Below are 72,089 nucleotides of genomic sequence, written 5' to 3' on the forward strand. Positions count from 1 at the left end.
TAGAATAAGCTCAGAATAAACTCACCTAGATCACATTTGATAAAATGGTTATATATCAAATGTAAGGATCCTTTGGGAACTTTTAACATATTGAAAATATATATTTCTTGCAACTTCAAATAACTTTTGGAAATATATTGACTTTATATGTAAATATAACAAAGAATGAAATTTTCTTTTCCTGATATATTTTTAAAGGTAAAAAAAAATCTCTTTTCTTTCTGTTGCTAATTATTTCACCTAAAGTTAAAAACATGGACTATATTAATGTTTTTTTACAAAATCTAAGTTGAATGTTTTCAAATTTATCAAGGAATAAAAATCAAAGGGAAAACAAATAATATTCAGGTTAATGAATATGCTCTGTTGAGTTGGTAATGTCATTTCACAAATTCTCTCTTTCCATTCCTTTTGGCACCACATATTCCAAACCTTAATCTCCTTATATTTAAATGAAATCATATTCTATTTCAATACTTATAATTTGTTCAACAAATTTTTATTTATCTATACATTTATATCCATTCTCTGAAAGACATTAGATTCTTAGGTATTAGTGATAAGTCTAAAACCCTTTGTTCCCCTCAAGGTCCTGCCATTCTTTGAAAGCCACAGACATTTAAGAAAACAACAAAATCAATCATAGATACACACACTGCTGAATAGTTATGTGTGGTAAATATGGTAATGCTTTGAATTAAAAAATGAGATCTATGAGATCTATGGGGTGGGGTTCAAGTAAAATTTTTGAGCTGAAGCTTGAAGGACACGTAGCTCTGAGCCAAGCAGAGTGAGAGGACACTGTGAGGGGTGAGTCTGCAGGGAGTGGAAATGAGACTAGCAGTCTAAGCAAAAGGGAGAAAGTAGGGCATGGTCCTGAGGCAGGACTAAGTTTGCATTTTCAAAGACTTGAAAAGGATCCAGTTTCATTTTCAGAAGGACAATGGCATGAGACAAAGGTGGAAAGGGAGAAAGAGGCTCAAGGCCCACAGGACATGTTAACAAGTATGGATGTCATACTTTCAAATTATAACTGAGGATTTTAAACAGAAAAAGTCAACGTAACTTACCTCTTACAAACATCACTCTGGGTGATGTAAAGAATGGTAGGGATGGGGTAAAATGTGGACTTATACAGATAAATTAGGTTACTTTAGTAGTCCAATAAAAAGATAACGATGGTTTTGACTAGAGTGGTGGAATCTAAGATAAAGAAAATGGGATCTCTGAAGAGTCTTCCTGCCTGAAATCTCTTGTCCTTTCTATGCATGGGAATATTACAAAAAAATTATCTTCCTAAAACAAAGATTTGGTTCAAATATGCCAGCTTCCAGAAAACTGTGATCACTCTCTATTGCATAATCATCCAAAGTATTTGAAATAGTATTCAAACCCATATACAATAAATTTCTAACCATTCTTTTCCAGCCAGATTACTCAGAAAATACTTTAAGTACAGGCTCATGGATCTACTCTCTGTTTATTTTGCATACGTACCATACGTTGTCTCCATATGGATGCTCTTTGATTTGCATAAAATTCCCCACTGGAGCCTACATCTTTCTTAAAAACCATGTAATGGTAGCATGACCACACATCCTTATTTTTCCCTGACAGTTTCTGTTTATTGAAATGTCAAAGCACAACTAGTAAAAGTACCTCTTTTCCCCAAAAGTATCTTAGTTTACAAAATAAATTATATGGCTATCTTATTTGATGAACATTTATTATTTTTTCCAACCCAACAATTCTTGCCTCTTCTTTTGATAAAAGCTCTGTGACTTTCTTTTGAGGAACAACTTCCCTAAAAATATAATTCCCAGCCCATATAGTTGGAGTGGGAATGCCTCCAGCTTCTAGCTCCAGGGACTTGAATATGTGACCAGGGCCTTGTCAATCAGAAGTCTATTCACCTCACTACAGTGTTTTGTAAAAGGAGTGCACGTAAGCCAAATCAATGACAATCAAAGCCAGGGTCTTTGTCAGTATTACCAGGATGATTAAGTTGCCAAACTATAAAACTATTGATCCAATATGATATTTCAGGGGCACCTGGGTGGCTCAGTTGGTTAAGCGTCTGACTTCATCTCAGGTCATGACCTCATGGTTCCTGACTTCGAGCTCCACATCAGGCTCTATGCTGACAGCTCAGAGCCTGGAACCTGCTTCGAATTCTGTGTCTGCCTCTCTCCCTGCCCCTCCTCAGCTTGCATTCTGTCTCTGTCTCTTTCTCTCAAAAAATAATGATTATATTTTAAAAAAATAATAATATGATATTTCCCAAGGGCTGTCTTGACCCAGTTTTGTAAACATGGCCAAAAACTCTCAGTTCCCTTTGGCAGAGTTGGCAAAGTCTTCACCCAACTACCTCTCCTATAGGACCTAATACTCCTGAGTTATAATGCATACAAACCCAATTTCCAGAAGCCTCCAGATACCTAAAACCCAGGTATGGTTGCTTCTTCCTTGGGCTGCCATAATTATCCAAAATAGTCTCCCAGAAGCCCACAAAATCTAGCTAACCCTACCTCACCTGCTATCCATGAGCTGCTTCCTACACTCCCAGTTTGCTTCTATCCCGTCACGAGTTTTGGTTCATCTATCCCAGTTTCATATACTGAGTGTTACTGTGTTGTTTTCTACCATCCCCAAAACCTATAATCATACCTGATACCATGATATTATGGAACCATCTGCCATGCTTAACCCCCTCGAATTTCCAGATATGAATCAATAAAATGAAATTTTTGCCTAATCCCATTTATGTTGTAGGTTTATCTCCCACAACCATGATCATCTGAACAGTATATTCATTCTTTTCCCTGTATTTATATGAAGAATTTCTTAAAGATCCCAGAGCAAAGTGACATGATATATATCCCCAAGGCTTGTATTCATGAAAGGCTCCATGGTAAAACCAGAGTTTTCATAGCTTTCCTTGAAGATAAATACCATATGTTTACAATAGAAAACTTTCTTATAAGAGTGGATGTAGTATGTAATGTAGAGTTCATAATTATGTAGTAATCTGTGCTTGGACAGTACTTGATGGCCAGACAATCTAGTATTATCAAGAAGAAGATTAAATCAGGAACCTAAAGATTTTGTTTCTACTATTGTCTCTTTCTCTTTACAAACTGAGTAGTTCATTTATAATCCCATTGACTGCCAGTTTCCTCTTATGAAAAGGGAGAGGTTCGACCTAGAGAGTACCTTTATATTTCTTCCAGCTCTAATATTCTAATATTGTTTAATTCAATCCAGTGTACAATTTCAAAGCAAATATTGCCCTTCACCATCTGATTGTTTGTCAGTATCCTGTAATGAAGGCAAAGCCCAGGAGATATTTCATTTGTCAATACTCTATAAAAATAGCTTCAAAGGCTATTATTTTTGTATGAGTTGTCATTTGTAAAAGTTCCATCCATAAAAGTTTAAATCACCTGGCTCAATGAGAACAATCCAGATAAGAAGAATCTGGTTATTTACTCACAGCGGAATGACCTAGAAATATTCAATAGGTAAAATTTATACTGGTCACTGGCACACAAAATAGCCATAGGAATTATTTCTAGGTTCCTGGAATCCTAAAGACTGCTTGAGGCAAAATAAAGGAAGACAGTATATAAACTTAAAAGGATATCCTGAAGCTTTAAAAAAGTTTCAAAAGTGCATCACCAGCACTTTGTTTTAGATGAAATTTTTAGGCTTTGCAATCTTTTAAATGTCACTTTGACCTAGAAAAGCTGGTGTCTTGGTTCATGACCCAACTGCTAAGGTCACTGTTGTATTATTACTGAGCAAACTCTGTCCTCTCTAGACCACATGTGTTTCCTTTTTCTCCTGTGGAGTTTCTCAATATAAAAGTAACAATTTTGAAGACTTCGACAAAAGAAGATGCACAGGTTCCCAGTCCATTTTTTGCAATTCCAAAATCGATCTTTTCTAAACCTCTGAAAGGTAAAATATCCTTGTAAGGTGGATAGCAATATTCATTGGATGGTAAAACTGGTCTTAAATTAATGAGAGGTGTTTTTAGTCTGTGCTATCCAAATTGTCATGTGTATTTACAAGTTTTGCTGCCAAACCGGAAATGCTGGTTGACACAGGAGGTATTGTCTAAATACACATGAAATTGTACCACAGTGTCTTTTAAAGGCTAAAATAGGGATCAGCAAACTATAGACCGGTACCCTATTGGGTCCCCTGTTTCTGTAAATAAAGTTTCCCTGGAACCCAACATGCCTGCTATTTATGTACTATGTATGGCTATTTTTGTGCTAAAAAGCCAGAGTCGAATACTTACACCAGATGAGACCACATGACCTCAAAACTGAAAATATTTATTATCTGGTCCTTTAGAGATATAGTTTATGGAAGTTCTTTTGCTCTTCCCTACTTTAGTATATTCTACACTCTAAAATACATTTGGCTGTAAAGATATCAGTTAAAGGACTGTTGAACTGTATTTATTTAACCCTATGTATACACTCAGCAAAAATAGCTTGTGTTTAGCAGAAAAAAATGGGTCCTGTATTTGTAAGTAGCTTCATCCAGTGAGTGTCCTGCCTTAAACTGACCTCTTTAAGGGGTACCTGGGTGGCTTAGTCAATTAATCCTACAACTTTGGCTTTGGCTTATAGTTTGGGAGTTCGAGCCCCAGGTCAGGTTCTCTGCTGTCAGTGAGGAGCCTGCTTTGGAGCCTCAGTCTCCCTTTCTTTCAACCCCTCCCCTGCTCATACTCATTCCCTCTAACATAAATAAACTTTAAAAAAATTTTAAAAAATGACCTCTCTGTACCATGTTGACCTGCATCTAACCCCAGAAGACAGGTAAGAGATGAATTCTGAAACAACTTCTGTGGCTGTGAGATCATACCCCATATTAATTATTCTTAACCCAGACAGCACAAAACAGTCTCCTACTATGGTTCAGAATAATTACATTTTTAGAAATGGAAAAATGTCACTAAATCTACCCCTTGGCTATGAAACCATTCATCAGTCTAGGAATTGGATAAGATTGCCAGTAAATCAGGAATTATTAGAAAAGTCAAGTTTTGGCTACACCTCAAGCAGCTGGGATATTCATTAGGGGGGCAGTTGTCATGTGCAACTGTGGTATTCCAGCAAACATGGGAGGCGATGGGATTTATCAAAAGAGAGGAATCCTTTTTCTTTTAAAGAAGAGGTTTCCAACTTCTTTCTTTCCACTGGGAACTAGGGACAGGAGCTTAAATAAAAAGGCAGGATGGATGTACATGCATAGCTCTGCAACAAGCCTTTGAAAGAGGCTCATACAAGATTCTAGTTGGTACTTCCCAACCATACTTACAAACTTCAGAGAATGCTTAAGATGACACAATACATTACATTGAAGGACAAGAGGAAACATGGGAAGTTATTCTTGTCCAACTATCAATCTGATGCTCTTTAATAACAGATATATCTAGGTGACACCAGTTGGGGTGATAAGAGAATTGTTCATTAATACATACCCTTTATAGAAATGCTCAGGTCAACTACAAATTATACCTGTTTCTTTCCTCTTTTGTACTATCTGAAATGATGTTCTCAGTTTGATAGAAAAAAAATATGTAACTACTGCTACTACTAAATGGCTTGGTAATTGCTCTAAATACAGGGTAATAGAATGGCCCATGCAGGAATATTACTTAAAATATTGGCAACTTCTCCCTCTAATTGTGTCTTACTTATGTTGCTTTAGGAGGAAAGGAAACCATTGTTGAAAGTGCATTAGTCCTAATGGGTTTTATTCTTCCTCTACTTACAACAACATTGCTTTGACATTAAAGAATTTCATAGCAGAGATCAAGATCCATTTTCAGATTGCATGTTCATCATCAGAACAAATGTGCTTAGCACTAATTGCTTTTTTGTTTTTAATTGACCAGTTAATTAACTGCATCAGATAAATTAAAAATCCCAAATCCATTTTCTTCAGGTAGCTCCACTGTTATATTTTAGTGTGATAAAATACTGTGGCTGGACAGAAGAAAAGATGCTTCACAATTTTTACAAAAGATTTCCAACCTCAGCATTCATGGAGTTATTTACTATCAAACTAAATCAATAATAAATTAAAAAATGAAATATTTATGATCTGAAAAAATCTGGCTTTGTCTAGGAAACTCCAACTGCCATTAAGTCAGGCAAAGTAGCAAGATAAATTGTACCATCACATTCTTTGTTTTCAGAATATAATGCTATCACTTATGATAATTGTTATGCCAACTCTCAAAATAGGCAGTCATAATAGATGATAGATTAGTAGAAAGATATAACACAGCGTGTTTAATGCAATCATAGAAGAAGTATTACTTCTTTTCTTAGAGGAGGCATGATTACATGTTAAGTTGTTAACAGCATGAAATAAATGCAAATATGTTTGTTATGAAAATAGTCAGAATAATTTCTGCATGGTTTTTTTTTTCCCCTGAGAGCAACCAAGCTGTAGATCTCCATCTTCAACACATTCTATCCCATATGACTCTGTCTGAGGTAGTGGAGTGTTGCTGAAAGACATCAGTGTGGGTGAAACTGGGTGGCAGTCTGTTGAGTATCCAGCTCTTGATTTCAGCTGTCATGATCTCAAGGTTCATGGGATCAAGCCCCACATGCCATCATGCTGTGCTGACGGCATGGAGCACATTTGGGATTATCTCCCCACTCACTCTCGCAAAATAAATAAATAAACATTAAAAAAAAGAAAAGAAAGAAATTGGTGTGGAGAAACCGATTTTCCAACTGCTAAAAAATCATACATTCAGTAGACTGCAGAATTTCAATCAAATATATAAATAATACTGTCCTTTGCTTTCATAGGGGAGGACACTGAGGCCTAGAACATGTAAATGTTTATCCCAGTTCAGTTTATAATCCCAGAGTAGATCTGGGATTTGTGGGAAGAAGCCTGACAGAGCGTTCACCTTACTATTTGTCCCTCTTGATCTGTGACATGGGACTTGTCCCCCTGCCCCAATATATCGTCACCTTCTCTGAGCCCATGTTCCCAAATATAAAATGCAGGTAGTTATACTTCACAGGAATGTTCTCGGTATTTACATAAGAGAATGCAGAATGGGTGATACTCATTTAGGGGATTTGCAATGTCTACTCTCCACTCCTGAAAGGGTGATAAGAAATATTTGTTCAGCTACATGTAAGTTTATTAGACTTACTGCAGAAAAGAAGAATATACCTTGACATAGTCTTAGCACTACCTCAGAAAGGGAAGTTACAGATGATATATATACGATTTTACGGCCTGAGCTGAGTGATTTTAAGATTGTTCTTGCAAGACGAGAACCTGAGTAGGACTGGGCACAGTTTATGGAATAATCGCTTTAGATTGATGGGCACCGTGAGGTGAGACTCGATGTGGGTCTTGAGATGTAAGTTTTATTCTGAGGAAGCAAATATTTCCTGAAGCAAATAAGTAAATGATTTTTTGCTTTCAGTATCATTTAACACAGGAAGAGGGATATGGCAGTTTTAGTTCCCAGTATAATAGAACAGATGGACTGCTAACCAACCGCGAAAACAGAAGTCGGGGAAACTTTTCCTTAAAGGATCAGATAGTAAATACTTTGAGTCTTGCAGATCATTTGGCCTTTGTCACCACTACTTAAACTGGACTGCTGTGGCATAAAAGCAGCCATAGACAAGACAGTAACAAATGAAGTGTCTGTGTTATAATAAAACTTTATTTACCAGAAAACAATCAAGAATAGGGTTTAGTTCAAGGCTGCAGTTTACCAATCCCTGGCTAAATAATGACCTGGAGAGTAGCTGACAGGGATAGTGAGCATATCAGATAACAAATTTCAGAAATATCTGGATTACAAAGAATGAAGTATATGCATTTACTCCATTACTTTTAATCCAAATATATTTGAACTTAGCTACTGTATTATGATATATGTTATATGTAAAATATATGCTAAATAGCAATGAGCAGATTATTTTTCTTTTCACGTTTTTTTCTCTCATATATTATAAATTAGCTCCCCCCCAAAAAAAGCCTCACAAACAAGAATACTTATAGCAAAATCCTATTGAAACAAATATGTGTGTGAAGTATTTTTGTTTTGTTTTGTTTTGTTCTGGAGGAAGTATGAATAGACTTATCTGAGGAGAAGTATTATAGCAGCGGAGAGAGAGAAAAAAACATTTTATTTCTTTCTGTGTTAAAGAAAAAGTAGTTAGAATATTAGAATTTTTAAAAAAATATTTCTGCTTTCCTACATTTTCAAATTATTAAAGAAAAACAACCAAACAAAAAAACACAGATCAGTAGAGGCCAAAACATCACCTAAATCTAGTAAATCGTATTTAATAAAAATATATATTAAGTCTTATACTCAGGTTTAAAAATTGATCTACTTATTTAGAACTGGAACGCGATGTAGAAAGTGGCTTTATATCAATCCATGGTTAAAAAAGAACACAATACACACGCATGGGGTGATTCTATGCCAACATTCAAGATCTGTCTTTTTTTACATAGTGGCCAAAAATCAGATACAACCAAGATTGCATTAATAAAAGCATAGTGGTCAAAACAAGGGAGGTGTTATTTCTGTCTTAACCTGTACTTACATAATCACATAGGGGGATTGTATTTTCTTCTAAACATCATGGTTTAAGAGGAATTTTGACAAATTGAAACTCCCTCCTGGGGAGCAGGGTGAGGATAAGTGCCTGGGAGCTTATGAGGGTCAGTAGAAAGAAATGAGTGTGTTTAGCCTGGAGAAGAGATGATTTCGCAGGCAGAGAAGAGCCATCTTCAAATATTTGAAGGGCTGTCTTGTGGAAGAAGGATTAGACTTATTATTTGTGTCTCAGGAGAGCAGAACTGTGACCAAAGGGTAGACATTCCAGGGCAGCAAATTTCAGCTTAATATCAGCCCAGAGCATTTTAACAAGTAGAATTGTTTAGCCAGTGGTTAAGTATACTGGCTTTGAAACCTAGACAGGCTGGGTTTCTATATCACAACCTACAGATGCATAATAGCTTTGTGACTTTAGAGGAAGTAAACTGGCCTCTATGAGCCTGAGTTTTTTGATAATTACAATGGAAAGAGTAGTATCTACTGCTTGGTGTTTATGTTAGTATTCCATGAAATTGTTCCTACACAGAGTAAAGTGAAATGGTTTCTCCTTGAAAATACTAAGTTCTTTGTTATTAGGAGTATATAAGAGTAGCCAGATGATACCTTTCCTTGGTAGTATAGAAGGCACTTCTGCATCATCGAGAAGGTTACACTAGATGGCCTCTTAAGCCCTTCTACACATACAGAGTTTTTTTTTTTTTTTTTTAGTTCTATATAAAAGCAGGAAGCCAGGAATCCCCTGGACTGGGAGGCATTAAGCAGTGGTCCAAAAGCAGGATTTTCATAGCAGAGTGTTTAAACATTGAGGAACCCATATAAAAATGAACATTTGGGCTTCTCTTTAACTCTTTTTTAAAAAATGGTTTCATTTATTTTTGAGAGAGAGTCAGAGAGAGAGAGAGAGAGACGGAGAGAGGGAGCATGAGTGGGGGAGGGTCAGAGAGAAATGGAGAAACAGAATCTGAAGCAGGCTCCAGGCTCTCAGCTGTCAGCACACAGCCTGATAATCCAGGACCTGAACTCACAAATTGCAAGATCATGACCTGAGCTGAAGTCGGATGCTCAGCTGACTGAGCCACTCAGGCGCCACCCAGGTGACTCTTTAAATATCTAAAGATTTTACATCACTGGGTCCACATTTCCACACAATAACAACACAACAAAAAAGCATTAACAACAACGACCAGTCTCAGTAGTGCTTGGCCCTTTTCTACTGTTTGCCTTAGTCTGGGGGACCTCAATGTCTAACACCCCACCCATCTCACCCTTTCATACCACCTGCTTGGTCTCTGCCATGTCTGCCCTATACCAGCTGCACAAGATACTTGGAAGCAGAGTGCATTTGAGATTGTATGACAGCACATAAAATAGAAGGAGGAGAAGAAAGAATGAGATACCAGGGGGCTGGCTGGAATGGAAGATCACAAGAAGAACAGTAATATGACTTTATTGAACACTGACCTGGTACCAGGCTCTAGACCAAGGACTGTACATGCACCATCTCATCTAATTTTCATGGTATCCCATGAGGTGTGTATAATGACTGCTCTCATTGCACAGATAAGGGGACAAAGCTGGGAGGGGTAAGGGATTGAACAAAGCATGCTCAGTGGCAGAAAAGTTCCTCATCTGACCAGTATCTGTTCGAATCCTAAGCCTGTGCTTTCTACCACAATGGTCAATTTTATAGACTTTGCAATTTCGCCCTAAACTGGCTCTGGGAGATTCAGTTCAAATTTCTTAGCTTTAAAAAAAGAAAGACCTTTCCATACTAAAGTTGCAAATGGATGATTCCTCCTCCACTGTGAATAATCTGACCTGTTACAAAGCTATACGGCGCTAGGCAAGTGTTCCCACTATGTGCTTTTTGGGCTTAAAAAAAGGTAGCATGCAATCAAATTCTATTCTAAACACTAGGTTAAATGAGGTAAACAAATTTCTTTCCTGCAGGATTTTCCAAGGTCTCTGCTTGGAGGTATAACATAACATACTTGAAGAGAAAGGTACAGAAGTTATTGTTTCTCAGACTTCTATGATCATGGGATTCTGCATTCTGCCGTGCTTTTCTTAGGGTGAATGCCCCATAAGAAACACTTCGGGAAAACCTGATCCAGGCAAAAGAGCCCATGACCAGAAATTCAAAGGCCTCTGAGTCCCACTCCTGCCAACGGCTGGTGATATAATCTGAATAAGTCTTGCAACCTCTATCTTAGGTTGCACACGGTAAATATTGGGACAGTAATTATCTGTCCTACTGGGTGCTCCTAATTTTTGTAGGGATCAATCAAATAAAGGATTTGAAAGAAATCTCTAAGTTGAAGAAAGCCCAAGAATACATAAGAGATCAAATTATTAAAGTGTCTCTCTCCTGTGTAACTGATCAGGAAAACTGGCTGAATTCTAATCCCTTTCATGCTGATCAGTGATTTACTGACCACACTTAATGGTATATCTTCCTTTTTTAATGCCTAGATGTGTGAATTTTGTGATCTACCTGGAAAAGAATTATTAAAAGAAAATCTATATATTCATATCATCACGAATACATTAAAACTATGCAGTTGTAAGCCCTCTGCTGAGAAAGAACACACTTTCTTCCAAGGCTATCCATTAAGGGAGAAAGGGTGAAAAAATAGTGAACACTCACAGCAGGATCTACACGGATTCCATTCTGTTCCTTTTGGCTAAGGTTCATGGTCCCCGGCCCCTGGACAATTGGACCTTTTGCCTTCTCTTCCATCAACCTGTCCCCTGATATGTGCTCCCATTGGCAGTCCTGACCTCACGGAAATAGGAGTCGCCTCAGGAGGAAAATGCAGTTGCCTGTCAACACTGTTGCTACAAAAGTCTGGGAAATTCCTCCGCTACTGAGTGACTAGAATTTTGAAAATAATAAAAACAAAAGGGAGAGAAGGAAACAATAATGATTCATTTGGGAACAGGGAATGCCATTACACCTCAGTGTCTTAAGTATCCCATTCCTTGGCTTTCTGGAGTTACAGAAATGCTGATCAGGCTTTCTTGTTGAAGGTGTGTTATTCCTGTTAAATACACAGGCCGTAAGAGGAGAGTCTGTGGCAGGAGGCATGGGGGGCCGACTTCATTCCCAGCCCTAGGCACATTCTATTGCCTTCGGTGGTAGCCCTTGAAGGCAAAATAAATGTATCTGTGGACCTGATGAGACACTATCTTAGGGGCAGGGTGGTAAGATATTATCACAGATTTCCCCCACTTCACATCTGCTTCTTGCCGTCTTACTAACAGGACTTAACTGCCTTCTAATACTTAAAAAAAATTATGTTTGTTTATTTTTGAGAGGGAGAGACCAAGTGCAAGCAGGGGAGGGACAGAGAGAGAAGGAGGCACAGAATCCAAAGCAGTTTCCAGGCTCTGAGCTGTCAGCATGTAGCCGGACATGGGGCTCAAACTCATGAACTGTAAGATCATAATCTGAGCGAAAGTTGGATGCTTAACTGACTGAGCCACCCAGGCACCTCCCTTCTAATATTTAAAACTCATGTTTATATAAAGTTTACCCACGTTTGTTAATTGGTTTATAGTGTGAAATGCACCTTCTCAAAATGTCTCCCTTTGATTTCTTAAGGTATCAGGAAAAAGAACATGAGGCTCAAAGAGATTAACTAACTTTCCTGGAACCACACAGGATGGAGTATGTGAAAATCATACTCAGAAGAAAGGAGAAGCGCCTTCTGCAGAACTTTCCCACGGGTAGGCTGGCCTAGCAAAAATAAAGGACCAGGAATCCAAAGGGCTCAAAGAGAGTCCACCACTTCCTGTAATTAGTGACAGAATTTTGGGTCCCAGAATTCTAGATTGAGATGGGAGAGCAGGCAATTCAACAGAAAAGTAGGAGGGAAACTTCCAAATAATGTAACACTACTTCAGGTGTGACATCAAAAGTACATAGATAATATCTGCCTGAGCTGGAGCTTGTACGCAGATATTTTTTTTTAATGTTTACTATTTTGAGAGAGAGGGAGTGAGGGAGCAGAGGAGAGGTGCGAAGTGAGGAGAGATAGAATCCCAAGCAGGCTCAGTGCAGAGCCTGAAGTGGAGCTCGATCTCACAGACTGTGAGATTATGACCTGAGCCAAAATCAAGAGTCAGAGGCTTAACCAGTTGAATCACCCAGGTGCCCTGTATCCAGATCTTTTGATTTCAAGACAAGGGCCCTTTTCATATTATATACAGGAAGCACAGGGTGGTTGTCAGCTATCTTGATATATGTGCTTGGAATTAGTCTGAAAAGAATACAAATTGGCTTCTAGCATAGGAGGCAGGTTGAATGTAAAGGGAGTTTGGGGAAAAGGTCTAAGGAAGGAGGGGCTGGAGGAGATCAAGGTCAGAGTGTTGCTCTCCGAGATGGCATTGGTTCTGTCAAAAAATCCATGTCTCAAGGAAAATGAGAAGAAAAATAGTCATTGACTCAGTGGCTCTGTGGACTCTGCAAGAGAAAACGGTAGTAGCTAAGAGTTCATTCTTCGTAACCAAGCTGTTCACTCCAGTCCAGCCTCTGTCTCTCACAAGGAGAGGACTTCATACAGGTTATTTAACTCTTTTGTGCCTTAGTTTCCTCATCAGTAAAGTGAGGATAATAATAATTGCTTTCTTCCACGTTTAAGGTGAGAATATGTTAATTGATAAAAACTGTTTAGAACACTACTTGATATGAAGTCAGGACCCAATAAATAATAGCTGCTATTATTATTGTTATTATTATTATCACTATTAAGTACAAAAACAAAAAACATACAAAGTTAAAAGATCAGATCATTTTCTGTTTTTAAAAAAATATTTTAAAATTTATTTCTAGGAGAGAGAGAGAGAGAGACAGCATGAGCAGGGGAGGGTCAGAGAGAGAGGGAGTCACAGACTGAAACTGGCTCCAGGCTCTGAGCTGGCAGTCAGCACAGAGCCCGACGCGGGCTCGAACCCACGAACCGCGAGATCATGACCTAAGCAAAAGTCGGATGCTTAACCGACTAAGCCACCCAGGCGCCGCAAAAGATCAGATCATTTTCAAGGATGCTTCTGCCTTTGATTATGTTGGCCCATCTTCCCAGAATTCTCTAATTTTATCATTCTGCCAAGATTCAGTGATGTTTATTCCATGAAGATTTGTATTACACCTTCATTAAGAAATGCTTTTGCTTTCCTTTCAACTTCTAATGGATTTATCTTTAATGAAGGAACGGATGAAATATTTAAGGTATGGCTGCTTTTCCATCATCTATTTTTCAGGGGTGTGTGTGTGTGTGTGTGTGTGTGTGTGTGTGTGTGGTTGTACACAGGAAAAGTTAAGTTACAATAATTCACTGAATGGGTGGTTTGTTGGCACTTTCGGGTGACTTAAATGTATTTCAGGGTGTTAAGGGAAAAGCCTTCCAGAAGCAATAATTTTGAGAGTTACTGTTCTCTTTGTTATCTTGATGGAATTTAGTACAATCTCCTTGAAGGGTGATGCACTAGAACTTTTAAATAAAGGGGATGAAGAGAAGTAAGTAGGCTTAACCTGCACTCCCTGCCTTCCAGAGACTGAACAGTGGAGAATGACAAGTTAAGGGAGGGAAGAACTCTTTTTACACTACAGTGACTCCGGACAAGGTTGATATCATCTATGTACCTGTGTATGTCTGGTGTGGCATCAATGGGACAAATCACTCTTTATGTCTCCAGAAGAGGTGCCTAACTTCTAGAAAAAAAGGCATCAACTTCAGATTTTGCATCTGAATCTCCAGTGGCCTAAACCTGCCTTTCCAGATATGAAATGGTACCCAGGCACAAGACATTTTTGGCCTACTGGTTGCTCACAAATTTTAAAAGAATATGAGTTTGAAAATGTATTGATCATGATGCAAGACGTTATTCAGAGGTTTTAGCTTAAAAGAAATACAAGCATGGCTGCATATTTCACAAGTTTCAGGCCCAATCTGATTGTCAATTCCCAGAATACACTAGTTTTTCAGTAGATGTACACATACAAACTAAATGCATACAGAAAAGCACATACATCTTTTCTTTCCAAATCGCCTTCCTTCTTTCTACCTGACATAAACTCCCTGATGTCTTGGCCAGAGTAGTACTTTTGGCACAATATTGTTCCTGATTTCTCTATTTCCTCTTGGGGACCTGCCTTTCAAACATCTAATGTGAATATTCTCATGAATGCCAATGATATACAGCTACATTTTTCCTTTAAACTTTTCATCCCCCAGGCACTCCAAGTACTCTGTGACTACTTCCAAGATATCCATAAGTAGAAGAATAGCAATTACTTGTAATAGAGGGTAGAAAAGGCAAGGGCATTTTTATTGGTTCTGGGAAGATTTAACTACATTGATACAGCATTTACTGAAAATCCCTGTCACCCCCAGAGAATGATGAATGGCCACCTCCGTCTCAGCTGGGCCCCGGGAGATTCCTGGGTGCAAAGTGCCCTGAGGTCTTCCTTGCCATGCAGAGAGGTTTGTCTCCATTCATTCTCACATGTTACCTTCACTTGAGTTTAGTGAGCAGTGAACACCTTATTCACTCCCAATTCAAATCAAAATAAAGGTTTAATTTGCTTCCCTGTCTTCTGGGGCTAATTTTCCTTCAATGAACACTCATACAGCCATTAACTCAAGGAGAACCACCCCCCGTCCCTAAGCAGCCTTTGATTAGACTCTGAAGGACTAAGTGTTCATGTGGAAGTTGCACAGCTCCGCCAGAATTAACAAGAACCTCCTTGTGTGTATGTACTTCATATCCCAGGGCAGAACAGGCTCTGAGACGTGGCCAGCAGGTTTTATGTGACCAGTGGTCCATAGCTCACATTCCACCTACTTCTGAGCTCAAGTGCTGCATTTCTAGGATACATATCCTAGTTCCCCACCTCCCCAGCAGGCCTACCATTAGCAGGCAGAATGCCAAGACATCAACTCCTGTTAAGTGTCAGTAACTTTTATCACGTAAGAGATACCAGAGCAGGCTTTGGCAGAACTTGGTTTTATGGAACATCTCCCCGGTCTGCTTCTTATGTTAATGAGTCAATTTCCCAGATGAGAAAAACAAACAAAAAAACAAAACAAAGCAAAACAAGTAACGAGTTCTCAGTTCTTCTGCTGTTCTTTATATTGTATGACTTCAACTTTATTATTGATATGCGAAGAAGCTCCAGAGACCAATCAAAATAAAAAGTTCCACTTTAACAAAGAAAGGACATATTCTCTCCAAATCTTAACTGAATTCCACTTGTCACAGTTATAAACCAACTTAGTGTAAGATGATGAGTTGTATGTTGGCACAGAGGCAGAGGCTTACCTGTATATGTGTGTATCTTTTCATGCAGGTGGATTCATTTCTCTATCAGACATGATTTTCTTGTTTTGAGTTCTCCCCAAAGTAGACTGTGAGTTAAGGACTTGAATTCAAGAAGTTGAGTTGGGAGGTGGGTGGGAGATTCATTCAGCAAGTGGACAGTATCTGCTATAATTATTAAACCTCTGCCCTCTATTAGACATAGGGTTAGACATTAACCTTAGAATATAGTCTGTGCCTTTTATTAAGACTGGACTTCAATAAGGATTTTTACTACTAAAATACTAAGATTATTGCTATTAATCAATCTTCTTTTGCAACTGGCTTTTTCATTAAGTTAAGAGAAGATAGAGAAGATAGGACTTTTAAAAGAGAAATTACACTAAAAATTAAGATTTGGCCTTTCAAACCAATTTTCAAACTCTACATTAATAAAACATATCCATGTCTGCCTAGACATATATATATACAAAAAGATTTATTATTTAATAAGGATAATGATGAAAAGCTAGAAACGAAGACAAGTTATTTTATACAAATAAACATTGCCTAATATAAAGAGTTTTCAAAAGCATGACCTGGGACTTGAAATCAATAACTATTGATAAATACACAGAAATTCATAACTAAAACCAATTCATGTATACTTAACATTCAAGCTACAGTACATGTGCCTCTAACAGTTCTCACGTAGAAAGTGTTGCATGTACCAACACTGATTCTACAGACTTGTTGGAGTTAAGAAAAACATATTTGTATAGCATTTTGAATATTAGAGTGCATTTCACATTTATATGTTTACTTAAACTTCACAAATACATGTGAGAAAAGTATTATTTATATTTTAGAAAAAAAAAGAGATGAGAGTGAAAAATCAGGTGACTTGCTTTAGGTCACAAAACTAGGGAAAATTGAAGCCAAAAATCAGCCCAAATCTTTTAACTTGTGCCTACATGCACAAAGACAGTGCATCCTTAGACACTATTTCACTAGGAACTTGGGTCAGACCAAGAGGACCAAATTTCTTGAGTTGCCTGTGAATGGCGGGTTTCCTGGGATGCAGTATTTTGAGTTCGATAATCCGGACCATACCAGGCAAACAGGAAAATTGAGCTTTTTAAGTGGCACTTAAAATATGCAAATAATTTTAAAGCACGTGCTGAAGTCTTTGACACTCATACTGCTCAGTATATGTTCTTCAGTGTCTCAGTTCTATAACAACACACTGCTGATCCTTTAAGATTGATAATATTTTATAACTCTCTTTTTTAAATGAATCCATTTCCCCTAAATGATTCCCAAGAATGGCATTAGCTATATTAGTATTCTAATATCCTTCCTAGAATATATTTTACTCATCTTTCACTTATGTCTATTTACATAAATACGAAAAGAAAACCACACAAATAAAAGAAGGCATATAGCTAGTTGTTCCAATATTGAAGTGAAGATGAGATGAGATAAGAAATGAAAAAAAAAACAAAAACCCTACATATCCAAGATAGCTTTCTAGAATGTAATAGCACACAGGAAGCTTGAATTATCAGAAGTCCAATATCTTTCAATTTATAATTTGAATATATTTGGGTTGCTAAAGGGACAATCAGAAGTTCTAAAGATATTATTTGATCAAAAAAATTCAGAAACAACTCAATATTGTTGTGTAATAGTGTGTTTATCTATAAGAGGTTGTTAATATTCAAAAGGAAAAAAATAGGTCAGTAGTTAGTGACTTTGTCTCTTCCAAATCAGCATAGCTAAATTCCTTAACTTCTAAACTCAGTGATTCCACCCTTAAGGCTTCTACAGGACAATCACTTATCTATATACCTAAGTTTTGCTATAGGTACTTCTCTAATTTTCTGTGTGTCTTTGAGAACACTTCACTTGTTTGGATGTCAGTTCGTTACCTGATAAATTGTGGAGCAGGGAGGTAACTGAGCTAGACTGAATTAGAGAAGTTGATCTGATGACAAGGATCATGATAGTAGGTCCTAGATTAATGGGGGATCACAAGGTGAGTGGGCCCACTCAGTCTCTTAGCCACACGTCCTCCTGTCTACCTCCAGGTATCATCATGTGGCATGAATGTAACAAAGTAAACATTATGTAACACAATGTCAAAAATACATATTTATGGTATATAAGTAACAAACTGTGGTTTGAAAAAATACTCTGATGTGAGATAAAGAGAGATAGCAATTTCAAAATGATGAGGTAATTGACTCAGACGGGACTGTATCTCTATAATTCAACCAATAATAAATTAGTAAACTATTTCAAGGTAAAATCTAACAATAGCTAAAGGAAAGGCAATTACATAAATCTGGGGGGCACATACTTAATTTAGACTATGTCTTGTAGACAGTGATTCCCTGCTATAAAACTTTTGAACCTCTAGGCCCTGCAGTGGGTACTCACCCAATTAAGAAAAAATATCCTTTGCTACCACTCTCAATTTTTTTCTTAAACAATGATACACACACACACACACACACACACACACACACTCACATAGAACTGAATGGCTATATCAAATACTGAAGTTTCATATACTGAAAATATCAGTTCAACAATTGTTTTAGCTTAAAAGAAGGCCTTAAAAATTTCTGGGAAAACAAAAAGGTCTTCTCTATATATGTTAGGTTATCTTACCCAGTGGGCAGGAATTCAATAAAAAAAAATGCATTTAGTGCTGAGAATACTTTATGTCAAAGTAACAGATTAAGAAATAAAAAAATGACATTGGATTGTTTTTGTATACATGACATGAAACTAATTTATTGACTTCATAAATTTCCTCTGTTTGTGTCAGCTAAATCTAATAATTGGCTCTAGTTGAATCTTATGATTTAAAAGAATAAAGCATGACCAGAGAGGTCTATATGCTTACATATATTTCTGACAGTAAATATCAATACAGATACATTTGACTTAAAACATTTAGAACTCAAAGAATTTCTGTAACTGAAAATGGATTTGGCTTATGATACACTAAGTATCAATCTTATGGAATTTTCCTCTTTGTATCCATTAAACAATATTATTACCGGTATATAAAAAGAAACAGCTCTATAAAGTTCCAATTAATTAATAATTTATTATAATTGACAAACAAATTGTGTTTCTGTGTTTCTAGAGTTATTATTAAACGGTGCTAGTATATGTATTTTTTTTAAAGTTTATTTATTTATTTTGAGAGAGAGTGTGAGCAGGGGAGGGGCAGAGAAAGGGAGGGAGAGGATCCCAAGTAGTCTCCCCACCATCAGTGCAGAACCCAGTGTGGGGCTCAAACTCATGAACCATGAGATCATGACCTGAGCCAAAGCCAAGAGTAGGACGCTTAAGTGACTGAGCCACCCAGGCATCCCTAGGGTATGTATTTTAGGCAACCACATTTCCATATCTCTTAGTAGAGGACAACAGGTATTTTAAACTTTTCTATTATATGTGCAAATAAATGAATACTTTTACAAAAGTACATATAAAGTATATACAGAACATATAAAACACGTGAAATGTACATACTCATATAATTCATATAGCATATATATCATATTATTATAATAGTTATGCATTGATTATATATTATATATTTCTATATTAGATATGGTCTATATGATTATAAGTATGTATAGATATCTATATCTGTATCTATATATCTATATCTATAAATATATATGTATATGTGTGTGTGTGTATATATATATATATATATAAATAATTTACAATGGTTAAGCCACCAGTGATGTGTTCATGACCTATCAGATTATTAGGAGATAAGCAGATTTAGGATCAATGAGAAAAGTACTTACTCCAAATGGCTTTCCTTCTATCCTTCTTTGGTCATGTGGGAAGTTCCTAGTTGGTATTAGGAGAAGGAGGCATGTGGAAGATATACAAGAAGAACCACTAAATGTAAAGGTTATGCAATCTTTATGAAAGATTTTTTTCATTTTTTCTGGCTTTACCCAGGACATTGCTTTCAGTTCCTAAAATGTGATATCTACAACCAAAAAAACTAATTTAACAAATATTGATTGATGACATACTAAGTGCTCTTCATGACAGTGATAAAAAAAAAAATTGAATAAGGTAAAGTTGGCCCTTGCCCTCTTAGAGCTTTTAGTCTAAAGATAGTGTTACCAGAGACAAAAAGAAAATAGAATCACAATAAATAAAGATTACATTAAGTATTAAGAAGGAAGTAAATGGAGGATGTCTGGGTGTCTCAGTTGGTTAAGCATGTGACACTTGAGTTCAGTTCTGATCATGATTTCACAGTTCATAAGACTGATCCCCACATTCAGGCTCTGCACCGACAGCACAGAGCCCTCTTGGGATTCACTCTCTCCTTCTCTTTCTGCCCCTCCCCTGTTTGTCCTCTCTCTCTCTCTTTCTCAAAATAAATAAATAAACATTAAAAAAGGAAGTAAGTGGAATAATAAGACAGTTACCTGTGGTATAATGAGATGAGGAGTCATTGCTCTCTTTTAAATAAGTTGATTAGGGAAGATCAAATCTCTGAAAATCCTTCCAGCTAAATATACTTTTGCTTTACTATATGCTAAGACAAATGTGAGGAATGAGCCTGAAGACCAGATTTACCATAACCAGAATTATGAGGATTATTTTATAAGCATCTATACTCAGTGTATACTCATATACATGTATACACATTTTTATATATCAAGTACTGATTAACTTTCTCTTCAGTTCTTTACATTGCAGATGAGGAAATGGAGGCTCAGAATGTCTGCAAGCAAAGTAAGTTAATAAAATCCAAACCTTCTCCAAATAGTTTTCAATTTAAATATTTGGACAAATGTACGGGAAGACAAAAATACTCTGAAGAATATAATATGCATTTAGAAGATTGTTAGAACTTGGCAAACTCCTACAATTCTAGAGTTTCTGGTAGCTAATGGCAAAAAGGAAAATTAGAGTTTTGAAAAATGTTAAGAAACATAAAAGCAAACTAGCCGAAAACTACAATCCCCAAAAGGTAGAACACATCTAACACACCATAATAACATGGTATTGGCTTATGCCTTAAATCTTTTCTCCTAAGATGATACTATCTCACCGTATTGGGGCTGGTCAAGTAACCATTCAGATATCTTTTCAGCACTTGATTAGATTAAGTGAAAAAGTAGCCTTTGATTTACAGAAATTCACATCACATTCAACTCCTACTTGAAACACTTCTGGTCCTTACAGCAACACTGCAACTTGAAGCATCTTACTGACACTATGACTTATTTTTTAATATTTGTAAAGGGCAGTAAGTGAGAATGAGTTCTTATATCATTTTACAAGCTGGATGGCTGGTTAGCAGTCATTTTTATTCTGACCTGGCTTGAACTTGCACAATGCTCATATTGCCCCTGGCATTTGACTGTGTGCAGATTACATTTTGTTTCTCTCTCCAGAAATTCGACACTGCCTGGGAAATCTGAAACTCCTAGAAAGCCATACTCCAAGCCTATTGATTTAAGAGGCTGACATGAGCTACTTTCTTTTGTCCCAAATTCCACTTTCAAACCTTGCTTGTACAAATGATAATTTATTCAAGAGCCAGTTTTAAAAATTAGTCCTCTAAAACTCTGGGTCTATGTCTCAATCTTTGAATAGACACTGGATCAACTATTTGATAACTTAAAAAAAATCAGATACATTAATAACTAATTATGGGTGACGTAGAGTAGCAAAAATTTAGATAACTAAAATTAAAATATTTTAATTGGTTATTTATGTTTCACAGACATATCTGAGGTGTTACACACTTAAAACACTAATATATTTAATTTCCATCTTTCCTGAATGTTACAGATAAAAGAAAATGAATTTGGGCTCATTCATTTATTCTTTTTTTAATTTTTTTTTTTTTTGAGAGAGGCACAAGTGAGTGTAGGACAGTGGGAGAGAGAGGGAGGAAGGGAGAGAGAGAGGAAGAGGGAGAGAGAAGCAGAGCTCACCCAAAGTGGGTCTCGTGTTCACCCAAAGCAGGGCTCATGCTCACCTGAAGCTCTCCAGATGTAGGACTTGAACACATGAAATGAGAGATCATGACCTAAGCTGAAGTTAGATGTTTACCTGACTGAGCCACCCAGGAGCCCTCATTCATTTATTTTTGTATAACACACATACAAACAAACAAACAAATAAAAAACAAAAACAAAAAGTACAGCCAACAGGATTGGATACAATTCTCTAAAAGTTTAAAGAACTTAACATGTCATTTTAAAAACCTCTGACAAATGCAGTGACATGAGCAGTGCTGACATAAAATGCCGTGAAGGTACCTTTCTTTGTCTAAGGGGAATGAGGAAACCATCCTGGAGGAAGTAACTGAAAGGTGAAGAATGAATATAAGTGAAACCTAGTGACGGTGTTGGGGAGTGACAGGGTGAATATTGTTCTGATCAGATGGAAATATATGTGTTGAAGATAAAAGTAAAAGATAACTTGGCTGATAGAAAAAACTAAGTGAGGTTCACTATGGCTAGAGCATGAAAGAAGAGGGTGGGAGGAGGGTGAAGTGTTTTGAGGTAGATAAAGAGACAAAGATCAGGTAACAAGCTAGAAAGAGAATGGTCGTCCCTATTGGAGGAGTATTAGCAGGATTAGCACAATTAAGTTTCTCAAGCTGAACAATCATGATGACTTGTTATGGCTAATGCAGAGTTGAGTGGAGGAAAAAGAGCTGCCCTGCCCATTTTAGACTGTTTAGTAATACCCTGGCCTCTACACACCAGATGTCAGTAGCACATTCCTGTAGTTATGATAATCAGTATCTTGACATGGCCAAATGTTTATCTAAGAGACAAAATCACCACTGGTCCAACAGCACATTAAAAGGATTATACAACGTGATCAACTGAGATTTATCTCAGGAATGCAAGGATGGGTCAACATAAGAAGATCAATCAGTGAAATATACCACATTCAGAGAATTAAAGAGAATAAAAAACATGATTATTTTAATTGGTGCATAAAAAAGGATTGACAAGGGGTGCCTGGGTGGCTCAGTCAGTTCAGGTGATGATCCCACGGTTCCTGCCTGGGTTCAAGCCCCATGTCTGGCTCTGCACTAATAGTGCAGAGTCTGCTTGGGATTCATTCTTATTCTCTCTCTCTCTCTCTCTCCCACCCCCAATATAAATACATAATTTTCTTTAAAAAAAGGATTTGACAAAATCTAACACCCATTCATGATAAAAAAAAAACTTTCAGAAAACTAAGAATAGTTCTTTTGAACTTTCTCAAGATGATAAAAAAATTTAAGAAAAACCTACAGCTAATATTTTACTTAATAGTAAAAGTCTGAAAATGTTCCAACAGGATCAGAAATAAGACATGCATGCCTTCCTTCACAATTGCTATTCAATATTGTACTGGAAGGTTCTTTAGTTAAGAAAACAAAAGATAATTTGCCTCTCCATATAAATCTTAGAATCAGTTTGTCAATATCAATAAAATAAGTTGCTGGGGGAAAAAAAGAAAGAAAACAAAAGATACAAATCAAGGAGAAAAATAAAAATATCCCTTTTGCAGATGGCATGATCTTATATTAAGAAATAAAACAGATGAACATAGGGGAAAAGGAGTAAATGAGAGAGGGAGGCAAACCATAAGAGACTCTTAACTATAAGAACAAAATGAGGGTTGTTGGAGGTCAGGTAAGCAGGGGATGGGCTAAATGGGTGATGGGCATTAAGGAAGGCACCTGGGATGAGCACTGGGTACTATATGTAAGTGATGAATCATTCAATTTTCCTCCTGGAACTAATATTACCCTATGTTTTAACTAAATGAATTTAAATAGAAACGTGAAACAATAAATATTTTAAAAGTCAAACAAAGAAAATCCCAAAGAATATTTAAACAATCTAATAAATGAATTCAGCAAAGTTTCAGGGTACAAGAACAACACATAAAAGTAAGTAGTGTCCTATGCACCAGCAATCTAAAAAGCAAATTAAGAAAACTATTCCATTTATAATAGAATTCAAAGGGGGCGCCTGGGTGGCTTAGTCGGTTAAGCGTCCGACTTTCGCTTAGGTCATGATCTCGCGGTTCGTGGGTTCGAGCCCCGCGTCGGGCTCTGTGCTGACTGCCAGCTCAGAGCCTGGAGCCTGTTTCAGTCTGTGACTCCCTCTCTCTCTGACCCTCCCCTGCTCACGCTGTCTCTCTCCCTCTCCTAGAAATAAATAAAAATATTAAAAAAAAACAATAGAATTCAAAGAATAAAATACCTATGGATAAATGTAATGAAAGAGGCACAAGACTTGTACACTGAGAACTATGAAAAATTGCTAAAATAAATTAAAGAAAACCTAAATAAAAAAATTCCCATTTTCATGGATGGGAAAACTTAGTATTGTTAATTTTTCAATATCAACTACCTAATGTGACCTACAGATTCAAAGCAATACTTATCAATACTTATCATCTAATGATGTTTTTTGCAGCAGTGGGAATTTTTATATTTTGCTGATAGAAGTGTAATATGGCCCAACTACTTTGGAAAATGTTTCTTAAGTTAAGAATGCACATATTCCTTCAATTACAGTCTTTATTAATCAAAGGCAAATGAAAATATGTATCTACCCATATAATTGCTCAAAAATGTTAATAGCAACTTTATTCATAATAGCTTTAGACTGGAAGCAACTTAGATGTTTATCAGTAGGTGAAAGGATAAACAAATAATGGTATATTCATATAATGGTATACTACTGTGCAATAAAAAGGAATAAAGATAGTAATATATGTAATTACATAAGTGAATCTCAAAAATATTATGCTAAGCTTTTCCACACTACCCAGAAGGGGATTCATATGGTGTTGCTCTGAGTTTCTATTGTAATTTAAAGGGATACTTTCACAGTGTCTGAGACCTTGACGTCCTGAAAGTGAAGGAGGAGGATGTCTTCAAATTCCTTGCAGCAGGAATCCACGTAGGTGGCACCAAACTTGACTTCCAAATGGAATAGTACATCTACAAGAGGAAATGTGATGGCATCTACATCATAAATCTCAAGCAGAAGCTTCTGCAGCTCAGGCCACTGTTGCCATTGAAAACCTGGCTGATGTCAGTGTCATATTATCCAGGCATAGTGGCCAGCTAGCTGTGCTGAAGTGAGCTGTTGCTACTGGAGCCACATTATAGCTGGCTGCTTCACTCCTGGAGGCTTCACCAACCAGATCCGGGTGGTCTTCTGGTGGTTACTGAATCCAGGGCTGACCATCTGCCTCTCTTATGCTATTCTACCTACCATTTCTCAGTGTAACACAGATATTCCTCTGTTCTGTGTGGACATTGCCATCCCTTTCAACAACAAGGGAACTCACTCGGTGGGTCTGATGTGGCAGTTGCTGGCCCATGAGGTCCTGCACATGTGTAGCACCATTTCCTGTGAACAACCCTGGGAGGTCCTGCCTGATCTCAACTTCTACAGAGATCCAGAAGAAATGGAATAGGAAAAGCAGGCTGCTGCTGAGAAGGTTGTGACCAACAAGGGATTTCAGGGTGAAGGGACTACTCCAGTTCCCAAGTTCACTGCTACTCAACCTGAAGTCCTGGACTGGTCTGAAGGCATGCATATGCCTTTTGTGCCTACTCAGCAGTTCCACACTGAAGACTGGAGCTTAGCCTGCCACTGAAGACTGGTCTGCGCCCACTGCTCAGGCCACTGAATGGGCAGGAACCACCACTGAGCCACCTTGAACTGCTTTTCCACAAAGAGCAAAGGCAAACCAAATGGAAATAAATAGTTCCTAAAAGTTGAAAAATATATTATGCTGAGCTAAATGTCATCCATAAAAGAATACCATACTATATGATTCCATTTAAACAAAGCTCTAAATCAGAAAACAAAACAAAACTAAACTAAACTAATCTATAGTGATCAGTTTTGGGTGGTTTTGGGTAGGAGATGTGGTAGAATTGATTCTGAAGAAAAAAATCAAGAAAGAACGTTGGTCCGTGATAGAAATAATTTATGTCCGGATGGAGATGGGGAGTTACGTGGGCACATATACATTTTTCAAACTCAAGTTTAAAATGTGTATATCTATTGTATCTGAATTATATCTCAATAATGTTGACTAAAAACATACTCTGGAGAGAAGATGGAGTGAAGTGAATGTACAAATGAAGAAAAGGTAAGAAGATAAAGAGAAAAACATGCTTATCTAATACTTGGCTTTTGTGTTCTTATGTACCTTTGCAGTTCTCTTTTAGGCTTGTTGTTAGCTCCGCCTCCCCCTTTTTTTTTTGCTATTAGCAAAATACATATTCCATTCTACTTACACTGTCTCTCAAAGTTCCTCAGAACCTGGTAAGCCATTTTTAAGCACTTTTAAGAAATAATATAAATATCTAGTACATGTAATTGTGATCATGGAATTTTTAAGGTGAAAGTGCTCTAAGAGTTGAACTGCACCAAGTACACATTCTCCTTGGATTTTGCAATTTCTTATCTCTCTTACACACACACACACACACACACACCTCTAATATAAATCTGTCTCTTTCTCAATGTGTCTAGACATTAATGTTCAAAGGGCTAATTTCAGACCATCAACAGATAAATAAAATGATAGTCATGTTATGATCTATATCTACACACTTAGAAGGAACGGAAATCATCACCTTACTAACCGTTTAGCTTAAAAATGTGTATTACAATGATTTGGAAGAGGGAATCTGAAAGAGCCTATGACATGCCCTCTAACAGCTCCCTCATTCACTTCTGCCACACTGACTTCTTTTCAAAATCATTTCCTAAGTGGGTGGAAAGATTTGAAATGGATCAGTGAATTTCACTCCTTATGTATGATCCTATAAAACACTAGCCACTCACCATTCTCACCTCATAAATTTATGGATCAGAGATTACATTTGTAAATAAAAAGAAAACAGGGAAAGAGAAATGACATTTTCTACAGAGGGATTGGAAAGCAGCCATCTTATTAACACGAAGGTCGTCGGTCTGGCAGAAAACGTTAATAACACAAATGCTAAACGTAACTCTCAGATGTCTCTTGGAGTTGCCAAAATCATTTCCATTAAATTATGAATTAGAGAGAACTGACTGTATGAAAGACAAAGTGACCAGTACTTGAATTGAAAACAACCTGAATTGGATTGGTTTGGGAGATAAATATTCATCCTTTCAGCAATTATGCTAGCTATATTGACCACCTGTCCACCAACAATAACCTCAAGAAGAAAAAGAATAATAAATGAGAAAGAGTTGGAAAAATTAATGACAAGAAGTCATTTATCTAGAACTTATTTTTTGCATTTATGAAAGCAAGACATTAAGGTCCCTGGTCTCTTGGTTTTGGTCTTGATTGACCCTGGACACCCAATTTTTGACCAAATCTGATTTTTCTTCACTGAAATCTCTGTCAAATAAATACTTAAATATCTCAAGAATATCCTGCTCAGTACATTCCTTAAGATGTTTACTTATTTTTAGGAGGGAATTTTATTTCAAATGAAACTACATTTTCTCCATTCCTCTTCTTCTTGTTTATAGACATGACTATTCCATTAATCATACAAGTCAAGTACTTAGGAGTAATTCAAAGCCCAAACTTTCCCTCTCACCCCCACAAATACGGTTAGCTATTAAGTCTTCTAGATTTACTTCTATTCTGCCAAAGTCTTATTTTTACCCTTAGAATAATGTCTAAGTTGATAACTGAGGTGGAAAAGACTTCCCTCACATTTTGGAATTTAACAATAAATATAATAATAATGGATTAACAATTAATATTTAGCAAACACTACTATGTGTCTAGAGCAGTGTCAATAATTAGCTGTGCTGTGTATTGATTACACAACTTAATCCTTCTGAAAACATGGGATATACATTTGTTTATATTGGCTTTTCTCAACCACGGACCCGGAGACACGGACTTGTTTATTTGGGAAGTGATTATAGGAAGCACAGGAGAGACTATGAGAAATTCAAGACAGAGACTAAAGAAAACCCAGTAACATATCACATTGTTTCTCTGCAGACCCTCTGAGGGACCATATAGCGTGAACTTCAGAATTGTTCCATGAAGGGATAGAAAAAGTGGCATATTACTGACCTATTCCTTTACTTCATCTGAGAATATTAAATCCCTGACACTTCCTATTTGCCTTTCTTGTTAATGAGCAACTCCTGGAGGATCTCAGACAAAGAAGCAGAGAGCAACACAGGAGCTTGAAGAGGGAAAGCTTTGCTTTCTCCAGTGGCATCTGTGGGAGAGCTTAGACACATACTGATAGGATGTGGATTAGTCTCCTACAGTACTAATTAATGTCCCAAATTTTCTAGTGTGGAAATTGATACAGAAAGTTAGGTTAACTAACTTGACCAAGAACACATGGGAAGTTGTGTAGCCATAGTACAACAGGAAGTAGAGTCCAGAGCCTAAAACCTTAACTATTAGGCCATATTGCACCTCTGCCTCTTAACTGTCAGCCATATTGCAATTCCATGGATGGGACTTGCTAATTCTGCTCTTTGCCTTTACTCTTCCTTATCTCTCTGGAAACTATGTTCTTCTGTCCTTGTTAAACTTGTAAACACCAAATAGTATTCCAAATCTCTGTCAGAAATTCTTTCTATTTTTAAAATTTATATCTTTATCTAAGTAACATACACATATATTAGAAGCCAAAAGTAGTAGAAGTCTGAGAAGAATAACAGCAATAAGGAACTTAGATCTCCCTAGACTATACAAATACCTACTTTCAGTCTTCCAACTCTTTCCATTGTATTTGCCTATCTTTAAATAATTTGCAAGTTATAACAACAACTTGATTCAAAAGACAGCATCCTCCCCTGGCCTACAGTTATGACAGGTGACAATATGACTCTCTTACATCCCTATTGCCCTCCCCCCCCCCACAGGTCCCCAAGCATAATCCTATCTCAGTTTTTCTTTAAATCCATACATACTCAGTGTTCAAGTAGTTATGGCTAGCCAAACACTGTCTACTGCAGATCCAAATAATACAATCACATTTTCTTTGATGGTTTTAACAATTTTTCTTTTTTCTTAAAGAGCTAATAATTTCTCCACAGCTTTATTTCCTCTAATGTTTTTGCATGCATGAATGAATCTTCCTCACTTTTCAAGAGGCTGTAAAACCTTTTGCTACAAATGTCATCCTGGTGCATCCTGTCAAATAATCAGTCCACTCCGTTCATTTTCCTAGAGCTATTCTTTTGAAGTCCTTCATACATTGCTCCAAGATGCATTTGTTTTTCTCTAGGCTTGTGGAAGTGCTTTTATTCAAGGGCTTCCCTTCGTCTCTCTCCTTATTGGTTTTCCTGTTTCTTATACTCCATGACTTGGACCTTCTTTGTTTATTCTCTAGTATTTGGAGCATTTTGTTCAAGGTCTGATTACAGGAAGTAAATTTCAAATAATTTCAGAGTATGGAAAAGTGTTCATTTTACCTTCTTATTTGCTTAGGATATTCTTTCTATGCCTACTATGCCAAGAATTGGGTCTGAATTCATTGTGTTGGACAAGGGAATCCTTGGAATCCTAAGACTTTTACATTTTACAATTGGTTCTTTTTGTCATAGTATTTTTTTAATTCTTTACCCCTCTATTTTTTTCTTTTATCTTTTCTATGTTTTAGAAATTCCCTAGGATGTTGACCTTCATTCATTAGTTCTTTAACTTTCTTATTTATTGCCACTCTTACCAACTGATTTTTATTTCTAATTTCTTTTCTGGATAATTCCCTCAACTATAATCTTACAACTCTATGCTGAAGGTAGTTTTGTGTTGTTGTCATTTTTATTATTTTGACTTTAGCTATCCTAATTTAAACTTCTAAAAATTATTTCTGATTCTTCTTTGTGTCCTTTTATTTGTTTTAACTTCCTTTTCTTGGGTGAAAAAGCTTTTATCATCTTTATTTTATTTAAATTTTTTAAAAAATATTTATTTATTACTGAGAGAGAGAGAGAAAGAGAGTGACAGAGCATGATTAGAGGAGAAGCAGCGAGAGAGACACACACAGAATTTGAAGCAGGCTCCAGGCTCTGAGCTGTCAGCACAGAGCCTGATGTGGGGGTCAACCCATGAACCATGAGACCATGATCTGAGCTGAACTAGGACAGTTAACCATGTGAGCCAATCCAGCGCCTTCGTTTTATCACTTTTATTAAGAAATTAGAGATATTCTTGATGTTTTCTTATTTTTTCTTCATAATGCCATTTTAATATTTATTATTTAGTCGTAGGCCTTACCTTCTTATACTGAGAGGGCTTCCTCAAATGGCTAGTAATCCTAGCTTCATATAACTGTATTTATGGATGTGGTTTACTCGCTTGTGGTCTTAATTCTTAGGTTATCAAGTTTATCCATTCCTTATTAAAAAATTCCTAAACATTAGTATTTCTGAGTCTATAATTAGAGTCTTTCAATTTCCCTGCAGAAGGATCAACTAAGTGCTCAGTTTTCTCTCTGAAATCTCATGCTATTTCACTTTCTGTCATAAGACTGGAAGTTTACAACCCCTCTAGCTCTATTCCTCTGAAAAGATTCCTCCATTTTCCCATGGGCTGTGTGTGTGTGTGTGTGTGTGTGAGAGAGAGAGAGAGAGAGAGACAGAGACAGAGACAATGTGACAGAGACAGATACAGAAACAGAGAGAGACAGACAGGCAGACAGATAGATACTGCACTGATGGGAGAAGGTGGAAACCTGAGAGGCCAGATGAAAGACTTTCAAATAAGCCTTCTATTTTCAGTCTCCACATCCCTGCTACTACCAACTTTCATGCTACAAGGTGGCTTCCGTTCCTAATTCTTTTTGGAAAATCTACAAGATCATTCACTCATCTTTTGCAGCTTTCTTTCTGTCAAAGGACTTCACTGTGACATTTTTCCTCTCCATATTTCCTTTCACTATGCATCCTTCTGCTTTGTGTTCCTATAGTTTTGAGTTACACTGGTTTCTGTTTCATTAACAATGGAATTTTTGTTTCTGACACTGTTTTCCTAGTTTTTGTGAGACTTTCTAGGAAGCACAGAGGGTGAGAAATCTTTTTCCCAAACACCTTGAGGCTAAAAAACACTTGCGAAGTCTTCTCTTCTGGCCATCAATAGCAATTATCCTTTACCTCTTCTGAGCTAACATTTTACTATGTCTACATTTATGTTCTTTTATTGATTAGATTTTTCATGATTTTTTACAGAACCCTGTATTTCTGTTGACATATGAGACAGGAAGTTGTCTTTTCTTAAACTTATAACCACATAATTTCACACAGGACCTAGTACATAGAAGGTGCTTAATAACCATTGGCCAAATTAAATTAATAATGGAGAAAGTAAGAAGATGTCATTACTTCTTTTCATCTCCCCCTTCCTGCAACACACAGAAACTCAGCTTTCAATATCCCCAAGGCTTGATTCATTGGGTGAATAAAGCAACAACTAATAACAAACTGCATTCAAGTTATGTGATGGCTAGATAGAAAAGAGGCTCACACTGAATACAAATACAGAGCTCTTCAATTAATGCTATCACTCATCCTGCCATTGCGATCATTCCTCTCCTCTCTTGCAGTTTACTTATACCCTCCTGTCCTGCCAGAGTCTGTGACTAGAATGGTGAAAATGCCTATGCCCACACATAACTGAAGAGTCTATTCTTTAGTACAGGGATCACACAACACCACGTTCTTGAACTCTTCCCGAGTTTTCCAGCTGGAAATCATCTCATTCTCTGTTGAATTCTGTAATACTTCTGCTATCATAGTGGCTGGCTGTGAGCATTCAAATATCAACTGAATGGGCAAATAAATGGATGGTGACTCTACACAGGAGAAGCTTGTTCGAGCTGTGTGCCTGTACACCCAGAGATATCTTAGAAAGATAACTTTCCTAGCCCAGTTGCAGAGGTGGGGGCTTTTGACTAGTGTATTTTAGTGACTTGATATTATTAGGTGTAATTATTCATGAATTGCTGTGTGCAACCTGAGACAACAGTCAACTTAATAGACCTCTCTAGCTAACACTAGAGCACTATCTAGTATTAACCAGCTGACAAAGAAGAGTTATCACTGCATTCTGACCACTGGAGCCAAAGCTCTAGGACAATTAGGGCAACACAGATTCAGTTGTCTCATCGTGCCAGAGTTAGTGAATTTGTTCACTGAATTTGAATACTGCATCCTGCAAATATTTTTAATTATCTCTTAATTTAATCCCTTAAGATTTTTTAATGTTATTATCTTTCTTCAGAAATCAAGCCCTTTTCCTAGAATTTACAATGAAGCTGTACACATATTGAGCAATCTATTTTATTGCATTAATTACTCCCAGGCTCACATTTTTCATATGATAATTTGTTATTTACTTATCTTCTCAACCAATAATTAGACCATAAACTGAATAAGTCATGATTCTGGAAAAATATACATATGCCTCTCATTTGTTCAGCAGGAGGGTACAAAAATTTGGGATTTTTTTCCCCATTAAGATGAAGCTAATTTGAATAATATCAATATTTGTGAATGTATTTGGCTACTAGTTAATCCGAGATAATTAGGCCCTCTATTTATTATTATAAATATCCCTTGCCTCTTTAGAAGTTAAAAGCAATATATTACTTCCACCCCTATGCTTCCCTTCTAATCTCATCTCCTATCATTCACCTGAACTCAGTTTTCTTGTCAGGAACCCCAAGAGATATCAGAGCCTGAGAAAAGGTGCTCTGACTTTCATCTTCACAACCCAGTACCAAAAGCACTGCCTGAGAACTAATAAGTATTTGATAAGTGATACTGTAATTACTGAAAGCTCCATTATTACTGTACTGATTATTTTATAAATGCTATACATTTTGACCTCTGTCATTCATTTATCTCTCCTTATGGTTGCTTTTCTAGCCAGTGAAATTTCCTGCAGGTTTTCCCAATGCTGTGGCCATCCTAAACCTGCATGTGACCTGCCTGGGAGGACCTGGTCCTCTTGACACTTAACACCACACTCTTCTAGGAACCTTTGTGTCTGTTTTCCCTATTTTGCTGTGAGCTCTTTGAGAAAGGTATTTCTAAGTACCTGAGGAATTATAGGTGTTTTCAGGTTTGATTGAACGGATCCCTAAATTTTGAGTAGTGTTCCCTGAGGCACTGAACAATGCAGTGTAGAAGTTCTACCACTTTTTCTGATCATGCTGCTCTTAGTGTCTCAGTAATTTTCTTGTGGCATCCTAAGGCCAAAATAAATATCTAACACTTCCATTTATAAAGTAGTTTAGTTCAAACAATTTATGTTCTAATGACTTAGGGGGCTGTTCAAAAATCGTACTGTGCGTATTTTGGAAGAAAAATAATACTTTTATTCCAGTGACAAATAACCACTTCTACCTATGGCAAGTGTGCTCCTGTTAGAACACAACTTCTCAAACCTTGGGATAAGAGTGTCCTGCCTTATTTCCTGTCCCATATTGATTGTCATGCAGTATTTGATTCTTATCAAAGCAACCCTTGAAACCCTGCTCAGCAAAGATATGATATTGAAAGGAAAGTAGACAATATAGTGTTGAAACAAACCTCAGAGGAGTAGTTCATGCAGTAACTGACAGATATTGAGTAACCACAGCGTTTCTTTGGAACATTTAATTATATGCTGCAATACCTCTGTGAGATCACTGGGGTTCCTCTGCGGTGTCTTGGTTTCCAGTTCAGGAGTGGAGAGTATGTTGGCAAAACCCATTGATTTTGGTAAAGACCCTGGTTTTAAATTCTGGCTCCATGCTTTCTTTTTTATTTATTTATTTATTTTGAGAGCAAGAGTGAGAGGGGGAGGGGTGGAGAGAATGACTCCCAAGCAGGCTCTGTGCTGTCAGTGCAGAGCCTGATGTGGGGCTTCATTTCACAAACCGTGGGATCATGACCTGAGTCAAAATCAAGAGTCAGACACAATCTACTGAGCCATCCAGGTGCCCCTTGGCCCCACTGTTTAATGGCTCTTTGATGGTGAATAATTTCCTTTGCCACTTTGTGCCTCATTTTACTTATCTGTAAAATGTGGAATGGCATCACTTATCTCTTAGGGTTTTTAGTCTATATAAAGAGCTTGGGAAAGTGTCTGTGACTGTATAACGTGGGTAGCTATTCTTGTTATCATCACTAATTTGAACAGAATATCAAGCATTTTCAATAGAGATGAGTCAAATGCTGTTATGGGTTTTTTTTATATACCCTCAGTGGGATACCACTTTTCCTGTACCATCTACAACATTTTTTATTCATAATGAATCTAATGAAACTATACTACTTGAAACTCACTAATTACTATATATCAGGCACTGTGCTGAACCTTTAGATTCATTAATACCAATCAATTCTCTGAACAACCATAAGAGAAAGGGCTACTATTATTTCCCAGTTTTATAAGTAAGAAAACTAGTGAAGCCAGCTAGAGAAGTCAAAATGTATGTCCCAGTTCAACTAGCTCGAAAGTGGCTCAGCTGAGCAGTGTTCAAATCTAGATGTGTCTGACGGCCAATGTGAATTCTTCACTATTCTCTCTTCTGTTGAACCAAAAGGGAAAGGTAGATTCTATCACTACAGTGAGAATCTCAGATCTTCTCATGACTGAAGGAGAAGCAGGGGTCGTGAAACCAGGTGCATGTTTGGGGCAGGATCCAGGAGGCCTTATATTCACATCACTCAGAATGCTGGCTTCATCTCAATCATAATGCTGGCAACACTGTCAACCTGCCCATCATTTTTTCCTGAAGTACTGATTTAGAGTAGGAGATAGAGAAATCCTCAGGGCTGCTGAATATTAAATGAAAATCTTAGTGGAGTCATTATAAGATATGTCACCTTACTGCAGGATTCATCTATAAAAGGAATTTATTTTTCCCAAATTTGCCATCTTCGAGGGAAACTATTTTAGAAATGTTCAGAAGCTAGATGTGTGCATAGTCCGCCCTCCAAGAAACAATGGATGATATTGATTTCTTCCAGCCACTCACACCTCCATATGAGTTTATGGGATCCTAAATCAAGAAGCAATTTTTGTTTTTTGACAATGATATAGAAAGTACCTACTTTCCCCATGATAGTAACCTGCTTTATGTGGTTTTTTTTTCAATTAAAAAAAACAAGGTTCTTCTATCGTTGAGCAGAGTTGCATATGTTAAAAGTCAAACTTATAAAAATGAATATTTACGTATCTTAAATCAAAAAGCAATTCTGCTTCTCTGACATTAATATTTAAAAAGATGATTCTTCCATCTCTCTTCGTAAGACTTTGTTCACTGCTTTTTGAATGCCTCTGATGTAAATACCAGATGTAGAGAACATAAAACACTTTTCCTAAAGAAGGACACTGGTCTAGTACATTTTGGGCCATGTAAAATGTCTAAGAGTAACAGAGCAGCTGAAGTGCTCAGATATAATACAACAATTTTAAAATACCACACATAAGTAGTTTAAAATTGACCTACACAAGAAAGCAACTAAACCTATTGGGAGAAGAAATATATGAAAATAATTTAATATATAAAAAGTTATAATAAAAGAGTGAGAGGAAGCATTAAAACAATTTGAATATGCTTGCAGTTCCTTTGTCAAAAAGCTGATACAGCTGCATACAAATACAAAGCATGTGTGTGCACATAAATAGAAATATGAGTGTATTGCTCTCCCTTTTAATTTATATCATAAGATCATCATTAAAATTAGTAAATCTGTTTTTGAAGTTACCCTTTTTGTAGATATTACTCAGATCCTCTTTCCAAATCTGTCCTAGAGGGAAGAAATAATATAAAATGAATTATTATGCATTCTAAATAAGAATATAATGTGTACGTAGACTCAAAATAGCTATATAGTTTTAAAGTCAACAGCAACAGAACTACCAGTTCTGTTCAAAGTTAAAAATTATACCCAAGAAGAAAAGTTTGGGTTTTTTTTAACTGGGAAGAGAAAAAACAATGGCAGATAAATATCTTATTTACAGTATTATGACTTCTAATGTACTGTAGGTTTTATTTTCTTTTGGCTTTGGTAGGTTTTAAACAAGAAAATTAACAATAAAAGGTTACAGATTGTTTCAGAACATTACATTATTTTACTCTAAAATTTTACACACGTCTACAAAAAGCTAATTTTTGGGGGTTTTTTTGAGAATGAATACGGAAACCACAGGCCACTGGATTTGCATATTAAAATCTGAGACTCAGTGTCTGCTTTGTAGTCTTGGGTAAGTCTCTTCATCTCTATAGAACTCAAGGACTACAAATTAATATCCACTTTATTGGAGTTTCATGTAATGCTGTTTTACTTTTAAAATGTTAAGCTTAATTTATACGGCTATATTTTTTATAATATTAGTAAAAATGTAAAAAACTACACTTTTGCCATGATTAATATTCAGTTATTTCAAGTTGAATAGACTGAATATACTTAAACAATTAGGCTCACTGGTAACTTCGTTTATTATAATTTCTTTAATATTTTAAATATTTATAAAAATGGAAATATTCTATTTTCTTGAGTGTTTTCGATGTCTTATCAAACACCCTAGAACCCTAACAAGGAAAATCCTTCCAAACATTTAAATCTCGTATATTACTCTCTTAAAATAGCAAAACTGAACTCTTAATTTCAAAACTTTTTAAAATAAAAATGAGTACATTTTTAATACTTTTTGATTTAAACCATTACACTTAAAGTCTGGTATTTAATTATAAATGTACAAGTCTAATTGGGCCGAGGCTCCTCAGAGTTTTAAGTATTATAAGCATTTTAGGCACACACAAAAACAGTTCTGATTTGCACAGACTGAGTCCTAGGCTTAACTCAAAGCTATTAATATCATGGGTTTTGTTTATATTTATATTTCATTCAAAAACTTCCCATGTTAAAAGGCTTTAATCCTCTAAGGAGTTTTACTACCTCCAATGAATTAAAACTTTTTTGGGTGCAGAAATCTGAGGACAAAATGTAGGTGCTGGGAGCTAACTATGCCTCAGGTGATTTTCCGCCATAATACTCATACAGACACATTGAACCCTAATTTTATATTTATGATCACAACTGGAGATTTCAAATTCAAACTCTTCAGATGGAGGTGGATTTTGTGGGTCTTAGTTATTCTTTTTTTTTTTTTTTAATTTTTTTTTTAATGTTTTATTTATTTCTAGGAGAGAGAGACAGCGTGAGCAGGGGAGGGACAGAGAGAGAGGGAGTCACAGACTGAAACAGGCTCCAGGCTCCGAGCTGGCAGTCAGCACAGAGCCCGACGCGGGGCCCGAACCCACAAACCGCGAGATCATGACCTAAGCGAAAGTCGGAAAGTCGGACGCTTAACCGACTAAGCCACCCAGGCGCCCCTGTGGGTCTTAGTTATTCTTAAACAGTTTCTTGTGAGTCAGTTTTGCAACTGTTGACCCCTGCTACAGCTAACTTTGTTCAGCCAACTCTTTACAGCTCAATTAAGTCCCTATCTATTTCATATTATTCTCACGTGGCTGGACCAGAACTCTTATAAATATTTCTCTGCCTTAGGGCTCACAACTCTGAAATCATGATAATTATACACATTAGCAACTACTATAAAAACTGAAAGTCTAGAGAACAGTGTACCATGTTCAGAAATTCCCCAACACACCTGGAGCATGGACAAACATTACTAAACTACTCAGTGTTTATCCCTGAAAATTTAAAATGCTGGGCCATTTCATTCTGATCTTTTAAAGTCTAAAATATGATTAATGACATATTTAAAAAGCAATCTAATTTTAAGTAGGGAAAGTTATTTATTTTGCCCTCTCAAAATACACACAATAAAAAGTGGCATTTTTGACATCTACACGAATGGCAACTGCAAATGAATGTTCTTGAATTTACTATGAATAAATATGCAGTCACATCATAATTATATAGAGAGTTGAATCAACTTAACATTTAGTTTTCAAATGAACAATGGAACTTTTAAGAAAATAGTTATACCACAAGTATGATTTTAAAGCAAATAAGATATATGATAGACATTTCTCTAGCTTTCATGTGAAAAGTACCTATTTATTAACCAGGTCAACCAAGTTTCTGTTACCTACTAATATTATAACGCTTGAGGAAATCAGTGTGGTTTTATTATTATCACCATTAGTGACCACAACGATGTATGCTAGCAACACAAAATAATCATGCTCCAAAACAAAAATCCACATGGTGAAACACATTGTAACAAAGAAATTATGCTTAAAAAACAGAAAATTTTTAGTTATTTTTTGCACCTCTAAATTGTTCTACAAGCCCAGAGAAATATGTGGCAGTCTTTGGGTAGACTCCCAACCAATAATATTTATAACCAGATATAAAATAACATTCAAGCCCACAGTATATTTTAAAAAGTCACTTAAGATAATTATAAAGGTTTTCAAGAATGAAAAGAAAAAGTCCTCCATATTCATGACTTAAGTATATGGGTATCTGTGAAACTGTTTTACTCTTCTCCCTCTACCACACATCAAAGGCCAAAAACAGCACACATGTCTTATATTTTGGTCTTGGTTCCAGTTCTAACCAACTCTGCACGTATACTACACATCAAGGTGAAAATGAATCTAACAGATTTCCTGTCAATTTCCTGGTCTGATTTAGCGCTTGAAAATTTTAAGGATTTGAAAACCCAAAATCAACCACATATAGCCTTCAGAGACAAACTTATGCTATGGGCCTCTTGATATATATATTTTTTGAAGTTTATTTATTTATTTTGAGAGAGTGAGAGCAGGGGAGGGGCAGAGAGATTGGGAGTGACAGAATCCCACACAAGGCTCTGCACTGTCAGTGTGGAGCCCAATGTCGGGCTCGAAACCACCAACCATGAGATCATATCCGGAGCCAAAATCAAGAGTCAGATGCTTAAGTGACTGAGCTACCCAGATGCCCTGAGACTCTTGGTATATTTTTAATAAGGATACATAGGTTAGGGGTCTGCAATGTGAAAAAGAGGAAACTTACTTCATAGCATTTTGTTTTCCTTGTAAAATGTAACTAAGTGATTGTAACTTTCACTTAATGCTCCATGACAAATGACCTCAAAAATTGGTGGTTAAGGGGCACCTGGGTGGCTCAGTCAGTTAAGTGTCTCACTTCAGCTCAGGTCATGATCTCAAAGTTTGTGAGTTCAAGCCCTGAATCAGGCTCTGTGCTGACAGCTCAGAGCCTGGAGCCTGCTTCAGAGTCCGTATCTCCCCCTCTCTCTGTTCGTCTCCCTGCTTGCACTCTCTCTCTCTCTCTCTCTCTCAAAAAATAAATAAAGAGTTAAATTTGTTTTAATTGGTGGTTAAAACAATTCGTTATTTCTCACCCACAAAGTCTGCCTCAGTCAATTAAATGTGAATTCAAGTACTATGTATCACTTCTGGGGTCCTGCAGTACCAGTTAAATGCTGAAACCTGGGAACAAACCAGTGAAGGGGATGATGTTGGAGGTGGGGGAAATGGAGGAAGTGGTTAAGTTCCAGATATAAGATAAATAAATTCTGAGGATATAATGCCCCGCATGGTGGCTATAGTTAACAATACTGTATTGTATATTTGAAAGTTGCCAAGAGAGTAGAACTTAGAAGTTCTCACTATAAAAAAAGAAAAAAAATGTGACTATGTGAAGTGATAGATGTATTAACTAACCTTATCATCAATTTGCAAAATATACATATATCAAATTATGCTGCATGGCTTAAAATAACATGTTATATGTCAATTATATCTAAATAAAGTTGGAAAAAAAGAGCAATATGTAGAAAGAGTACTCAGTAATGTGCATACTTGGTATGTGGTTTTGCATTTGTTGCCTGTGCTATCTCTGCTTAAAGTAGATTATACTGACATTTTCTGAATATAAGTCATTGGATAAAATGAGCAAGAGCTCTTGTTTAAAAAAAAAGAAAGAAAGAAAGAAAAGAAAGATTTAGAGGTTATTTTTTCCTGCAGCATAACGTGATTTATAAATGTCATGATTCTAAACCAGAAATAAAACAAGTTTGTTTGATGGCTTTTATCTTATTATTAAATATGCCAAACGAAGTGTGAATATATTTAGGTCTAAATCAAACAGAAAATGTATTTCTAAAATACTGTTGGCGAAGCCAAATATCCCATCTCATTATTTTCCTCCAAAATACAATAACAGCATACACGAACACAGTAAATTATAGTAAGTTAAATGCAGGTTAATAAAAAAAAAAAAATAAGAAGTTCTTTTGAGCATCTGGAGAAGCAAGTTATGTATCTCACATTCTTTCAGATATTTGAAAAAGAAATTATCATACACCTCACATCTACAAGTTTATCTCACTGTAATTTATAACTTGTTGCCAAATCCAGGGATGTTTACAATTATAGCTTTTACCCTGAAAACTATTTCCTATACCTACGTGCACTTCTGAATTGTCCTAATCTGCCAAATCCCTGAAAGCTCATGATATACATCAACTCCAAAGATAGGTCAAATACAATTTGTAGTTCTATAATAAATAACTACTTAAATTTTCTGATTGCTTCATCATGGGCTACATTACCTTGGTTGCCAAGGGCAGAGACATAAATTTAAGTTCAGCATTAATTATCATTTTGATATGTCTTATTTTTACACCATTAGATTTAGATGACACTATAATAGTATACTTGGAATAAACACAAATGTATTTAACTTTATGTTTCTCTAATATATTTAGAATCTACATTCATTAGGCAAGCATGTGTTGAGTGTCCGTCACATGCTAGACCCAGGCTACTGTATGCACATACAAACTGAGGTTCAGGTAGTATTTCACACATTTTACACAGTTACATGCTTAAAATTCAGTTATAAACTTGGAAAAAAGTTTGTGACATGTTTGAAATTAAGGGTGATCTCCTTGATGTATGGTGAATTTCTTGAACATAAGAAAGAATGTACAATTTCAATGGAAAAATGGACAAAGGATATGGGCTAACTTTCACAAAAGAGGTAGATACAAATGGTCCAAACACCATGAAATATTCAGACCATATTTATGGAAAAAGGGTGATGTAGAGCGATATTAGAACAGAGATTATTTGTGTGTTTATTTTGCCAATCCAATAGGAGAGTACTCACAATTAATAATAATTACTGTTTACAAGTGTGTGGCAATAGGAATTCAGCTGCCTGGAAGTAGAGATGGAATTGTCTTCCCAAGGACAACTTAGTAACATGCACACTGACATTTTTAAAATAATACATACTATTGGAGCACCTGAGTAGCTCAGTTGGTTAAGTATCTGACTTCTGGTTTTGGCTCAGGTCATGATCTCATAGTTTATGAATTTGAACTCTGCATCAGGCTCTGTGCTTGACAGCGTGGAGCTTCCTTAGGATTCTTTCTCTCCCTCTCTCTCTACCCCTCCCATTCCCCAAAATAAATAAATAAACATTAAAAAAATAAAATAATACATACTATATAACACTGAAGTTTTAATACTAAAGATTTATTTTTAATTAAATAATCAGAAACATGTAAAATATTCAGGAAAAAGTATTCAGGTATAAGGATATAGGCATAATCACAGTTTTCATAAGTAGAAAATAGTTCTAAAAAAGCTAAATATCTGAAAATACCTTGTTGGTTTGAGAAAATTTATGGAACACCTATATGGTGAAATATCCCTCAGATTAGGAGAATATTAACGACTACTGAAAATGCTCACAGTATGCTAATTTACAAGGATAAGTATAAAATAGAACATAGTGTATTATATACAGTGTTGTATTTTATACATGCATGAACACACACAAAATGACTGAAAGGATTCCATATCTTGAGTGACATGACACTTAATATGTATACTTTTCTGCAGTCTCCAAATGTTGTATAGTAAAGGTATATAACTTTATAATCTGAAAAAAAATTTAAATGATAGTCCTGATCCATTTGAAATACCATCTGTATTGGGTACTTATTCAAAGAAAATAAAAGCACAAATTTGAAAAGATATGAAAACCTCTATTTTTATCACAGCATTATTTACAATAACCAAGATAAAGAAGGAACCCAAATGTCTATTGATATAAGAATGGACAGAGACGTGATACGTGCATGCAAGTGCACACACACACACACACACACACACTTTGAAACATTACTCAGCCATCAAAAATGAATGAGATGTTGTCATTTGTGACAGCATGGATGGACCTACAGAGAATTATGTTAAGTGAAATAAGTCGGACAGAGAAAGACAAATACCATACAATTTCAATTTATATGGAATTTAAAAACCAAATGAACCAAGAAACAAACCATAAAACAGACTCTTAAATACAGAAAACAACCTAGTGATAGCTAGAGGGGAGATAGGTAGGGTGATGGGTGAAATACGTAAGGGGATTAAGAGTATAAACTTCCAATTATAAAATAAATAAGTTATAGCAATGAAAGTAGAGCTTTTCATAGTAACATTGTAAAGATATTGTACAGTGACAGATGGCGATATACATGTTGTGATGAGCACTGAGTGATATATGTGATTACTGAATCAATATTCTGTATACCTGAAACCAACATAACATTCTATGTTAATCCTGCTTCAATAAAAAATAATTAAAATTAAGTAAATAAATTATATCCTGTTTGGTTTTATTTTCCTCACTTGCTATATAGGATAATTTTCCAAAGTTACTTAGGAACTTGATGTAGTGTACAAATCTTGAACAGATTTCATCATTTCAGTAAGTCTATAAGTACCATTTACTTGATGAAAATGAGTAACATTCAGGTAAAGGAGATGGGACATGTGATTAGAAAATTATGTGAACATTTATATACTATGAGATGCTACTTTTTGCTAAACCACTTTTTTTAGGCAGATTATGATTTCTTTGCATAACCTAGATTACATCACTATCTATTGCTATTGAGGGATAATGATCATTCCAAGCAAATACTTATTCCTTTTAATGTAGTCTTTTTGGTGTTTCCCACTATATCATGTTATTTTATTTTAATAAGTTATCTTGGAATTAGACAATTTATTAATTTCTAATGCTCATTCCTTCAGTAAGATATAACATTAACAATGTTGCTGTCTAATTGGTAGAGATGATGGCTTAATTGAGTTCAAGAGAACATATTAAAATTTTAACATCACAAAAGCAGGACTCTTCACCGTCTTATTAAGAGTTAAATGCCCCAATGCCTGGAATGGCATCAATCACACAGTATGTATTCAGTCAATATTTGTGAAATTAATGTATTAGTGAAAATCATTGTCTACTATGAATTGGGCACTGGATATACAAAGAGGAATAAGTCAGGGTCCAAATCTTCTAGAGCTTAGATGTTAGGGGAGAGCACAACCAATAAGAATGAAGCAAATTAAAATATGACTCAAACTTCTGTGAGTATCATGTGTTTCAAAAAAATGTTTAAAAAAAAACCCTTTAAAACTACATTTATAAAACAAAAGCAGTAATTAAGTTACATGTCATAGTTTTCAATCATCTATACAGGTGATATTAACAATTTTGGTGCTTTGAGATGTTATTTAATTAAACTTTAAAATTACTTTCATTATTGCTTTATTATCAGTAAATTTTATTTAATAATAATATTAATATTGGTAATTAAATATGTTAAATTAGTGATCCAAATTAACTAGAATTTTTGGATAAACTGAGGTGATTTCATGTACAAATGAAATCATGAAATAAATAATATCCAGTGGCTAAAGCTCTGAGAATGGAAAAAAATATTTTAGAACATCAAAAGATAGATTCATGAATCTGGAAATTTCAGTGGCATAAAATGATTTGTTGTTGTTGTTCTAAGCTTCTTTGTGAAAAAAATGACCTTTACCTATTAAGTAAAAAAGCCACACTAACAGTGAAAGAATTGTCTCAAGTATTGCACAGATAAGGAATGTGTGTGTGTGTGTAAATATATGAAAACTTCTTTTTGGCTTTCTATGTTGAAGTACACATGGCAAAAAGGTGATTCTTCCTTTTAAATTTCAGTCTCTTTCTATAATAAAGTTGTTTCTGTCATTACATAATCACTCTGACCATCTTATGAGAAAAAATGGAACAAGAGTGAACTCAGCCATAAGAAAGCTTTGCCCACCAAAGTTCTCTATATCTTGACAGAAAGATGCATTCTTCTATCTACAAACCAAAGAGACACAGTTTGCACAGAATATCAACTTAAAATAAAGTAACCACTTCTGAAGAATACATATAGTATAACCGCCATGTCAATTTTAGGAGAGTTTTTTAATACACACTTGTGTTAATTTATAGAGAGGAATGTCAAAATTAGCTTATCTGTCAGCAGTGCCTATTCACAATTAAGCATGTTAAAGAATTTGCTGACTAAAATTAATTCCTAGAGAAAACATCTTCATCTTATACTTCAAAAAAATTAACTTAAAAAATTACCTTCTATGAACTCTTGAGTAACTATAACCTTTTCATCTCTATAAAGCTTTAAGGACTTTCTTTAATCTACTCTTTTATCAGCCAATAGAAAATTAGTATCATGTCTGATTTCTGACCATCTCTTTCATTTATTGCTTTATACTAATTGGAGGACTTTGACAGATGCTAGAGAGAAAAATTATGTTCTTTTGCCAAGAGCTCTATTCTAACAAATATATTATTCTTCTGATATTTACAAAGATTTACAAAAAAGAAAAGATTTACAAAAAAAAAAAGACTACAAAGTCTCCTGACACAGCCCCTTTATCATACAAATGTAAGAAGCCAAATCAATTAAACTTTGAAATTATGGACAAATAAAAGCATTGAAAATAAAATGTCCATATTGGCTTCTTACATACAAGGGTAATAAATTACTAAAAGCTTTGCAAATGTCTTATTTCAGTTTCTCCTTTCACGCTTAAAAGAGCACTTAAAACTTTTTTTAAAAATCCACCCAATATTCTCACTTTAAATTAACAGAAGTCATCTAAAGAAGAATGGTCTGTTTAGCACTCATTGTGAGTGTATTATTAGGAATTACTGTGCTGACAAACATTCTGAAAAAATTTCCTCTATGTTTTAAGAATTTGTGCATCATTAAACCTAAGGAATTAATACAGCTACCACTCTTAAAGAATATGTAAACAACACACACTGGCCAGCTTTTCTAACTAAATTCTGGAGTGTTTTCTAGCACATTCTCTAATTAGATGGACTGTCCTTTTGGATTAAACCAAGTACTGTGGTTCATTAAATTAATATTTGAGGAATTAATGGAAAGACAGATACAATTGACTTTACCTATTTCTTTACAACCTAATGTGATGATCTAGCAAATAACTGAAAAGTTAAGGAAAACCATCTTTAATTTCTGTGAAAAATCTTATTGTAAACCTACAATTAACTTGTGGTTCAAGATTTTGGAATGACTATATGCCTTGATCCCTGCAGCACCACTCAACTGATAGGAAATACACCAAAAGAAATACATGAAATCATAATAATACCAGAAGAAAATAAAGTACCAGCAAGCCAGAAAGTTTGATGATCTCCCAATAGCTAGAAAGCAGATGAGGAAAAGTGCAGTCAGCATGGCAGTATATGATACTATGCAATATGATACAGAAAGGTATCATTTCTATACAGAATGCAATATATCAAATTCTTTAAAAATATATATAACCAAGGTTGTAAATGAGAAATAAATTGTAAGGGACCCAAAATAAAGAAGAAACTCAAAGTTAGACTGATGAGGCCCCAAAGTGAGGGAAAATCTCAAAGTTAGCTGCAATAACCCAAGGAAAAGAGAACCCTTCTTGAAACAAGGAACTTTCAAGGATTCTGCTTATCTTCTGGAAAGAAAGGGTCTTGCAGAGGTAGGCAGAACATCAAGTTTTTGATGTTCAAAAAGCTTAATTCTAGGGCCAAATTTATTTTATCTGCATGGTAAAGTAATTTTAGACAAAAATTAACATAGAAACTAGTACAAAATGGGGAAGTTACAACAACTCTAGAAGCAACAGTGAAGCAGTGCTGTAGAGAAGCATCTTCAACTCTGATAATGCTTGTCTCTCATGGGAGTCAACATCTGCTGAAGATGAATCTGTCATAAAAGATCATAAACACCAAAAGGAATAAACCACCATGAGGGAAATTCAGCAGCACAAGTAAGGATGTAATGTGTCTATAAAAAAAACTAAAACTAGTTGAAAAATCAAAACTCCAGTTTAAAATTAGAGAATTATTAAAATAAGCAATAAAAGTTACAGAAATAGAAAATATTTTCTGAAAAGAAATTTATGAAGTATACAGGAGAGGAAAATACATAGAGTGAAATACAAAAAAGAAAGGTATAAAAACAAATAAAACAAATGAAAGACAGAAGAAAAGAAGGTTCCAATACTTAATGAACATCTTGAAGAAAACAGAGATGGGAAAGAAGTAGGAGTAAATACATAGTAGCTGAAAATTTTTCAAAATTGAAATTAGACATATTTAGGAGCTTGTAGACACCATAATGGTATACATTTAAAACAAATCCACACCTACACACATTGTAATAAACCCAAAGACATCACTGCAAAGAGAAAATTTTTAAATCTACCAGAATGAAAGAAAGACAAATATATCTTCAAAGATGTTATAGTTAGACTATAAACCATCTTTTCAGGAACAAAATTATATTCCAGAAGAGCACTGAACAGAATATGTCCAAAATGTTGAGAAGAAGTTACTGGTCAACATGGAATCATGCTGTGTTATTATTTTAAAATGTGAGTTAAATAAGTAATTTTTAGAAATATAAATTGTAGGAGGGTTTAAGACCATTTCGAGAATGATCTTCAAATGGTCTTCAGTACACAGGAAATGAACCTAGGAGATGTATGTATGTAGTAAGAGGAATGGTTGATAAGCAACTCAGAAAAACATGTCATAAATCCAAATAAACATTGACAAAAAGTCTTAGGAGAAGCTCAAAAATAAAGTGAAAATAAAAGAGTAGAAACGTGGGCATTGGCAAAAATATCTTGAAGGAAATTTTAAAAAGCCATTGTCCTGTTTGTGAAAAGGATAGATACATCATCTTTAGCTTTATTAGAAAATATAAAGTTTCATTTTATGGTAAGGCATTTATATTTGCTAAAATGTAATAGAGTATCTAATTTTTAAGCCAGTAAAAGTTGGAAAAAATGAATATAGAATGCTTAGTATACCAAATAAAATCGCTAAATAAATACAATAAAATAAACTGTTGAAAAGTATCTTTGGGAAGTGGGACTAGAAATATGTGGGAAGATATTAATATTTTATTTATCTTTCCTATTGGTTCAAATTTTATTGTTGTTTCCAACTTCATAGATTACTTTTTTAGGACTTTAACATTTAATAATAAAAAACAGAAAAAAACAAAACCATTAACAACAGAAAAGAAATCACAAGTATTTTGTGATTTTTGTCTTTAGTGAAAGGGATTATGGCTTATTCTTTTCTTCTGTTTCTCTGTATACTGTTTTTGTAATGAAAAAATTAAATAAACCATTTTTCTTGATCAGCTCTGATTGCTTGTTGCATGCAGAAATATCATTTCTATTTTTAGGCTATGTGAATCTGAGGACTAGCATCTCTGAATCTTCTCACAAGATTCCCTGAGCTCCCTTTTCATGTCTAACTATAATTTACACCTCCAAATTTAATTCTCTATTAAATACTCAATATAACTGATTAGATGATTACTATAATTTTCATTTTTTTATTGTTTTATATTATTTTTCCTCACTCAATCCCAAGGCTCATAGACAAATGTTGTAATACTAACACTAATATAAAAATGATCAAACAACTAAGAGTGCTTATTAATTTCAAGGCTTTCTTCCAAGCTATTTTTCACACGTTAACTTATTTATTCCTCTTGCTATTACTGTGAAGTCAGTTCTACTATTATCTCCATTATGGACAGAAACCTAAGGTGTTGAGGGATAAAGTTACTTGCTTGAGACCACAAAGCTATCATGTGCCAAATGTAGAGATGAGCAAGTATATAGCTAATGTGTGGTTCTTCTGCCTCCAGAAGCTGGTGTCACTTTCTACACACTCAAGAGGATGGAACTTCTTTTACCAGTAAGATCGTGTGCTTTCTAATTCATAAGATACATCATTCTCTTATGGCTTCTTTAAAATATCTCAATATCTACGTAATTTTATTCATGTATTCATTTAATTGGAAGCTTGTGATGTATAAGTTTTATGCCCACCAAATTTGTGCCATAAATAATATTTGAGACTCCTAATTTTGATTCATGTTACTAAGATCCCAATTCACTCTAAATTACCTTAGGATTCCTTAAAAGATAGTTAAGTAGGCCATAGACTTCAGCACTAAAGACTCACAGAAGAATGAAAGAATAAAAGGATATAAAAGGAAAATATAATAATAATAATAAAGAATAATAAAGGAGAGCCCAATGACTGCTTTTTGTCCTTCTCTAGCATGTCTTGTGTTATGCCTTTGTCATAACAATATTTAATGCTAGAATATATAGTGCAGACTAACTCAGTTTTGACTAGAATAGCTCTTGTCAACATGAATAATGGGAATAATTTCATTTTCTAATGAAATTTCCATTTAAAAGAATTCTTTCAAGCTGAATGTTTTTTATTTAAAGTTCATTAAAGAGATTTTTATTCCTCTACTGTTCTATAGAAACAACAAAGAGAAAGAAAAACATAGTGATGCTGATGAGACACAATATCAAAGTAAAAAACCTTCTGTCTTTGATAAAAATGTGAGGTACTACAACCCCAAAGATTCCAAAGCACATTTCCACTGCTTCCAAATGCTACAAACAAACAAAACAAACACAGGGACTACATGAAGTGAGTGGGTGGAGACATACAGGAAACCTGACAGGTATTTTCTCCTTCATTTACTTTTTGGATGATACAGATTGCCCCCAAGCCTGTGAGAGTCCCTCACTATCAATATCCCTACCACAGTGATACATGGTTCTACAATGTGTTACAATCACTGAACCTACACTGACACATCACTATCACCCAAAATCTATAGTTCATACCAGGGTTCACTCTTGGTATAGGATATTCTATGGGTTTGAACAAACATAGTGACATGCATCTACTTTGACAGTATCACACAATATTGTTTCAATGCCCTAAAAATCCTCTCTGCTTTCTCTATTCATCTCTCATGCATACATTTTTAAGTAAAAAGAAGATAAAGGGGAAAAATCTAAGGAAAATGCAGTTGAAAAATGTAAATCTCAAGAAGAATCAGCCACAGTGTGAACAAAGTTCTTAAGCAATTACTCTTACAGGGATTAAATTTCTTTAAAATATAATCTTTCTGTGTATATTTTTAAAAGAAAAATCAAACAAAGTGAGCTGAAAAAGTAGAACATTAAAACTAAAATTGGATAATATGATAGATGTGGAAGACAGACAAATGAGATCCAACATACTCATAACTGGTGATCCTGAAAAAAGAAAGAAGCAATAAAACAGTAAAAAAAAAAAAAAAATCAAAAGCAGAATGTAACAACAACAAATTTGAAATATAAAAATGTCAAATCAATGGGGGACACCATATTCAAGCAAGTTGATAAAGATGGTCTAACACTAGGACATACTCTGGCAAAATACACACACACACACACACAATCATGTGGACACTTATCAGAAAGAAGCAACTTATATTCAAGATGGAAGTGTCATAAACATCTAATAACCAGTGGACAGCAACATTCAGTATGGCAAGAGTCTCCAGCTTTGTTTACAAATGTTTACAAGTTTCTAAAGGGATAAACAAGTTTGATTCAAGAAAGATTAATGTGTCTCCCATGTATAAGGCAAAAGAAGAAAATGTTCTATGTAAGCACACAGACAATAGAGCATCTTTGACTATTTCTTTGGTAGAGGGGTACTACGTAACACTGAAATCCAATAACCCAAGAAATAATTCAAAATTAAGAATACAGTAATGATGAATTGTGTAGTATGTGATAGGTAAGGACTGATGTTTTTCAAATTCCAAATAAATCTAACCAAGACTGTGTGAATTAAAACAGAATATAAACATCATAAGTCTCAAGAATGTAAAATTGATAATAAAATTGAAGTTCAGGTGTTGTATGTAAGGGAGCTAACCATAAAATACATGTACTAATTTCTTTAACTATCATAATGAAGATTTTACAAGAGATTGTTTAATATTTAAAAATGCATCCTACAAATGGTGACTTCAAACTATTAATATTTTCATAATTTCCATCTTACCTCAAGTGTTATTTTTATGGACCTAATATCGCCTTTGGGGAAAAAAAGCAAATACCTGAAATTCAGCAATTTCTTCAGTTTCATATTGGCTCATTTTTTTTGTATTTAATCCAAATCTAAAATAAATTCAATACAGTTTTTAAAGTGTAGGGTAAGATCATATTCTTTAAAAGAACATCTATCTCTCTATCACTGATCAAATTATTAAAATATTTGCCAAAAACAAATAAAAATATATGTTACAAAAGTATTCTTCTAAAGTCTCTCTATCTGTCTCTCTGTGTCTCTCTCTCTCTCATTTTGTTATTTGAATTTAGGCAAAGAATGTCTCCAAATATCATCACTGTTTTTCACAGGTGACAAGATTTTGTTTTTGAACTTTTCTGTTTAGCTTGAGATATTTTTAAGGAATATAGCTTATGCTACTGCATTCTAATTAATATGGTGTTAAAATAAACACATAAGTAAAAAATAAATACTTCATAACCCTCCACCTTCCACTAAAATAATTAAAAAGGTACAAATTTACTTTTATATTACTATTTTCATTTATCAAAAACACAAAAGCATGCCAACAACTTAATATAACTCACATTCTTTTCCTGAGATAATTGATTATTTTTGTCTAAGCTTAAACCAAATATGTAATAATTCTCCAAATGACAATGTGAATTTATTCTCATTAGTGAAAGTTACATGGAGAATACTAAACAAAGTGTTCTGGCACTTCACTGCACATGTTCAAAGGAAGTAATGCAGTGCAGTTTATAAATGATGAGCTTTTTTGGTAAGATGTGATAAGTTATGCATTTATATAACCTCGTACAAAGCCTTATAAAAAGTACAGACTTATATATTTGATGTCTTTGGATTACATAGCCACGATATTGATTTAAAAAATCATTAAAGCATCAAAGATGAAATGACTCAGTGTTTCTGTTTGTTATACAAATCATGTCAGTATTTTGTGTTTGTATATTTTGTGTATGTTTACACATGTGTGAGGGGGGGTGAGGTATGGGAGAGTGTGCTTAAATATATTCCTATCTTAGAAAATATAATTCACATACACTGACAAAAGCTTTAACAACAATAATGAAAGATAAACTCATGAGATAAAGAAGATTGTTGAAAACTAGAAATTCAATATTCAACATATGGCTCTTTCTCTCATAAAAATTTTTTAAAAGATTGCCACTGTAGATAAGCTTATGAATACCTCATTTTCCAAATTGATTCTCTGTAATTCTACTGTTCTCCCTATTTTTTCTCTCTGTATAACTTCTGTTTACTCATTCTGTGAATATTTCTCAGAGGACATAGTCAGGATGCTGATTATTTAAACATAAGTAGTTTTCAATTGGAGAAGCAAGTACTATGAATTCCAATTTCTCCCCAAACCCCCAAAGTTGACAATATTCCATTAACATAATGGGCTATATGTGGCTAATCTCAGAGCTCTTATAAGTTTTGTTCCCAAGTCATCAACTTCTGAAACTTTTCATAAACTATTACAGGTACCTTAATACTGACAAGCTTAACTATTGTAAATGGAAACTCCAGAGCGATTATCTGGAAGCTGGATGAGAAGCAAAATGCCAGACAAAATCTGGTGGGGTCATGTGACCTCGAGTCTTGCTTTGCTCCCCTCCAGAGAGGGAAATCCCTCTCGCAGGAAACTTTTTTATAACCATTCCTTTAAATCATCCGTTGGCCACTATAAACTCCACCCCTCTACCCTATGATGAAAAAAGAAAAAATTAGCAATCACATTTTCCCATTTGCCATTACAGAAAGGGCATGAGGCCATCTGAAAGGACCAGAATTAGCACTGTCATCCCATCTTGCCCATTAGTTTTACTGCAGCAAAGACTAGTGAAACACTGAAAAAATGTACCTGTAGTCTCTCTGTCCCTGGTTTGATCCTAAGCTCCCCAGAATACAGATTCAATACATTTTCTCTCACCAGGAATAAATGCATTTTAAGCATCAACATCATAGAAACAGCATAAATAAAGCAGTGACTTCTCCCCGAACCCCAGCTTTTACCTGTTATGCTAATACAAAGACACTGAAAGGAAGAAAAGCCGCAGCTTGCCCAGCAAAATTCTCAATGCAGCAGACAGCACAATTTTGTACTTACAGATCTTACCAGGGAAATGTCTCGGGATCTTTACAATTTTTCTGCAGAACTCTGTTTCAAGCTCTCAGCCAGGCATGCTGTGCATCCAGGCAGAACCAAGCCGTATGGAATGTCTATGCAGCTGGGAGATAATGGGACTCTTTTTCCCAGCTGGGACTGCAAGCCTTTTATCCACTGAGTATTGCGTGGCTCTTCTCTGGTCTTAAGCATGAAATACGCTCCTCTTCTGCTGCATTCCTGACGGAACCTAGACAATTAGTTCTTGAAGCACATGTGCAAACCTCCCGTTTGGAATATTCAAAAGGAAAATTCTTCCTATATTGAAAAAGCAGCTCTATCTTCACCATCCTTCACAGAATCACAGAGAGCTGAGAGCAGCTGCCATTCTAGTGGCATGAAAGATTAAATTCACCCTCCCCTTTCTTTGACTAGAGATAGTCACTCCTGTTGGGTCATCAGAAAATCTCCCTTATTGAAAACTGGGTCAGGCTAACTACTTAATAGGTTTCCAATAGGAAAGGAAGTAATTTTTTTTCCCCTCTAGTTTCACTGCATTGTCATTTGCAAGCAAAGATTAAGCCAGTCAAGGGTCTGCACTGATTTAGACTGTATTCAAATGTAAGTAAGCTTTCTGAAGCACACCAGTAACTCCTGCTACTAGTTAAGGTAAAGAGAAAAGGGAAATAAAATCAAAGGGTCTTATGTATGGTCACTAAATCCTTTCTAACCCATATTTTTAAAATATGAGCAGGAGGCTTCTAAAAGATAGAGAAATGTGTAAAGAAAGTGGAGTCAAGTCCAAAGGAGTACAGCTATTCACCTAGGTAACATGTTTAGAATCCCCAGAGCCCAATAACAAGCGTGCTTGTGTTTGCAAAACAACCCCGTAAGGAAGAGAATGCTGTCTGTTCTTCACACCCAGCCTTCCAACTAAACTTTTTAATATGTTTCGCTCTTGTTATTGGTTTGGAAGGGGCTAACTTTTTTTTTTTGGAAAAAGCTAACAATAACAACAAAAGCTAACGATAGAAAAAACAGCTGCATACACACAAAGACACCAACCCATAGAAACATGGCTACAATACAAGGGCAGAATAATTGCTTGGACTTATTTTCATGTCATAATGAAAAGAACTTACACTCTCAGCCTCCAAAAGAAAATGGATCCTGGGAAAGGAAGTCCACAAATCAAATGCGAATAAATGAAAAGATATCCTTCAGACTCAGTTTGCTTTTATCTGATAAGCCAGGTTTCTATGGCTACATTTCATGACTATATCCTATGGATCTCCAGGATTACATTCTTCTGTAAATATATCAGTCATATACCTCATTTCTGCACAGGGTCCAAACTCCGTCATAAGAGGCTTGAGAGAGTAGTTACTGCTTCTTAACACTGGGTGAACTCAAAATGCGTTCCAATTCATAAGAAGGCAAACTGGATGAATTATTTTATAGTTATAAAATGTACCCTAATTGAAGGTTTTTTTAATTAAAAGTAACTCTGCCTCTTTCAAAATCAAAATACTATTTATTTATCAAAATACCAATATACCTAATTTTTGTACTGAGGTATGAGAAAAATAGTCCCAATGTAGTGGGTTTTTTCCTTGAAGAGGAACTCATTCACTTTAAAGGACACCCCGTTAGTTAAACTTCCAACACTTTGGGGCACCTGGCTGTCTCAGTTAGATAAGCATCTGATTTCAGCTCACGTCACGATCTCACGGTTTGTGAATTTGAGCCCCGCATCCGGCTCTAGGTGCATGGTGTGGGTTCTGTCTGGGATTCTCTCTCCCTCTCCCCCCGCCCAAAATAAATATACTTAAAAAAATAAATCTCCAACACTTCTACCTCTTATTTCACTGTTAAGAAAATAAGAATAAAAAGAGAACTTCAGCAGCTCCTACCATTGCATTTAGTCACAGGTGTACACCTGTACTCCTAAACTCTGCCTTCACTGGTTCTGCTCTGGGTAAATGACACCCCTGCAGGGGAGGGGCAGAAAGAGATGCAGACACAGAATCTGAAGCAGGCTCCAGGCTCTGACTTGTCAGTACAGAGCCTGACCTGGGGCTCAGCTCACCAGCCATGAGATCACGACCCGACCTGAAGTCAGATGCTTAACAGACTCAGCCACTCAGGTACCCCTTGACCAAAGATATCTGCATGGCATTTAAACACATAAAAATGGGTGTTCACCATCATTATTCATCAAGGAAACATAAATTAAAACAACAGTGAAATGCCACTGCACACCCATTAGAAAGGTCCAAGTTCAGAACACTGAAAATGCCAAGGGTTTTTGAGGACTAGAAGCAAGTGGAACTCTTACACCTGGCTGGTAGAAGTATAAAGCTTGAAAGCAATTTGACGGTTCTTATAATATGAAGCTCTATTCATATATATTTTCCCAAAAGAAGTGAAAACATATGTCTATATAAAGACGTGCAGTAAAAAGTAATGACAATTTTTTTAACAATAGGCAAATTTTGGAAAGCACAAATGTCCATCAGCAGGTTAATTATTTAAATCTTATAATATATTCATAAATATAAAACTAGTTAGCACTAAAAAGACAAAAATTACTAAAATTCACTATCTGAATTAATCTAAAAAATGCCAAAAATATATTCAATAAAAGTCAGGGGTGGCTGGGTGGCTTAGTTGGTTAAGCATCAGGCTTCGACTCAGGTTCGAAAAACTCATGGTTCATGAGTTCAAGCCCCATATCGGGCTCTGCATTGACAGCCTGGAGCCTGAAGCCTGCTTGAGATTCTGTGTCTCCCTCTCTCTCTCAGCCCCTCCCCCACTTTTGCTCCCTCTCAAAAATAAACAAACATTAAAAAAAGAAAGAAAGGAAGGAAGAAAAGTCAAAGCAATTCTATACAGACCAGAAAACATAATGGTTGCTTAAGGCTGAGGTGGGTATTGATCAACTGTGAGTGGTTATAAGGGAATATTTTAAAATGATAAAGATATTGTTTTTGATTGTGACAGTGGTTACATGGGTTTATTCATCTGAAAAATCATATCAAACTGCAAAAATAAATATATTTTATAACATGTAAAGTGTATAAAGTTGAGCTTTAATAAATGAAGATAATGATTGCAGATATTAGATTCTCTTCAAGGCTTTGGAAAATAAAAAACGAAACACAAGTCTTGCATTCTGACCAAAAATTATCATTGTTGTTGCTGTTATTATCATTATTGATTTTAGTGGACAAAGAAAATCACCTTTCCAATCTCTTTCATGATTGTCAGTCATTTCAAAAATTTTAGATCTATCTGGGTCAATTTGAGTCACTTACATTTTTCTAGAGGATGGTGATAATGATGATGATGATGATGATATTGAGAGGTAACCTCTACAGCCCAAAATATGTGGTAGGTAGTGTTTTAAGTACTTTATTCTGGTAATTTATTAAATCCTCACAAGAACCTGAGTAGCATTATATTATTCTTTTCCACAGCAAACAAAAAAGGACACTGAAGCACACAGAAGTTAACTAAACTACCCAAGAGCATCCAAACAGGGGATGGTAGGGGTCAATCCCAGGCAGTCTGGCTGAGGAATCTAAAATAATATCGATTTTATGACTCAGATATTAATATTTTTCCTTACATTTTGTCTGCTTGTTATGTCCAACTCTGTGAGAGGCATATAAATATTTCTTATAAAGATTTTTTTAAATCAAGTAATCCTATTTTGGGGAAGCTTTAGCACTATATACTTTGCTCCCATATTGCTTAATGGACTAAGGTTGTGTGTATGTGTACACATATATATGACCATATATAATCTCATTGCATATAGTGCTTTATATACTGTACTATAATATATTTATATATAGTGAATTATAACTTTATGAATACATTAAATAGGTATGCGTGTATATACATATATACACACAAACATATAACTCTACACATGTTTGCACCTTGATGATTTCATAAAATGTTCAGGAATTTATAAAACTGTGTTTACATTTCTTAGATTTGAATTATACTTGGCATCTCTGTTTTCTTCCTGGTTTGCATTTCCTTATATACTTGTACCATTAACCAAACTTTTTTTTCAAATTTGTTTATATCTTCCTTGTAACTGTCATATAGTTGGATTTTTTTTAATGTTTATTTTTGAGAGACAGAGAGAGCAAGCATGAGAGGGGAGGGGCAGAGAGAGGGAGACACAGAATCGGAAGCAGGCTCCAGGCTCTGAGCTGTCAGCACAGAGCCCCATGCGGGGCTGGAACCCACTGACTGAGAGATCATGACCCAAGCCGAAGTCAGACCCCCAACTGACTGAGCCACCTATAGTTGGATTTTTTTAAACCCAATATGACTCTACAGTTTTGACAGGATACCTTAGTGCACTTGCATTTAGTGTGACATCTGACATTTGTCTTAAAATGGATGTGTTTCCTCCCAGTTTTGCTGAGGCATGGGGTCAGGAGTCTCCTTCGGTGCAAGTGATCCTCATGGGCCCACATGCACCCAATGCACGGGGACAGCATCATCCTGCAGGAACCCCTGACATCAGGCACAGGCTGACAGATATAGACCCTCTTAAGGGGTTCTGTCACAGAATTCCTTTAGCACTGAGAGCAACTTCAGGAAAATAGGAAGCACTGCTTTTCTTCTCCTGCAGGCTTCGAGGATAAGCCACCTTCATGGCTGCTAGTTCTTCTGCTTCCCTGGTATCAGGAAATTCAATTTCTGTCTTCTTTCCAACACTTGCATGTAAAATACGTAAGCTCTCCTCACCCACGTATCCCTGAAGTGGGCCCCTGAATTTTATAAGCTTCAAGCCTCACAAAATCTTGATCTACTCTGCCTCTTGCAGGAAAAACTATGACCAATAACTATTACATGTATACAATTGCTTTACTGTGAAGACAGCTCTCATAACATTTTTTCTCTAAAATGTTATTTTTTTCTCTAAAATAATTAATAGATTAACACATAGTGCTTTAATGAACTTACACAATTATTTTAAGGTTGTGCAACATACCAATATAGGCCATATTTTGTTGTTGGTGTTACTGTGTTTTTGATTGTTTGGCTTATTTTTCTTTTTTTCTTTTTTTTTTTAANGGGGCTCGAACCCACGATCCGCGAGATCATGACCTAAGCGAAAGTCGGACGCTTAACCGACTAAGCCACCCAGGCGCCCCTGTTTGGCTTATTTTTCATTCAGATACATATCTCTTCTGAATAACTCAGGTTTAAAAACATATATTTTATGAGATATTTTCCCCCTACCCTTCATAGGTGATTCTTCTAATATTATTAAATTATAAATAGTTTTCTATAACTTCCTGAATGCTTCCTCGGAATTAGACACTAACTCTAAAATCTCACTTGATTCTTCCAACAGCCTTCTAACAACTTACAAGGTTGTTGTACTGTCATTTTTGTTTTAAGACACCTGAGCTTTGGAAAGATTGAACAGTATGCTGAGATCATACAAACAGTAAAAGGCCAAACAAAGATTTCAATGCAGATCCACTTACCCCCAAATATGTCATTTAAAACTCTACAAGGAGCTCTGCCATAGCCATTGGTATAACAAATGGAAGGCAAAAACAAACAAAGAAACAAACAAACAAAAAAAAAACCACCCTGCTATAATTTTTATGGTTGTTTCCACTCTTAAAGACATAATTAAAGGTTTCTCTTGAATACAGTGTTTAAGCTGTAACTGCACAGACTTTGACAATTAACTAGATAGTTAAGCTTTGAAAAGGATAGAAGTATTAAATGGTTCCAGGAAACCAAAATTATTTTATTCCCTTCCCTTTTCCTTTCTGGTAAGGGAGAAGTAGGGATTAGTATCAGGAAAGGAAATCTGCTACACATATTCACTTTCCCTCAGGAAAAAGCACACTGAAAGATGGGTGGTAACAATGTTTTTGGTCTTTTGCCCCAGCACAAAATTGTCTTTTCACTTTATACCACATATGTATACTTTTAGAGATATTCAAAAATTCACTTTCCTCCATGGGGGCGGGGGAGAAGAAGATAACGACATAAAATGTATTGTTTCTTGAAGCGATAAAGGTCTGCGAAATACATGTATTCTCCTTCTACCACATGTTAAAAATATGTATATTTTAGAAAGCTATTGCAATAATTCAGTTTGAGTTCCTTGATTATATTCATATAAAAATAGAAAAATTGCTACACAATGATAACTTACAACAGGCATCTTGTGACATGAATTGTTTTGCCCCAACCACAGGAGGGCACTGCGAAATTGCTCCATGCAACTAACTACCGGCCACCTGCTGCTTCCAATCCTGAATTGTAATGAGCACCAGTTGCTTTGCAAGACTCTCATGTTAGGAGTATTATTTACCATGAGACCCACTGTGATCTTTCTCAATTATAAGGTAAATTGCTTGGGCCCCCATGAAAATAAATGTATTTTATTAATGTGGCTCCTTTTCTACTCTAATTGTTTTAATGCTAAATATTGAGAGATTTTTCCATGTGTAATAATTATTGTTGTAACCTATTTCCTAGACATAGTGAAGACATCATACAACATAAGCTTTAAAATCGAGATTTTCACGGGACGCCTGGGTGGCTTAGTCGTTAAGCATCTGGCTTTCGCTTAGGTCATGATCTCATGGTTTGTGGGTTTGAGCCCCGCGTCGGGCTCTGTGCTGACTGCCAGCTCAGAGCCTGGACCCTATTCGGAGTCTGTGTCTCCCTCTCTCGCTGACCCTTCCCTGCTCACGCTGTCTCTCTCTCTCTCTCTCTCTCTCTCTCTCTCTCCTAGAAATAAATTAGAAAAAAATAAATAAAATCTAGATTTTCATCATGAGTGTAGTGGCTTTAACAACTTTTCTGCCTTCCCCTTCTTGTCCTTCATTTCTAAAATGTACAATTATTGCACTGTTTTAATGGTGGTTAAATAGAATTTCATGACATTTTCCGTTAAATAGAATTTACCTATTGGCTCACTGGCATTATTACCAGAAATACAGTATAAGGTTGTTTTTTTTTCTTTCACAGACAATGTACTGGTATTTCTTTCAAAATCAAAAACAGTAGATCAATATATCAGCTTCAATCCTTTACCCGTCCCTATATATATACTCTCATTGATTTATTGGAGGTGGACTATAATTCCCTGGCCCTTGATTTAGAACGTGACACATGACTTACTTGGACCACCAGCATGGGAGTTGGCTGGCTATAGGTCTAGCTTTTAAATACCTTTAATGTGTGTGTGTATTTTTAATATTTATTCAATTTTGAAACAGAGAAACAGAGTGTGAGCAGTGGAAGGGCAGAGAGAGGGAGACACAGAATCTGAAGCAGACTCCAGGCTCTGAGCTAAGGCTGATGTGGGGCTTGAACTCATGAACCATAAGATCATGACCTGAGCCAAAGTTGGATGCTTAACCGAATGACCCTCTTAGATGCTCTAGGTTAATTTCTTGTTCCTTTGGCATTGGCAGAGAAAAACATGTTTTAGCTACCTGCAGTCCAAGGAGGATGAATGACAGTTGGAGGATCACCACTTTAGCTAATCCACACAACTGGGTAATAAGAAAGCTGTCCAGCTAAATGTAACCTAGACGAGCTGAACAAACCTGAACTACCTTGCAGACATGAAAGATAAAATTGATTTTAGTATTTTAAGTTATGAAATACTATGGTATTTTGTCATTTGGTAATAGCAAGTGGACACAGATAGTGTTACTTACCAAAACCAAGTCAACATAGGCTGGATTTTGCTTAGAGCAGAGCCTGACACAAGGACTTTTTGCCTTTTGTCATTTAGGAGTCATTTACTTGAAAATGTAGTCAACTGGGGTGCCTGGATGGCTCAGGTCATGATCTCATGGTTTGTGGGATCGAGCCCTGTTTTAGCTTCTGTGCTGCCAGTGTAGAGCCTGCTTGGGATTCTCTCTCTCTTGCCCTCTGTCTCTCACTCTCTCTCTCTTTCTCTCTCTCTCAAAAATAAATACATAAACTTAAAAAAAAAGAAAATGTGATCTATAAGTGAGGGGTAGGGAGTGTTAGGTGGAAGCAAAAAAAAAAAAAAAAACCAATAAAGGATGTATCACTTGAGTTTTCTAACACTGAGTATGAATAACTGTTCAATTGTATAGGGACGTCTAAAAGTCTACATATCAGTCTCTCAGGGCCACCAACCTAGACAGAGCATGGAGGAAGCATTGATCTATTGGCTCTAGCATCTAGCAATAAGACAACCATATACTTGATCATGTAAAACAGGATAATCAGGACACCTGGATGGCTCAGTTGGTTAAGCATCCAACTTCGGCTCAGGTCATGATCTCATGGTTCGTGGGTTCGAGCCCCACATCAGGCTCTGTGCTGACAGCTCAGAGCCTGGAGCCTGCTTCAGATTCTGTGTCTCCCTCTCTCTCTGCCCCTCCCCCACTCATGCTCTGTCTCTGTCTCTCTCTCCCTCAAAAATAAACATTAAAAAACACATTTGTTCAAAAAGTAAAAAAAAAAAAATTAAAAAATAAAAGAGGACAATTATGATAGTGAAAGAGATAGTATTAATAGCAATACTGGCACAACTGATATAACTCATATCTATCCTGGGCCAGTGAAAATGTATGGCCACCCTGTGTATTGGTACAAGAATGTTTTGGGACAGATTAACTCTCCTACACATCTATGGTATGTTCACACACACAGACACACACATACAAACACACAAACACACATACATACCAGTCAAGTTTGTGTGGGGCTTCAATACCATGGAATCTGAGAAACTGCTGAATAGAAACAGGAGAGTTGCAAGAGATGAAAGACTGTCAGGTCACATTTGTGTTAGGCTACATGAAACACTGCTTGAATATTTGGTCAGGCTGAAAAGATTTGAAATTGGGTAGAAAAAGGCATCAAACTTGGTTCCCACTTTGAATCATTCAGATCTATTAAAAACCTTCATTAAGTCCAATCAGCAACAGAGTCAGCTTCTGGATTCAGCCAGACAAATTCCCTGCAATGACTTAAAGGCAAAAGGCTTAGTGAAAAATGGCTATGCTCCACTGGAACTCATTTTGAGACCATAATTGATAGCTACAATATCACCCTGTACCACCAAATCTAGATTTGCCTCACCCTCAACTAGCACTCAGGCTGTTCTAAGCTGTCTGTCTGTTCAGGTAACCAGATCTTCTTCCTTTGGAAGGTGATACCCTTAGATCCCTTGTCCTGGTAAAACTACATTCCTGCACTTGCCTTTTCACACCTATTAGTTTTCACACAAAACCCAGGAGATATTCCAATGAATAGTCAACATTACAGATATGCTCCTTCAAGACTCCATGGACAGCAGCAGTGTTGCTTCTAATGGTATTAAGGGTAAACTAGTACCAGCAATATATTAATTTCTTTTTTTTCTGTGTGAGTTCATGAGAATAATATTATTAAAGAGATCAGGTAGTTGTAACAGAATTTTTATTGTGTCCCCTAAGGAAAGTTTTCCTCCCTTAGAATTCAGGACCTCTAAGCTCAGTGATCTGAAATTGGGATGGGACACAAATTATGTGAATGGATAACTGGGTGTGATGGTAAGAAAAGCCAGTTGTACTGTCTCCTTTCACTTCTTGGACTCATGTATTCCACCCAGTGTTGACACCACCATATATCAAATGCACTTTTAGTATATATATCATATCTTAGATGACGAGACTCCAATTCTACAAGGTGTGTTCCTAGAACTGTCAACTTAGCTGAGTCTTGAACAGTTTATTCCATCACTATATTTGACTACCTGTCTCTGAGTGATAAGGTCTCATGGTACAAATGTTGAAAATCCCATTGTCATTCACCAAGTGTCACTCATCTCTTGACATAAAATGGATCCCTTGGGCTTAGGCAATGATATATATAGGATACCATAATGATAGATTAGGCATTCTATAAGTCCTCTGGGGGTAGTGCTGGCAGAGGAACTGTATGCAGGGAAGGAAAAGCTATATCCTGAGTGGCTTTCGATTCTGAGAAGAATAAATCAATGTTTCCTTCAGAATGGATGATGTCCATTTTAATCAAATTGCCATCAAGGTGGGTACCTGGACTCCATGAGAGAGAGTGCCATATTGAAAAGTCATGATTTGTCTCTCTTCCCAGTAGACTAGGCAGTCCGCAGTGGCAGTAGCTAGTCATCTATATGTTGAGGAATTTCATGTTGTTGAATTGATGCATAAATCCATCCATGACGTCATGGTCACTCAATCCATGGCTCACTGCATTAAGACTTGTATGATCAAGGAGAGAGAGTTACTGACATTCAAGAACCAGCTACTCTCTTCAACTTAGTGGTCAGGCATCTCTTTGCAACGGATGAACTCTGCTGAGCATTAATAAGAGGCACAAAAGAATGCACACATTATGCTTGTTCCTGTAAGTCTACCACCATAACTCTTTGTTTCTTGTGTCTGATCTACACTTATTCTTTCCAGAGTCTTTACTAAGTAAGCAAACAATTCACTATTGCTCAGTAGTCTCTGTACATTCATAAGGAAGGTCTGTTCTTCCCTACAAAGAGAACAGTGAACAGACTGCTCACAGCTCAGCCCTCTAGGAAGATTCTCATTCACACCTTTGTTTAGAGCCACCCCTGAAATGAGATATAATGACACAGCAGTTCATTTTTGGTTCACACCAATCTCTCACACCAACTGATTTGTTATGTATGCTTGAGGTATGTTTTCCCTCTTCTTTCAGTTAGTCAGTATTTCTAGGGACAATATATGATGAAATTATACACACAAAATAATGTATCTATGTATTATTGATGGGGGAATGGTGAAATGAATCATGTTTGTTAAAAGGGATATTTCAGGATGCTACAGCTATTTAGAAACCTAAAGATGTCAATGTAGCAGTCTCAGAAGCTTTTTAGGTTTATCTCTCATCATAGGGCATGTTTATCTTACTAGGACATCTCAGTTACTTGTCCTTCTTGCTGACCAGATCAATCAGAATAATCTTCAGTATAGGGCAACAGTGTGATATTACACATAATTCCAAAGTAAGAGAATTGACATAGCCCATAACAAGAGAGTGCATGTGTATTGTTATCCTTCACATGAGAAGACAATCTAATTTTGCTTCCTTTTTCTGATGCAGATTGAGAAAAACACATTCATTAGACCTATGCTAACATTCTAAATGTCACATAGTGTATTGATGTATCCAGTAAAGAGAACACAACTGTATACAATAGTCCTAAGTGTTAGGAGGTGCTGCTCCAATCCAGGTGTTATTTTTGTTGTTGTTGTCATTGTTAAAAGAGCCACATAGGTTAATTAAATGGAAATATGATAGAACTACCATTCCTACATCCTTTTAGTTTTTGATAGAGATGCTGATTGCCACCGTTCCTCTTGGGATGTGGTAGTCCTCCAGATTTGTCATTTTTGCCATGATGTAGCAATGAGAAAGAACATGTAGGGATCTCACAGTTGGCTCTTTCTGCTATAATGCCTCTTCTGCTACAAGATGGGAGATAATTTGAAGGTTCTGCTGGCTGGATATTATATATATATTTATACCATTTTACACTCAGACATTGGAAAAATAAAAACATAATTTGTCCATATATACACTGGGCTTGAACTTTTTGTAAACTTGGTTTCCAAAGCCTGCACTCTAACTAGAGGACTTTATGGCTTGCCGTGCACCCAAGTATGAATTCAGGGTTCATACCTAACAACAGTCAAAAACTCTGGACATTCCCCTTTTCAAAGCACAATTATTCTGGTAAACAGACACTGTCCTCTTTAAAAATTAGAAGCATATTTATTGTGCACCAATGCAGTGTCATCACATGTTCTTCCTGCTCTACTTTCAGTCAAAGGGCCTTGGGTTAAGACTGATATCTGGAAACAGATCTTATAAACACAGTGGCTTTTTCACTGTGATCTTTGGCATCAATCTTGTGCTCCTTAGCCTTCTTTTGTTTTTAATATGGGTTTTTAAAAAAAAATATTAAAAGTTTAGTAACTCCTTTTTTGACTGGCCATGTGTGACATCTGAGGATACACCATGATCTATTAGCCATCGTCATTCATCTCTACAGTTCAGGAATTCTGATTGTCACTCAGGCTTGTTGCCAATTATAGCAATCATATCTAACTTGCCTTTAAAAGTAAACTGCTGCCAAATAACACTGCCTTTCTGCAATTCCATTATTCCTATTGATACTAAGAAGTCCTGTTCTATTACATGTAACAATGTCAAGTCTGGTCTACAGAGGACAGCCACCAGCAAAGGACCAGTGCTTCCCTTGTTGGGGTATTCTTTATTACCTTAGGATTCTCCACTTTGCCCTCCAAGAAAACATGATAGGAGAGAGTGGATTTTCCTGCACCACATAAGAAATCCATTTTAACCTTTTAAGTTTCTTGAGTCTTCTGACTCTTACCTCAATATAGTGGCAAGACAATTTTATCACCTAACCTCTTTTACCAGATATATTTGCATTTTATCACCTAACCTCTTTTATTAGATATATTAGCATGTCTAAGTTTCTAGGAGCTATCATAAAGAGCATTAATGACTGATTTCAGATGTCCTTCCCAGAATATTGAGTAGGGATTCACAGGTGAGTAGTCCTGTGACAATTTATTTTCCTCTTACATATGCCTTGGGCCTTATTCTTGGCTCCCTTCATAGCAGAAGCAGAGAGTGGTTACAATTAGTTCACACTGACTGGTTAAATTAGGAAGATAAACTGAGGGAGCAGAGATGAGGAAAGGGGCGGGCAGAAAGAGGAGTCAGTACAAAAGTGAATACATTGAGTTGACTATGGGTAACTGTTTCTTCCATCCCATTGAATTCTAAGATTGAGATGAGTCTCAGCATCATTTATCCATGAGTTCCTGACCCTCACTGCTCCAAGTTGATATCATGGGGGCATTAACTCTTCTACATCCATGCTTTGTTCACACATAAAGGCTGAAAAGATACCCAGGGTTGTCCCACAGCAACTGGGGCCCAGAAGCCTTGGAGCACAAGATAAAGGGTACACTGTAAGAACTTAAGCATATGTCAACAATTGAGACCTGCATGAATCTGGTCAAAGATTGTGCTGGAAAGATCTAAAGCAGTATCCAAGAACAATCTGATAAATAATGCTCTGAGAAACAAAGAAATAAAAATAAAATTGTTGTAATTTTTGTTAGTTTCAATTTTTAAATAAATAATTTTAGTACTTTTCAGTTTACAAGGTTAGCAGAGACTTATTTCGTATTTTGTTAATGGCTGCATTCTTCCTCTCCTCACCTTCAGTCATACTTCCCAGATACAATTTTAACTTTATGATATTTATTATTTTGGATTTTAATTTCTAAATCCGATGTTTGTGTCACAAATATGTATTTAAGTCCTAATTTTGGCTATATAACTTTAGACAACATTTTCTGACTTCTTATAATGAAGGCATTTATCGCCTAATGTTCCTCTCTACATCATGAGGGTTTTTTATAATCTTAATAATTTTAGATATTCTACTGGTTACCTTTTTCATTTATAAACAGAACACATAAAACTCTTATCATCTCATCAATTTAGAAAGAATTTCTATACACTATGCCATATTAAAGAATATTAGCATTCCAATCTTTCTCTACATACTTCTCTAACACTATCCAGCTCTCTTCTTCATCGATGTCTTTCCTTCCAATTTGCCAATTGTGGTAAGATTCTTTTTGGATCCAGTAAACATAAGACTTCTGTTAATTTTTTAAATCAGTGATTTCAAATACTTAAAAACATTAGCAGGATTTTAGCTATTTTTGGTTCACATTTCTTCCCTGTGGTTCCAATGTCCATTACTTTTCAGTCATTTGATAAAAATGATTTCTGGACTGATCATATTCAGATAAATTCCTTTTTTTTCTTAACTCATAAATTGCTTAAGATCGTGCTACATGTAATAGTACTTTATGGATGCCTTTAGTATTTTTGTGATTTTGTTATTGCTTTTAGGTTTTTTTTCTTGTTGAGAAAAAAAACAAATTCTTCTTTCAAATATTACCAGTTAGAAATCATTTTTGAGCTTGATTACAGCAAGTAACATTTGTTTATTGATTTGTAAAACTATTCCTCTCCTGATCAGTTTTTGGTCCTCAAGTGTTTGGTATCCTGAGTTTAGGGATACTATTTCTGCCCATAATTACAGCCCGGCCTTATATGCTATTTCATCAGGGCTCACTGAATAGAATTTTGTTGGATTGATTTTGTTGACCAAGTGAGATGTGTAATAGTTTAGACAAATCTTAACACATGCTATAGTCAGGCAAGGCAAGGTTATGCCAAGGGAGCATAAGGCAAGCTGAGGGCAAAGCACAAGGTAACAACACTGCCCCCGCCCCCAGGTGGGATATGTGTGATAATCCACAGGCACTTATGGCTGCCTAAGAACAAAGAAAAAGGAAAGAAAACAACAGTTAACTGATAGAGATCATAATCAAACAGGACATGAGTCTTCATCAGTTTGTATATGTCTTAGTAAATAAGAAAACGGCAATCTTTATCAATGGCCTAATCTCCTGAAACCTGTAGACTCAGTTTCCTGGAGCCCCAACATCACCCTCCCCTCCATAGTGATGGGGGGAGCAAAGGCAAGAAGGAAATGGCAGGTAAAATTAAATTTCCTTAGGACACCTGGGTGGCTCAGTCAGTTAAGCATCTGACTTCAGTTCAGGTCACAATCTCACAGTTCATGAGATGGAGCCCCATGACAGGCTCTCTGCTGTCAGCACAGAGCCCACTTTGAATCCTCTATCTCCACCCTTCTCCCACCTCTCGCCTGCTCATTCTTTGTTTTGAAATAAATAAATAAACTTTAAAAAGTTAAATTCTCTTTTAACCTGCAGCCAATTGATAAATATTGAGGCAAAAACAGAGTTTAACATTTTTCTTGGAACCCCCTACTGTCCTAATGTTAATACCTTACCAGAGGGAAAAATACCTTAGCTTGACTATTAGCTAGGCCTCAGTTATCTTAGGAGTCCTCTTTAGCATATGAAAGTCCTTCTGGAGGCCTCCCTTTTGCCTTTACCTCGCCCAACTCCATAGTATATAACCAATCACTCTACAATCCCAGTGCAGCTCTTTCTGCCCACAGATTCTGTCCCTGGGCTTTGATAAAATCACCTTTTTTGGACCAAAGACATCTCAAGAGTTCTTTCTTGGCCATCATCTCCAGACCCCACTACTCCAAAACCCTATGACCATGGTCATAAGTAAACCTGGACATTCACTTGCATAACATTACCCAACCCCAGTGCAGGTTAGGCAGTTAATGGCTGTCTTCTAGCAAGTAATTCAGAAAGTAAGCTACTTCTATCTCTCAGCATTGTCACCATACAGTCTTTTGTTTATATCTGTACTGAGGACAGAGAAAGCTTGGGGAAGACATAGTCATGAATTTTTGTCAAGACCAGGACACATCGATTCTGTTCATGCTCCACCATAAAAATGAATCATTTGAATCCACCTAGATTTATGGAACCCACGAAATGGATATTGGGTAAACAATAAATAGTTTATGCCCGGTGCCTTCTATAATATGTTGAGAGTTGAGTTCAACAATCATCATGTCTATTTTCTGAAGAACTTGCCAGCAAATATACTAGAACAGTGTTTTACCAGCAAGCAAGAAGATCTTATGATTTTACTTCTCTTTAGGTCAATGTAATATATATCCTCTTTACAATTAAGTGAAAAATGATCTTACAGAATTTATCTAAAGTATCAGTTAATTAAATATAAAAATGGAAGAAATATAGCAGCAGCTGTATATATCTCTGTCATTGTATACTGAGAACAAAATAACTGTCAAACACCACATATAGTTACATCTTACTTATCTAGTAGAAACAGTATTCCTAGAAAAATTGTATGATATTTAATTGCTCAAAATGATGTGGGAAACAAAAGCAGAAAAAAATGGCAGATAAAATTAAATTTCCTTATAACATGCAGCCCATTGGCCAATACCTTGAGACTGGCAAATAAATTTCTCCAAGGACTCCCCAGTGTCTTAATGTTAATGCTCTGCTGAAGGGATAACCAAGGACAATAGCTAGGCCTCCAGTGTCCTGTAAGTCTTCTTTAGGATATGAAGAAAATCCCTTTGGAAAGATCCCCTTTCCTTTACCTCCCCCCGCCAACTACTAAGTATATATTCAGTCTCTCCTCTCCTTTAAATCAAAGAGACTTGGGGCACCTGGATGGCTCAGTCAGTTAAGTGTCTGACTTCGGCTCAGGTCATGATCTCACGGTTCGTGGGTTTGAGCCCACATCGGGCTCTGTGCTGACAGCTTAGAGCCTAGAGCCTGTCTTTGGGTTCTGTATCTCTCTCTGACTCCCCTGCTCACGCTGTCTCTCTCTCTCTCTCAGAAATAAATAAAACATTAAAAAAAATTAAATCAAGGAGACTTTTTTTTGCCCAGGGTCTTATCCTTGTGGTTTACTAAAATAACTTTTTTTTTTTTGCAACATACATCTCAGGAATTCTTTCTTGGCTGTCATCTCCAAACCCCCATCACTCCAGAGCCCCATCATTTGGTGCCCAACTTACTGTGCATGGTCTTGTTCCTGCACTTTAATAAAATCACCTTTTTTTTTTTCCTTTGGTGCCAAAGACATCTCAAGAATTCTTTCTTGGACGTCAGTTCCAGACTCACCTCCATCCTGAAAACCCCATCAATTATAAACAATATTATTCTTGTTATCTTAAGATAGGTTAAGTGCAAGTAGTCATTTGGATACATTAAACATAAGTTAAAAGAATTTAAAGGAAAAATACAAAGTTCTTCAAAGTGGGCTGGTTATCTAAATTAGTAGCTCACAGTGCTGCAATTCATTAGAGAATTATTCCATGTTTACTTCACCAGTTATAATGCTATTTAATGAATGATAAAATCTGAACATTTCAAATTAACCTCTTATCAAATAAAATAAATTAAATCAAGTTAACATGATTGGTAGAAAATAAACAAACTGATTTTGAAACCTGAAGTTCAAAGAAAACTCCCCTAAGAATAAAATGTTTGAGCCAACGTCTCAAGAATGGGTAAGAATTAACAGTATAAAGGGAAAAATATATGACCAACAAGTGGGAACAGTTGGGACAAAAGTCCTGTATCAGAAGGGAAGCAATGAATAAATGAGGATTGAAAACATTAAGTTAAGGCAAGGCTGACTTGAGAGTCAGCGAGAAAGGAAGGTGTGGGCAGGCAAAGCAGGAAAGGCTTCCCACATTTTGCACCTTCATACAGTGTCAAATAAATATGGAATAATTATTCTCAATTTATCACTCACTCACTCATTTAATCACCATTATTCTAAGGATTCATTATGATATCGATTTCTGAGTATAGGAGACAGAGGAGTTTTTGCTTATGTTTGTTTTACCCTGAGGATCTCACATTAAATCTTTTATACAACAAATGCATGACTTTGAATGCCTACCAAGTAGACACTGTGAATTCTACCTCGCATGTTATGTCCTTCCCTCTGACTACCACAATGTCAACATGGCTGAACCCATTCTACAGAGACCTTGCCTTACGACCATCTTCCATGTGTATTTACTGACCACTTGCTGTGTCTCAGAGTTGTGTTCATTGCTCTCACTTTGGTATATCCGTCACCTTTGGATCAACACAGGCCTGGCCAACACAAAGATGTACAGTGAAGTAGAAATTCAGTAAACCATTTTGTACAATCATCTGCCTTTCTCTGGGGGGTGATTTCTTCTCTGCCATGCAGCAAAAGATTTGAACATTTGCCCCACCATGTATCTCAGGACAAGAAAATAAAAGGTACAAATCAATATTTGGAGCTTATCTGTAATGGAATTGCAAGCTCTTTAACAAGACAACTCACTGTCAGGAGTGATGTGAGATAATAGGACATGTTTGGGGGAAAATGGGAAGAAGGGTTAAACTCCGAAACCATTTAAGCAACCTATATTTTTTCTGGATAGTTGCAGATAAATAACCATGCATAAATTATAAACCATCATGCAACTATACCATCTTAAGCTGTTCTCAATATCTTTAGAGAAGTCTTGTAGCTACTCAGTTTCCTATTTATTCACAGCATGTATTTCACAACTTTTCTTTTAACAACCTATATACTAGAACAGATTGGTTTCTAAAATCCAGATGTGTGTGTGTGTGTGTGTGTGTGTATTTGTGTGGTTGCTGTTGTACTAAAACTTGACAGAATCTAGTAGCAGATAAGTTGGTTACCTCTTAAAATGACTTTCTAAGGGAGAAAAACCTAAAACTAGAAAAGATACTAATATGACAATAGGTTTGCAATGTTACCCTCATAAGTTTAAGAAATGGTCACTAAAACTATTTCTTTTATGAACACTGCAGGGTAGAGAGATCTGTCAAGACATGTATCTACCAACAAACCAATAGTTCTAGATATTGACAAGGAAAAATTATGTTATAAGATGGCCGACGGGAATTCCAGTCCCCACCTGAAGACTCCCCTCTGGGTTCTTTTTCCTATCTTCCTTGCTGCATGCACCAAATTACTACTAACGTGGAAGCAACAGACTATAAATTGTCCCCCATGCCTGTGCTCGGGCTCCAACCTCTGGAGAGTGATCTCCTCTGAGCCCGCCAGTATTAAATAAACCTGTTTTCCAAGATTTCTGAGTGCCGCTTGGTTCTTCCATGGATGGGGTGATCCAGATCAGGTTCCATAGTAGTATCACTTAACAGCTGATACCATGAATTCAAACACCGTTCAATATTCTTTAAATTATTATTATCTGAATTTGGTATGTGTCAGGTAGTGGGCAAGGTAAATAGTTGGAATACAGAGATACTGCTTTAACATGGTTCACTACATTAAAGTCTGAGTTGGGAATTCTTGTTTGAGTAATTTATAAGCTAATTTCCCTGGATAATGGGAGGGAAGAAAGCAGAATATGGCAGGAGAAATAGCTAAGTAGCTATAAAGTAACTCCAGCCTGTCCCAATGGGAAGCTCAGGAGCATGGACTGTACCACTGAGCTGACTCCACCTTCCGGCAAGGAAGGCAGCTGCGATCCCCTCAGTCAGTCAGTTTTGGCTGCGGGCTTTGGAAGAGTGTGGGTGAGGGGCAGTACTCTCTCTCAGGCACAACTCTCTAGTTAGACGGAGGGCACTTATCTGAAAAAAAGTAGCAATAAGCTTTCAACAGCCAAGGCTCAGGGTGGCAGGAGGGTACATGCACTGCCCTGGAAAAGCAGTCTACACGGGGCAACCACACCACCCACTACAGAAGTTTCTGTTCTGATCACCACACGACAGCAGAAGACTTTAACTTCACCATGTAGAATAACTACCCAGCACTATAAGGCTCTTAGAGGAAGAAGAATATCTTATAAAAACTAGCAAACGAATACACATTTAAAAGAAAACAAAATTACCACTAGTATTTTTCAAAGTTTCCTCTTTAAAAATGTCCTTTGAACTCTCATAACCAATATCAAATTTTGTCATTAGAATTCACTTGGTTGTTTCACTATTTAAATGGTTTATTCTGTATCTGGCCATGAAATAACTTTGAAAACCCATTTCTTCCCCACACTACCAGAAAAACAAAGTAAAACACAAAAGTACATGTAGAAATACATAATTTGGTTTTTCTTAAAATGTGCCAGTAA

General features: G+C 36.0%; 1 pseudogene; it reads left to right on the top strand.

Annotated features, from left to right (window-relative positions):
* Window positions 1-12,300: 12,300 nt before the first annotated feature.
* LOC144238972 (small ribosomal subunit protein uS2-like) lies at window positions 12,301-25,688 on the top strand (annotated as a pseudogene).
* The last annotated feature ends 46,401 nt before the right edge of the window (window positions 25,689-72,089 follow it).

The sequence above is a fragment of the Crocuta crocuta genome, unplaced genomic scaffold (assembly GCF_008692635.1).
Source record: "Crocuta crocuta isolate KB4526 unplaced genomic scaffold, BGI_CrCroc_1.0 scaffold489, whole genome shotgun sequence".
Classification (NCBI taxonomy): Eukaryota; Metazoa; Chordata; class Mammalia; order Carnivora; family Hyaenidae; genus Crocuta; species Crocuta crocuta.